At 45.0% G+C, this 71,648-nt stretch overlaps 2 protein-coding genes across 2 annotated transcripts; one reads left to right on the forward strand and one right to left on the reverse strand.

Annotated features, from left to right (window-relative positions):
- Positions 1–5,203: 5,203 nt before the first annotated feature.
- Positions 5,204–16,514, forward strand: HDC (histidine decarboxylase). The gene is made up of 12 exons (XM_050966635.1): positions 5,204–5,364; positions 7,202–7,374; positions 7,895–8,008; positions 9,515–9,637; positions 10,791–10,925; positions 11,492–11,635; positions 11,900–11,966; positions 12,735–12,897; positions 13,012–13,102; positions 14,263–14,361; positions 15,277–15,378; positions 15,578–16,514. Exons 1-12 carry the CDS (start codon positions 5,337–5,339, stop codon positions 16,322–16,324), a joined length of 1,986 nt encoding a protein of 661 aa, XP_050822592.1. The 5' UTR covers positions 5,204–5,336; the 3' UTR covers positions 16,325–16,514.
- A 1,784-nt stretch (positions 16,515–18,298) lies between these two features.
- Positions 18,299–50,656, reverse strand: SLC27A2 (solute carrier family 27 member 2). Its single transcript, XM_050966637.1, has 10 exons — positions 50,166–50,656; positions 43,986–44,195; positions 42,526–42,684; positions 40,006–40,130; positions 31,577–31,771; positions 30,785–30,875; positions 27,828–28,026; positions 26,640–26,737; positions 21,074–21,204; positions 18,299–19,139 (listed from the first exon to the last, which is right to left on the reverse strand). The coding sequence occupies exons 1-10, from the start codon at positions 50,641–50,643 to the stop codon at positions 18,963–18,965; spliced, it is 1,863 nt and encodes a 620-aa protein (XP_050822594.1). The 5' UTR covers positions 50,644–50,656; the 3' UTR covers positions 18,299–18,962.
- Between the last annotated feature and the right edge of the window lie 20,992 nt (positions 50,657–71,648).

The raw sequence follows: 71,648 nt of genomic DNA on the forward strand, positions 1-71,648 counted from the left end.
AATACCTACCTCTTGTAGGGTGCTTCTTTCATCAGTAGGTCTCAAAGCACCTCATGCTATTTAATGTTTTTAGCCTCACATTGCCCCAGGGAGGTGGGGAAATATTAGTCTCCCCATGTTACTGATGGGGAACTGAGGCACAGGGAGGCTGCTAAGTGATATGCCTACAGGAAGTTTGTAGGAGAGCAAGGAATTGAACCTGGATCTCCCAGGTCTTAGGTTATTGCCACAACTATTGGACCATCTTGCCGTTTGTATTACAAATACAGGAATACGTACAGACACTTGGAAATGTGCCCATAATTCAATCATGTAAGTGAAATGACTAATATTAATTTGTTACAGTAGAATCCTCAGGCCCCAGTCAGGGATCAGGGACTTCTTGTGCTAGGAACTGTACAAACATATACCCATTTGTCATTAGTTTTCAGTAGTAAATACTGGAAATAAGGAATAAATCCTTGTAGAGCCAGATGCTTTAAGCATGGGTGTGTTATGGACTCAGGTAGCCCCTTGCTCTTCTCAAGATTCATGGTGAGGAAGCAGCTATTGGAGATGCTGAGTGCATTGGGGTGTCTGCTAGCACTACCAGCAGCACTTAGTGCCCCAGAGGAGGCATGCCCAAGCAGGGTCAGAGCACGATTATCTGCTCAGCTCACCAGCAAAGCAGTTGCAGAGGTGGTAGCTACTACAAAAATACCTCAGGTTGAATCTGGTGTGGAACATGTTGGGTTAGGGCTGAAAGAAGTGATGGGCTGAGAATTCTCTGTATCATTCCCATTAAAGATGTGGACATTCCTTACGTAAATACTGAGTCAGGATCCTCTTGAGGGAAGTCTGGGGGCAGCCTACAAGTGGTGGTTGCCCTTGCAGCACAGAATCAATGGAGCTGTGCTACCATAGAGGGAGTCAATAGGAGGCAGTAAAAGTCACAGAGACTCCGTAGAATTGGAGTGACCCTTTCCTCCAGCACTTCCACAGGGTCTGCGGATTTTGTGGGCTGTCTTCCCTGTTCATTCTGCTGAAGGGCAAGTTCCCAGCCCATATTCCAAGGGGACAATTTGGAGGAATCTCTGTGAGAAGATACTCAATGTGTTTCCTTTCAATTACCTGGATTACTCCCATGCATGCAATCCAAATAATCTTGGGCTATTCTTGGAGTCTGATTAATCTGCATTATAATTCCCTACTACTCAGGCTGTGCTGGCCAGAGCAAAGAGAAATGAAGTTTTTGTAGCATTCACCAAATTCTAGTTGTGTGAGTTTGTGTTTGTTCTTTTGCTAAAGGCTCTTTCATGAGCTAATAGCAGATAAATACATTTCTGGCATATTTGTCTATAGTGCTTTCACGCTTCTGGTGTGAATGCCTCTGTATCAATGTTCCTTCCTTCACTATATCAATACTTTGATTGTATCATCATTTCTCAGAGCAACTTTGTCATATCTCCAGAACAGCTGTTCCTTATCAAATATCTACTGGAAGCAGAGGCTCTGAGAGATACTCAGAGTTGTTATACTGTAGGCTGCTTGAAGGGAAACTAACTTGAAACATCTCTTTGTTTGAAAGTGTCCAACCTGCCTTATAGCACATCCACTATGCAGGCATGAAAAGCAAGCTTCTTTGAAACCCAGTCCTCAGCCTTTTTCATCTTTCACCCCGGGACTATTCCCTTTTGACAAATAGAATTTTAAGTAAGATTCTAGGTACAGTCCAGGACTGCTTAGCGATAGCGTGGAACAGCAAGCACTCACGCAGAGAAAAGACTTTGCAGTCAACATTAAAATATAATGTGAAATGCACTAGCAGCAAAGGCAGACGACAAAGTGTTTTGAGCCATAAATTGGGGAGGGGTGAGTCCTTTGAGACCAATCTTGTGGGCTGATTATGATTCCATGTTGAGGGCCAAATTAAGGCAGAGATGTGCTTGATGGGGTGCTGGGGACACTAGGCCAAGCAAAAGTGCTCAAACACATCACACCTGGGAAGGGCAAGAACAGACATACAGCATGCTCCCAACATGCCCTGTCCCAGCTCCTCTCTCTAGGGACTGTTGGGTCCATGGGATGGGCATGAGAACGAAATACAACCTAGACCTATCTAGCTACCATTTGGAAGAGTAGATTATCCAGGAAGGGCATCATCACTGTACAGCATCGATGTACTTATAGCATTTGAACCAATCACTTATATCTCCTTTCCCTGCAACTGCAGAAGGCAGATTGCTTGCATATAGGGTGAGATTTGCTCCTAAACCAGAGTGACTGGGCTCAGTGCAGGGATCTCCACATGGGGATAGAGTGAGTATCCAAATCAAAGTCCCTGTAGACAAAGTGAGATACGTGTAAGAGCCATCCTTGTTTGTCTCTTCCAACATTGTCTCAGAAAATATTGTTCAGTTCTGAGTCAGACTGTGCCAAGACTATAACTGTGCAATGGCAGGGAATAGCGAGAAGCTTCACAGAGTCATAGGTTCCAAAGCCAGAAGGAGCCACTGTGATCGTCCAGTCTGACCTCTGTTATAACATAGGTCACAGAGCATCCCCAAAATATTGCTGGAGCAGATCTTTCAGAAAAATATCTACTCTTCATTTAAAAATGGTCAATAACAGAGCATCCACCATGACCCTTGGTAAACTGTTCCAGTGGTTAATTATTCTCCCTGTTAAAATTTTATGCCTTATGTGACAGAGTAGGGAGTGGGGAGTTTTGACCTGGGAATGTTGCATGGGAGTTTTACTGGTACTGTCTGCATTGGTGCTGGATGGTGGTGGGATGTCAAGGTGTGATTTCACTTGAGGGATGATACGTGAGCACGTACCCTGAACCCAGGAGGGGGTTGGGGCCGGGTGACACCTTCTGCACAGGAAACTAGACAAAGGCTGGAGGAGGTGTGTGGTTGGCTGAGACTGCTGGAGGGGGTTTCAATTTAGAGCTGGCTGGGGAAAAGGAGAGAGGCCCAGAACTGGGGTCTGGGCAGGGGTGGCTCTAGGTATTTTGCCGCCCAACCACTGCAGGCAGGCTGCCTTCCGCGGCTTGCCTGCGGGAGGTCCCCAGTCCCGCGGATTCGGTGGCACGCCTGCGGGAGGTCCGCCGAAGCTGCAGGACCAGCAGACCCTCCGCAGGCATGCTGCCAAAGGCAACCTGCCTGCCGCCCTCGCGGCAACCGGCAAAGCGCCCCCCGTGGCTTGCCGCCCCAGGCAAGCGCTTGGTGTGCTGGTGCCTGGAGCTGCCCCTGGCTCTGGGCTCCCTATCCCCCAAGATGGACCTGACTGAGAGGTCCTGGTTTCTGTACCTACAAGCTCTGTTTTGGACTGTGTTCCTGTCATCTAATAAATCTGTTTTACTGGCTGGCTGAGAGTCATGGTAAATCGCAGGAAGTGGGAGGTGCCACTAGTTGTCATGGAGTGTTGGGGAGTCACATCCCTGCACTCCCCCCACTCCCTGCAATTCACTGTGACTCTCAGCCAGCCAGTAAATCAGGAGATTTATTAGATGACAGGAACACAGTCCAAAACAGAGCTTAGTTCCTGTCTGATTTTGGCTAGTTTCAACTACAGATCATGCTGTACCTTTCTCAGCTGGACTGAAGAGCCCATTATTAAATATTTGTTCTCCCTGGTAGGTTCTAACAGACTGTAGTCAAGTCACCACTTAATCTTCTCCTTGTTAAATTAAACAGATTGAGCTCCTTGTGTCTATCACTATAAAGTCAGGGTTTCAAAATCCTTTAACCATTCTCATGACAATGATGTGTGGATTTCTTATTTTATTCTGTGCTTCCACCCTCTGATATCTTTTATGAGTGATCTTCAGGTTTGGTGGAAAGTATAGGGTTGATAGCCCTGGAGACCAGAGTCTTCTATTGGTTTGTAGAAATGGCAGACCTGACAGTAGCTGTATGAGCTTCCTGCCACTCCACCCTGCCAATGTGCCTCAGCCCTGTTCTGGAGAGACCAGCTCTAGGCAGGAGAAGGCAGGAAGAGCAGTTGGATCTCCAAGGACCACACCATCCCTGGCCACTGTGCTGGCTGCTCTGATGGCTTTTTAAAAATGTAGATGCTTACCACTTAAAACTCAGTGGATAACTCCTGTATTAGCATGTATGTAATGAACAATGGGTTCCTATAGGCACTCACCAAGGCACCCCTTCAGTGCTGAACACACAACTTGAATTAAAACAGTAATTCTGTTAGTAGCCAGTAAGTAGCAGGCTCTTATTCTCCCTGGCTCCAGCCATTACCAGGACACAGAATTTCATGCACTACACCAATATATGGCCCTGAGGTCACAAGACTGCTATCTGTAATGATTTTGGTCCCTACTGGCCTCAGCCCAGTTCAGCCTCTATAATCCACTGTCACAGTGCCCCCTCCCTGCCCCTGAGACATCCCTCCCTTCTCACATTTATTATTTGTCAGTATTACCAACCCCAGCCATTCACAAACCATGAGGCAGACCACCCAAAATCACGAGACTGTGAAAGGAAGGCAGATAGGAAGGTTGGGTTCCTTTAATTTCCTTTCTCTTTGTTAAGGATTTAGGGTGCACTTGGGTCAGATTTTCAAGCTTTTCTTTCCAGCTGTGAACATTAGTAACATTTTTTCCCCAAAAAAGAAAACTGAGTCTCGCATCACCTCATGCCTCCAGGAGCTTTAAGAAAAATACCAAATATTTCAAGACTTGCAAGAGTTGACAACACTGCTTTTGGCTATTGGGATATTAGGCAATTGTCTGCTGCAGCCCATCAAAGACTGGCCTAGCCCACGATGTAACATGCTAAGGTTTAACAATACTAGGCTGGGTAGGAAAGTAAGTGCCACTGAGACTGTTCCCAATGGGCACAGACAATATGGAAAAGGATTCTAGCTGCTTTTCTTTATCCCCATGCTGTGTTGGGCTGCTTTTGGAACCATCCTGGTCACCCTCCCATCCTCATCCAAATTGTACATTAACATGTATTTGGTTTATTTCATGGAGAGTGATTTACTCTGTGGCTGTTGACAGAGACTGAACACCAGGCTGCATTCCCAATAGTAAAAAGGGTTAATGCAGAAACAAATCATCTGGAGGAAATTATCTTAGACATCAAAAGGGTGCAGAGAAAACACACACACTCTCTCTGAGAATCACAGTGGGGAGGAGTTAGATACATAGTTCCCACTGCATTAATTTGCCTACGTTAACCCTTTTCTGAAATGCGTGGGTCTGGCAGATAAAGAGAGGTATAAAGGCGGAAGGATGAGCAGCCAGCAGTGAAGGAGGAGGACAGAGCTGCCTGCAGCCAACTGAAGATTCACAGCCCAGATTGGAGGGGGTGACTTTCGAAGGAGACATCATGGAACCAGGGGAGTACAGAGAGAGAGGTGAGTGAGGCAGATCTTCCTGTGGACCTCTCCAGGCTATCAAAGTATGTGTGTGTGTGTGGGGGGGGGAGCATTTGCTTGCTGGAAGAAGAACTGTTGTGGGGCTGGGAGTGGAGCATGGCAGTCCAGGTGGGTTCTGCACACTGAAGTGAACTTACACACACATACCCAAGCAGGCTGACACTGTGCACTCAGGTTAACAGGAGTTAACATTGTAAAGCAGCAGGAGAGAGATTGGGTGGAATATCCCTTCAAAGATGAGTTTCAGAGGCTGGCTCTGCTGTCAGATCATTTCCTTGCCATTATAAATACAATGCTACAGCAGCCTACGGCAATGGTCCGTAGCCCTGCAGTCTAGAATAACCTTATGGGAGAGGGTTGTGTTATGTACCGTGGGCCAACTGCCGGCCTGACTGACACCCCATGAAACCCTGCTGGTGTCAGTGTGGTTGCAGAGGTGTAAATCAGGGCACAGCTCAGGCCCATTAGAACACGTCATATAGTTTAAAATTTAGGCACACTCCACGGCTGACTCAGGAAGGGGAGAGTGTCTAGCAAGTGGAGAAGGAGTCCAGAGCCGTGATTGCATTCAGAGAGTGACAGGATAGTCCCTGACCAGCATGGAGAGAGAGAGGACTATGAAAGGTTTGAGCATGATCTTTATTTCTCTGAAACACACCATTTCAGCCAATTTCAGTTGAGGTTGAGACTATCTGAATATCCATCAGTGATTAGACACTGTGCCAACTTACAAGGTGCTTGAGAAATACCGTCTGATACTTAACACCGACATAGCTCTCTTCATCTGTGATCTCAGAGCTTTTTACACACACGCTACAAAGGGCTCTAGGCCACTTTACGGATGGGACATGTAAGCACAGAGAAGTTAAATGTTTGACCCATTGACAGAAAGAGCCAGTTCATTGCTGGGACCAGAACCCAGGTCTCCTGGCTCTGGCCTCCCTGCCTTTTCCAGAGAAAAGGCTGTTTTCCTTCATGAGAAATATTCAGAAACCTTTTGCCTTTTGAGAGGCTATTTCACAAATGCATCTCAGCTGTGGTGTGCACTGTGTGTGTTCTTAGGGGAACAGGAGAGTACAGGTCCACAAGGCTGTTATAAACTGAGTATAGTAATTGAAACTACTACAGTGGAGTCTGCTGATCTTTTATTATATGGGCAATGAAACAAGTATATTGCTAAGCAAATGCTATCAAGGGAGGTTCTTCTTGGGGACAGAGAGAGTCTTAAGCAAACTCTCAAGGCACTAGCCAAAGTCAGCTTCTGAGGAGAGATGCATTTTTAACTAAACTCTAACAATCTGTACTGGAAACCCTGGGGCTACTTTAAAATGGTCACTGAAGAGAAGCAACTGCCAAGCACAGGGGTCCTTTGTGTAGGTTTCAATGTAGTTGGCATGTTAAGCATTTTACAAACATCAGTGGCTTTCCTTTGTCTTCCTGACCTGCTCTTGAGTTAGGGGTTGGGACCAAGGCACTTCAGAGTTTCCAGCCACCGTTCAGGGAGGACGCATGCCACTGTACCATTGAAAGTTAAAATCCATCACTCAAGATTTGCCGTCACTGGGTCACTCGCAAGAGACGTGTGAGATACAGTACAAGAAACAGCTGACTTACAGGGGGAAAATATGGCTCTTTTAATGTACTCAGTTAAGTTTTCCAAGCCTTGATGGCTCTGGAGTGTCCACTGTATTCAGTACTGCAGCTATTCATTGGGCAGTTTGATAACTGAGCCCTGTCAAATGCAGAGTGTGAGTGAATTGCTATGTGCTGTTGTTCCTATGGCCTGACTTCAAAGAGCACATCCTGCCTCTTCCAGGGAAAGAAATGGTGGATTACATTTGCCAGTATCTGAGCAATGTGAGAGAGAGACGGGTGACTCCTGATGTGCAGCCTGGTTACATGAGAGCCCAGCTACCAGACAGTGCCCCTGTAGAGCCAGACAGCTGGGACAACATCTTCAGAGACATTGAGAAGATTATCATGCCTGGGGTAAGAACTAGAGTAGAACCGGACTCAAGAAAGTGTCATTACCATCCAGTGTGAACATCTGCACCCTGGAAATGAGTAGTTCATAGTGAACTCTACTTAATTAACTAGCACAGGAATTCTAACAGGGGAGAAGACCCATGGGATTGCAATTCAATAATGGTGAAATCAACAAGTTGCAGCAAACTCCATAAAATACAATTATAAGCCTCCCTGAATAATCTGATGTAAAATAACGTTACTGTAATGGATGGTTGCCAGAGGACCATTATTTCCTGTTTGAAAATGTATGGCTGTATGTTTAATTTAGATAAATACTTCTGGCTTAGTTTGGAGTTTATCTAGTTACTGCATATTACTATCTTTTGACAATGCTCTTTTGCTGTTAATGTTGAAACTTGCTGTTATCAGATCTTCAGCATGGAGTGGTGAGCCTTTCCCACCACACTGTTTTAATTTGTATGTCTGCTTCAGAGTTCTCTGACATTGTTCTGGACATTATTTCTCTGCATCTCTGATCTAGGTTGTCCACTGGCAGAGTCCACATATGCACGCCTACTTTCCAGCTCTTACCTCCTGGCCTTCCCTGCTGGGGGACATGCTGGCTGATGCTATTAACTGTTTGGGATTCACATGGGTAAATAATGTTGGTTTTATATAGTTTTGAAATGCTGTTCCTTGGTCTATGTTATGCAGAAATCCAGACCAGATGATCATAATGGTGTTTTTTGGCTTTAAAATCTATGAATCAATAAATTAATGTATTTACTTCAAACCAGTTTAAGCTGTTTGCACAACTAAAATATAAAACTGCTTTAAAAAAAAGAATCTCCAATTTTTAGATGTCGTAATTTCAATGAATGGCAGCAAGGGCAAGGATGATACACCAGTAAGGGCTTGTGCACATATAAAGTTGTTCCATGATTTAATTGTTCCTAAATGACTCATGTGTGGATACTCTTAATCTGGAACAAGAGTAGGGTTGCCAATTTTGGTTGGACGTATTCCTGGAGGTTTCATCACATGACAATCTTTAATTAACTATTAATCTTTAATTACTGGAGACTCCAGGACAACCCTGGAGGGTTGGCAACCCTAAAAGCCTTGTGCTTATTTAGTTTAACCCAACCGGGGCTAAGCTAAACTACCTTAATGTGTTCTAACCTGCAAGTACAGACAAGCCCTAAGAGGCAAAATGACAAAAATGAACCATTAGGAAGGAACCTGATCTCTTTGCTCTGGTTTCTCTTTGCTCTTGGTATGGAAGTAGCACAGCAACCTCTAGTAACAGTCCCTATCAATTCCCTTGGGCTTATGTTGGTTTAGACTAGGTCAGTGGGAGTTTGGAGATCACCCTTTCTCAGCATGGAGGCTCACGTCGCAAAAGTGGTCAAAAGTTATTGTGTATATTGCAGTAGTGATGAGATCAGGGGTCGGCAACCTTTCAGAAGTGCTATGCCGAGTCTTCATTTATTCACTCTAAATTTTAACATTTTTAGAAGGTCTCCTTCTCTAAGTCTACAATGTGTAACTAAACCATTGTTGTATGTAAAGTAAACAAGGTTTTAAAAATGTTTAAGAAGCTTCATTTAAAATTAAATTAAAATGCAGAGACCCCTGGACCGGTATCCAGGACCGGGGTAGTGTGAATGCCACTGAAAATCAGTTCATGTGCCACCTTTGGCATGTGTGCCATAGGTTGCCTACCCCTGTGCTAGATGCTGTCCAACATGCTTGCAATCTGAACAGACAAGGCAGACCAAGGAAGAGAGAAAGGAAATGTTATTAAACATATTTTACAGATGAGGAACTTGCCTAAGGTCACAGAGGAAGTCCCTGGCAGACTTGGAATTGAATCCAGATCTCCTGAGTCCCAGCCTAGTGCCTTAACCATAGTCCATTGCCTCTCTCATAAGTGCCAGTAACAACTTTGGGATATATGAGATATCCTCCCATTTTTCTTGGACATGAATGTCAGCACAGCAATCCATGGCTTGTCAAATCCAAACTAGTCAACTGCAGAGGATATTTTAAACACTGTAGTATTGTCACTTAAGGAAAACATAGGGTATGAGGTTTACTATCAGAGGGTAACTATCAGAAGGATTAAAACATGACTGAGTTGATTTGTTCCAATTTCTAGGCCTCCAGTCCAGCCTGTACAGAACTGGAAATGAATGTAATGGATTGGCTGGCGAAAATGCTGGGCCTTCCAGATACGTTCTTGCACCATCATCCAGACAGCCAGGGAGGAGGAGTATTACAGGTAGGAGAGCTCAGTGGGTGTTCTGCAGAATTGATTTGCACATTTCAGAATGGCTATTCCTTTGCTCAAACAAAACTCCCTTTAGAAGTTAATGGAAGTTTTTACCTGAGGTAAAGTTTCCAGGAGTCCTGTGTCCAATTCTGGGTACCAAATTTTAGGAAAGATGTGGATAAACTGGAGAGAGTCCGAGGAAAGCAACAAAAGTGATAAAAAGTTTAGAAAACCTGACCTGTAGGGAAAGGTTAAAAAAAAAAGTGTAGTTTAGTCTTAACAAAAGAAGACTGAGAGGGAACTTAACAGTCTTCAAATATGTTAAGGGCTGTTATAAAGAGGATAGTGATCAGTTGTTCTCTGTGTCCATTGAAGGTAGGACCAAAGGCAACGGGTTTAATCTGCAGCAAGGCAGATTTAGAGTATATATTAGGAGAAACGTTTTAACTCTAAATGTGGTTACATTCCGTAATTTTAAAATCCAATTTTTATGTAGCACCATTGCATGATGAGTCCCTGAATTATGATATAGGGGCTATTTCTCTTTGGACCTGTGTTATTGCTAAATGAGGCCAACATAACTTTTCCTGATTTCTTCATTTCACATCATCCTTGTATGCTCCAAAATTATGTGAAACCACCTGGGGGTAGTGGACACTTCTCTAGCAACCTTTCTTCATGCCAGTAACCCTGCCCCATTTACTTCAAGTCCTGGGTACTTTGAATGTGTAAGAATTGCAGGATCAGGCCCTGCATTTTTTAACTGTTTCCATAAGCCCTCCTCCGACGCCCACTGAAGTCAATGGAAAAACATCCACTGACTACAGTGGGCCTTGATCCAGGCCCATAATTTCTGTGGATTATACTACTTTATAGCCAAAAGAAAATGCACAGTACTTTTTTTCTTGTTAATGCTCTCCTGCTTGTTCAAGCATGCAGCATTCAAAATGCATCACTTTCTGCTGCTGGTCCACAGAGACCAGCAGCACAATGGAGAAAATAAGTGGGGTTCTACTGCACGTGAAATAACTTGTGGCAGAAATAAAAGAGGGGATGGATAAGATGATTGCTTTAGTGACTAGCAAATCCATGCCAAACTAGCAAGAAAGGAGGAAAACACTTCTGGATATTCTGCAATTAATAAGCAGCTGTTTCTTTGCAGAGCACTGTTAGTGAATCAACCTTGATTGCTCTGCTAGCAGCGAGAAAAAATAAAATTCTGGACATGAAGGTTTTGGAGCCAGATACTGATGAGTCCACACTGAACTCTCGTCTTGTTGCTTATGCATCTGATCAGGTAGGTTCCCACTGTTATGAATAAACAAATTAGCTCCTGTGTTATCAGACTGAATAATTTTATATCAATTTTATATCAGTAGTCAAAGTACTGTGCTGCTGTGAATGAACCCTGAGGTGGGTAGTAGTGTTTCCGTTTTACTGAGGGGAAGCTTTTACAGCAAAGTGAAATGCCTTTCTTAAGGTCATAGTGGTACTAAGAGATCCCCATTCACCTGATTCCCACTCCTGCATTTAGCCCTTCTTCCTTCCCACTATTGGCCAAACCTCCCATGTGCTCCATCCAGAGCACAGCACTTGAGAGATCATCTGTTTCCTCAGAACATACATATTGCCATAGAATAGATGTTGGAGCTGGATCTCCCTCATTATAAACGAGAGGGATGTTCTTGGTAAGGGCCCCTTGTTTTTGGAACTTTCTCTTCTCCTTTAGTTCATCTGTGCCCAGATTTGCTATCCTCTCAGGCACATTGCAAAGCCCATTTCTGTTCTCTCCTTCCGACATCTCCAGAGGAGGGAATAGAGTGAGGAAGCTGTATTTCTAGGCAGCACTTTCTGTTCTTTTAGGCTCATTCCTCAGTAGAAAAGGCTGGTTTAATTGCTCTTGTGAAGATGAAATTTCTGCCTGTGGATGAGAACTTTGCCCTCCGAGGCGAAGCCCTGAAGAAAGCCATCGAAGAAGACAGAAACCAAGGTCTAGTGCCTGTCTTTGTAAGTTCTGCTTTCGGGTACTGACATATTGGTGTATTACTATTGTCCATGTAAAAATGTGTCTGAATCACTTTGCTACTGTGGTAACAATAACAAATTCAAGGTAGAAATACATGTGAATAATTTACACTTTGGTCTATTCAAATAAGACGGTACAATTTCCATTCTGACTGAATTCTTAGTTCTGATTAGTTCTTGAATGAGTGGGTCAAAAAAAAAGTTTATTTAAATATCCCATCTTGACAAGTCTTTGTTTTCTTCCAGGTTTGTGCGACATTGGGTACAACTGGTGTCTGTGCTTTTGACTGTCTATCAGAGCTGGGTCCAATTTGTAAGCATCTCTTTAACCATAAGATTATATACAGGCATAAAGGGAGGCAAGTGTGGGATTTTTTGTGGAGACAAGAGCAAACAGGAAATCACTATCCAGCTGACCTTTTAGGGCCTGATCCAAAGACCTTTGGAGTCAATGGGAATCTCTCCATTAATGTCTGCAATGTTTGAATTAAGCCATTAAAATATGTCCTGTTCAAAATGCATGAAATTCACCCACTAGCAGAGGTTCCATGGATGTTCCACTCTGGAAGAGGTTTTGAAAGTAGGGGCTGGCAGGACATCATTGTGGCCACTAGGTCTATGTTTCAAAGGAGTGGGAAGTGATTGTGGATCCTGCTCCAATCCAGGTTCTGATTAGTGGGTGCAGAGAGACTGGTGCGCTGCTGCTTCCATTGCCACTGGTTGGGTGGGGATTCCATTCTGCTGGGATCCCCCGACTCTGGCTTTGTGGTGGGGATGTGATGAGGAATTTCACTCACTATCAGTACAGATGACAGGACCTCAAACGTTGAGGCTGCCTTACAGAGTGGGGAGGATTAGCCAAGGTTCTGTTGTGGAGAAGAGATGGGCCCATCCAGATCCAATCTTTTCCAGTGGATTTAGGTGATGCAGAAACATCTTTGAGATGGACTGGTCTGTCTTGCTTCCAAACTCTTTTCTCTTGTGTCCTTAACAAAATGTAAGCCTACTTCTCCAGAATGGAGAAGCTATATGTTAATTTACTGAGCCACCATGACTCCACACACACTTTCTATTTCTCCAGGTGCCGCTGAGGGACTCTGGCTTCATATTGATGCTGCCTATGCAGGAACTGCCTTTCTCTGCCCCGAATTTCGATTATTTTTGAATGGCATCGAATATGCAGATTCTTTTACTTTCAATCCTTCCAAATGGATGATGGTGCACTTTGACTGTACTGCATTCTGGTGAGTAGAGAAAAACAAGCAAAGGGAAGTAACACTGGAAGTATAACATACAAATTGCAAGGTCTTCCTCTGAGGAATTTTTTTACTAAGCACAATTCATTCTACTATTGATAGGGTCAAAGACAAATACAAATTACAGCAAACCTTCAGTGTTAATCCCGTCTACCTCAGACATGCCAATTCAGGGGCTGCTACTGATTTCATGGTAAGTAGCCATCTGAACCAATACTTTACATTTCCTACAGAATGTTTGAACCAAAATTGCCAGATTCCTAATACTCCTGGAGCTTGTTTCATGTGATGATAAGAATATCTCTAATACAGAGTATAGAAGCAATCATAGTGAAGTGTAAATACAGTTTAAATAGGGGAGCGTAACATGAGCTCTGGCAGTAAGTCTGCATTGAGAGTAAAATTGCACAGAAACTCTTCTAGATCAAATATAGAAGCTAGAAGTGATAAATATAGATGCTAGTTAGGTTAATCAAACAACTCTTGGATATTACAATCTTCTGTTGCCCTGGACATTTGTTGTCTGTGTGTACTGAGATATTGAGCCAGATTCTCAGTTGATGTAAATCAGTAAAGCTCAATTAACTTAATTGGAGCTACATTAAGTGACATCAGCTGAGGATCTAGCCCACTGCCTCAGCCAGAAAAAGGTCACTTCCGTGTAATTTATTGTCATAACAGTCCCAGGCGATGGGGTTTTTACATGTTTGCGGGGCTTATTCCTACTCTAACCTACAACAATGAAACAATGGAAATTCCTTGATTTGAAACAGCAGTAAAATAATGAGATAAATTAAAACTTCGTTGAGCTTTAAATGCAGCTGGTGGTGATGGTGGAGAGCTAAGAAGCAAATCATTTCAGAGCTAGCTAACTAAAACTGAATACCGTGTTACAAAAATAATATTCTGTAAGACCAGCGTTTCAGCTATGTGCACATGAAGGTCCTGAAAAAGGCAATTGTTTCCTTTCTTGGTATGGTATAGTTTATTTCTTTAATTAGCATACATTGCACCCTCTGGTGGTTAATTTGGAGGCAAGTAGTTTTGTGGATTCTTTGATATAGTTTCTTTTCTTTTAAATATAGTCTGGTACATTGTAATATCTGAGTGCAGTAGCCAAAATATAATGGTTTTTCAAACACCTGGGAAAATAACTACACAGAATCTTCCTTTAATGACGGTTTGTTATGCCAATTTCCACAGTCTTTTTTAATCAGGTCAAACTCCTTGTCTGAGTAAGGATCACTCACCTGAGAAGAGGGGTACAGGACCACACTCTATTCTGCTGAAGTGGGACTCTCTTTAAAATTGCTTTTTTATCCGCTTGTTGATGTGCCATTGTTTTGTTCACAGCACTGGCAAATTCCACTGAGTCGTCGGTTTCGCTCTTTGAAGCTCTGGTTTGTGATTCGTTCCTTTGGGGTGAAAAAGCTTCAAGCCCACGTCAGACATGTATGTGAATTAACAGGACAAGTGTTAACATATTGATACTGCTTTTCAGCATCTGAGTCCATTAAACACAGCTGTGAGGCTGGGTAGGAGAGATCCTCTCGCACATGAAGTTTGTTTATATCCAAATGCTATTGAAAAATGTATGCTGCTTTTAGCCTGTTAGAGGTCTTGACTCTGTAGTTCCTAGGGAGGCAAAATTCTCATTGGATTTGCTAGGAGTTTTGCCTAAATAGGGTCACAGGATGGGACATACAGACAAAATATTTTTTTCAATCCTCCACAAACACAAAGACTCTCCATGGGGACAAGGGTGAGTTATGAAGAGGCCAGGCAAGCGGATCCAACACCCCTCTGCACTCCACAAAGCAGGACACTACAAAGGCTTTCTTTAGAACAACGTGGGGATAGTTCTGGAAACAGGCAAGGGTCAGTGTGTCTACAACTATGCAAATCCACAAGCCTAAACTCCTGAGCGTAAGCACAGGAAGCCACAATATGATACAGCATCAGCTGTGGAGTGTCTCTACTGGTGATCCACAACCCAGAAGCATAGGGACAGATTCCATTCTCCAGTGTTTCTCCAGAAAACCCCAGCCAAGCCCATTCATTCAAGTTTTGTACAGATATCAAGGGTTCATCTGTAAGGGTCTGATTCCCAACCCATCAAAGTCACTGTCTTTCCATTGACTTCAATGGGTTGTGGATCAGGCGGTGAATGATCAGGCCAGATATGTTGGCAACTGGATGAAATCTTTATTACATTGCAAAGCTGAGAACCTCAGTGTTTTGGCATTTGGTGTGTGAGGTGGTGGTTGGGGAAGGGAGTTGACTTTATTTATCTACTTAATTTTGCATCTTTTGCATTGTTTGTCATTCACGAGAAATAACCACTTTAAAAAATTTTTTAAATTATAGGGCACTGAGATGGCCAAATACTTTGAATCTTTGGTCAGAAGTGATCCCTTCTTTGAAATTCCTGCCAAGAGACACCTCGGATTGGTTGTATTTCGTTTAAAGGTAAAGATGATGATTATTTGTATTAATTTTGGAATAAATCAGCAGTAGCCAGCGTCATGTCTTCCAGCTTGATTGCTATGGGTAAGGGTTATATGAAGGAACGTAACAAGATCACTAGCAGTTGTTACAGACTGTTGTAGATCTCTAATATGCAAAGTCCACTGTAATATACATTTCCTCTTATATATTTTTAAAACAGGGTCCTAACTGGTTGACAGAAAAGGTCTTGAAAGAACTGAGTAAATCTGGCCGCCTCTTCCTCATTCCAGCTACCATTCATGACAAGTTCATCATCCGCTTTACTGTAACGTCTCAGTTCACAACCAGAGAGGACATTCTGCGAGACTGGCACATCATTCAACAAACTGCGGCCCAAATCATTAACCAGCATTACATGCTGCATCCCAGCAACTCTGCTGATGGGGCCAAAATCCCCAACATAATAAGTAACCCCAGTCCTATGGCAGATAACGGTACTTCTCCGTTTCACACGGAAGTAGGCGAACACAAAGCGCCTTCCAGAAAGATAATAGTGCAGCCTAAAAAGTTAGCAGTCAGTCCCACTACGTGTGTGGTCAGCCAACACCTGGAAGCCCAAGTGGATCCTCTGGATGACTGCTTTCCAGAAGATGTCCCAGAGGTCACTCAACACAAGTTATCCTCTTTCCTCTTCAGCTACTTATCTGTACAAGACAAGAAAAAGACAGCCCGCTCCCTGAGCTGCAACAGTGTGCCAACCATCGGCCACCCAAAGGCAGCAGCCTCTGAGAAAAATGGCTCTCACCCTGGTGATAAAATCCTTTCCAAGCTGCCCAAAGAGGTCATGATGCTCAAAAAAAGTGCCTTCAGAAAACTGATCAAGTTCTACAGCGTCCCTAGCTTTCCCGAATGCAGCATTCAGTGTGGCATTCAGCTGCCTTGCTGTCCTCTGCAAGCAATTGTTTAACAGGTGAAACAGATTGGCCTCCCTAGGCGGAAGAGAACCAAAGTTGGCTTATTCATATGCAATATTACCTGCTACCATGTTTGATAGAGAAACAATGTGAATGATCATTAAGAAAAGTCCTGTGCTTGTACCAAAGCAAAACACAGTGTGTATTTATTGATTAAAATGACAAATAAACCTCTTAAACTTGTTCTGTGAAACTCCTCCTTCCACACTGTGGTGGGGTTTGAATTAGATTTTGGATTTCTGCTTTGCCAGAAGGCTGTTCCTAGCTAGCAGTCTGGATTCGTTGCTGATTTAAATGAGGCGCAATCCCACTGGCTTCAATGGGAATGCATGGGGTGTAGCTCAGCTCTGAATTTGGACCATTTATTCCAGTGGCTTGATTTCGATTGAAAAGTTCTTGGGACTGATTCACACCTGTGGGAGCAGGGGATGCTAACAGCTCCTCCACACCGTGTCAGAGAGAGGAGTTCACTCATGCTGCCCTTCCCAGGAGGGGCTGCCAGACAAAGGCAGCTTCAAGTAGGGAGGGCTTTGCAGGAGGCCTGCTTGCATATCTATTCAATTAGTTATAGGCCCTCACGGTAGTGGGGATGGTGGGCAGCCTACACCATTGCAAACCCTGCTCCAGGGAATTTTACCACTGCTGGGCACCTGGAACATGTGCCAGCACAACCTAGGAAGGAACTCTGGCTCAGTAACAGAGCCAGCATTAGGCATAAGTAGAGCCCTGCTAAACCATGGATATCTGGTTTATATCCACAGATATCCACATCCAGATATGGGTATCCACAGATCATTTTTGCGGAGTGCGGCTCAGATGCAGATACAAATTTTGTTTCCACGCAGGGCTCTAGGCATAAGCAGACTAAGCAATTGCTTAGGGCCCTGAACAGCTCAAGCGGGCACCCTATTAATTATTAGTATGTGTTGTGTGTGGGGAGGGGATGGGGCAAGAATATTCCTGCATAAGGGCTCCCAGTGAGCTAGCACCAGCTCTGGTCAGTAAAACCACATTTTGCCCGAGTTACACCCATGCAGCACCAGTGGAGGCAAACCTCCCTGCAGCCACTCCCTGCGGGGGTAAATTGGGCTGTACAGATATAAACAAGGGCAGCATTTGGCCTATTAATCCTGTCCAGTGTTTCTCTTATACTGTTTGTCTGGCTTTTTAACCCTAGCAGAACCTAACCCATCCCAAGAACATGTTTCATTATGGGGACACTAGCCTTCCACACAGCCCTATTAATGCCCCATTGTAACTCTGGCAAGGAAAATTCTTGTGAATTATTATAAAAATCAGTCCTTTTTAGCACATTTATTATTCGGTGCATTAAAAATACTTTAAAGAGAGAACATCTCTGCTACAATGAAGAAAAACTAATTAGAGCATCTTATCCAAGGTTCGGAGAGCTGATAAGACAATAATCTTAGGCCTGATCCACACACACTTTGTGTACCTGTATAGTAATGTTGGTTAGGGGTGTGATTTTTTTTAAACTGATACAGTCATACCAGTAAACATCTTAATGTAGACACAGTTATACTGGTATAAAGGTTCCTTATGCCGGTATAGCTTATTCCCCTTCCTGTACTGGAATAAGCTACACTGGTATAAGTACATTTATTCTGGTACAACTGCCGCCACACATGGGGTGTGGGGTGCGGAGGGAAAGGTTGTACTGCTTTAGTTAGTGGTATAGTTAAACCAGTACGACTTTGGTGTGTACAAAGGCCATGTGTGGTCCGCTCTTCACTCCAGGTGAAATCAGTTGACAATGTGGTGTGGCTCCAGGGTAACACATGACTTGAACTGCTTCAGAACTCAAATCCTGAAAGTGAATTACCTGGAGTCATATACTGATTTATAGTGACTTCAGTATATTGGCAAAAAGCCTAACAAGGGACCCAGTTCTCTGAGGGTGTGTCTGCAGAGATTGGGTGGCATATGGACACACAAACCTAAAAACCCAACACCACAGCATTCTGATTTATTATTTCTACAGCACCACAGAGTCATTCACGGTGCTATATGACAATCAAAGACAGGTCCCTGCTCTAAAAAAGCTTACAGTCTACACACACAACATAAGTCAGAGCACAAGTTGATTGTGATTCGCTTAATAAGATGTGTATGTGCCTTGCTAATTCTGAATTTCCTCTCCGTTCCGTTCTGAGGCCCTGACTCAGGAAAGCATTTGAGTACAAGACTGTGCACAAGAACAAGAATGATGGTGTGCTGGGTCATGGAGGCTGTTCCAGGCACAAAGGGCAGTGTGAGAGAGGCACAGCAGAACCAGTGGAGGCAGGGAGCAATATGGTGATGGGAGTGGAAAGTGTTGGGTTTGAGAGAGGAAGAGGAAGGAGCAGCCAGCCTGAGATGTAAGTGGAGGCAGAGTTGTTGTGTGTCCTGGGTGAAAGTGGGGAGCGTGAAGGTTAACACACAGACCACATAGAAAAAGAAAAGTAGTTGTATGTAGATTGTGTCACTATTAAAACATCTCCATCACACAGAATTTCAGATACAGGCACTTGGTAACATTTATCAACTCACCAAAATGGCTTTTTGGACTTTTAAACGCACTAACGTGTTTTGAAAACTGAATATTCTAGACCAGTGATTTTCTGGACACACTCATAGTTTTAGGCTATTGTTATTTATAGCGTTATAAATGTCCTGCGTCATCGGCACATACATCTTTTCTTTGTCATCCAGGAAATACAGGCCATCCCTGATGACTGCTGGGTTGAAGCCCTCCTCCACTAATTGCACTTTACGGTGTTTAAAAGTTGCTGTGATCTCAATAGCATCCTAGAAAAAACAAAAAGGATACTCTGATGTTAACAAGCAACCAACAGTGGGTGCTATCTTTAAAGCGGTAAAAGTCAAATCATTCAGAAGAAAACTGTCTTGCATTTTCTCCAAGTGCCATAGTTACATGAAGAAAAATGTAAATCCTATCTCCAGTAGTATAGACATTTAATATCTTTGAGATGTGGAACTCAGATTTGATACAGCTCTGTAGCCTCATAGCTAGGAGTCAGAGACAAGCTAACAAAAATGTACAAGTACCTAAATTTACTCAAGAATTATTTCTGCAGGTTTCAGCATGTGCACCACACAAGGCCTTCTGCACTGCCCACCATCCTGAACAGATCTCTATGGCCTTCAGCAGCGAGGCCAGGAGACTCATGTGAGCATACTCATGCATGTTCCATCTGTAACTTAATGAGAGACAATTGTTTCAGGGCTTGATCTAGCAAAGCACTTAAGCACATGCTTAAAGTTAAGCCTTAAATTTAAGAATGTGCTTAAACGCTTTGCTGAATCAGGGCCTTACTAATGTCTATTAAAGAAACGGTGTGACAGAGTCTATAGCTTCTTTCAGGCCACAAAGGGTGCCTTGCAGCCATAACATCTCCCATCCTAAAATCTTGAGCATCTGGGCTCCAGCACAAAGTAGCCTCCCGGAACCAGAGTGATGCCAGCGGAAGGGTGGCTCCAAGGGAATCCTTCCTGGAAAGCAGGGAAGCTAAAACAAATCCGCTGGCTTCCCAATGAGGCCTGGTGCTATTAGGACCAGTTGGACCCTGTTCTGAGTTTAAGACAAGTAGGGTGTGAAAAGGGCAGGATTTCGCTCAGAAAAGGAAGGAGAGGGAAATCTCTACAGGAGGTGAGGTAAGTCTCTGGGGGTTGTGTTGTGGATGGCAAAGCACAGTATAGTTTGCCTCATGTGTTTATTCACATAGCTACCCAAAGACAGAGGCTGGATTAAATAGTTTGGGATGTTAATATCTCTGTCTTTCTTCTGATGAACCATCCCAGTAAGTACATGGTCTTCTTAAGAGGAGAATTCTTTTATTTGTAATAAATAGATACATACAATCAGATTACCCTCAGGACTGGCTTCCTCTGTTTAGCTTAAACATTATTTTTCACCATGAATAATATAGAAAAGGAAGCCTGAGGTTGTTTGTTCATCAGTGTATTAAAATGTAGACGTGTCAGGGCCTCTAGCCTGCAGTGCTCCAGGTGGGTGGATCCCTATGTCTGCAAGTGCAGTTTGCAGACCAGCACAGCCTAAGTTTGAAACTTAGCTCCTTTCGCTGTGTTAAGAGTACGTAAGAGGAAGTCTGTATCCTGAAAGACCTTTCTGGTTCATAGGGACACGCGTGATACATTCAGACACATGACAGGCACCCTGCATTCTCATGTACTCACCCAGCTTTCTGGTTCCAGGCAGAATGGAAACATCATGGGCCTGATTCTCCTTTCTCAGTGGTGTAAAACAAGTGTAAGCGAGGGAAGAAAGAGGACCCTAGAGTGCTGCCAGCATAATTATAAGCGACTGTGATCCTCATCAGGGCTGGCACTTCCATTTAGGTGACCTAGGCGGTCGCCTAGGGCACTAGGATTTGGGGGGCGGCATTTTGCCACCCGCGGCGGCAATTCGGCGGTGGGGGGTCCTTCCGCACTCCGGGTCTTCGGTGGTAATTCTGCGGCGGGTCCTTCACTCGCTCAGGGACCTGCCGCCAAAGTGCCCTGAAGACCGGGAGCCACGGAAGGACCCCCCCACCGCAGAATTGCCACCAACGACCAGGAGCACAGAAGGATCCCCGCCTAGGGCGCCAAAAACCCTGATGCCGCTCCTGATCCTCATAGAAACAAGGGAGAAGAGAATGCAGACAGACTAGTGCCCTCTTTTTTTGCAGTGAGGCAGGAGACATGTAGGAAGTCTGCCTTACCTGAATCCTTACAAAGCGAGGTCTTGCATAATTCGGTAGGTAGTCCACAACGTGTCTGTATGTCTGCTCCCCATTAAATTCACAGCCCTCCTTTAGTCTAATGGATGCCATTCCTATTCTGCCTTCGTGACCTAGAGGAACAGTTATAGGCAAAAATAATGGTTGATAACTAAATTCCTGTTGTATAAATGCCAACGCTTGTGTTTCTCAGCGATTTCATTATTTAAAGATCTCTAATGATGGGAACAATACATTTATAGAACTGAGGGAAACCTCAACCCTGTGCAGTATCCCCCACACCCATTTAACCCTTAGGCAGAAATTGCACTCAGATGGGACTGAGTGAAATCTCAGAACTTGACTTAACATTGGGGTTAAGTTGTGCAGAGAGCTTCACATGGTTTTATGCACGGGGTGAATTTGATCCCTAAGTAGAAGAAATATGAACTCTACTGTAAATTGCTGTAAAAAAAGAACCAGGCAACTGAGCACAGAGCATGTCTCATTTAAATCTATCCATCTTCTGTTTGCCAGAAGCTGGGAATGGGCGACAGGGGATGGCTCACTTGATGATTACCAGTTCTGTTCATTCCCTCTGAAGCACTTGACCAGGGGCGGCTCTAGGCATTTTGCTGCCCCAAACACAGCAGGCAAGCTGCCTTCAGTGGCTTGCCTGCGGAGGGTCCGCTGGTCCCGCGGCTTCAGCAGACCTCAACAGGCGGGACCAGCGGACCCTCTGCAGGCGTGCCTGCAGGAGGTCCGCCGAAGCCACGGGAACAGCAGACCCTCCGCAGGCACGCCTGCGGGAGGTCCGCCGAAGCCACGGGACCAGCGGACCGTCCACAGGCACGCCTGCGGGAGGTCCGCCGAAGACACGGGACCAGCGGACAGTCCGCAGGCAAGCCGCCGAAGGCAGCCTGCCTGCCGCCCTTGCGGTGACCAGCAGAGCGCCCCCAGTGGCTTGTAGCCCCAAGCACGCGCTTGGAGTGCTGGGGCCTGGAGCCGCCCCTGCACTTGACACTGGCCACTGTCTGAAGACAGGATACTGGGCTAGATGGACCAATGGTCTGACCCAATATGGCCGTTATGTTAATTGGTTCTGGTATTTCTGGCATAAATGGTTCAGGAATGTACAAAATGTATCCTAATGTGGAATTGTTACAGATCCACAAATCTCCAGTGTTTTTCTGCCTCCCCATCTACCAAGAGTTTTGTTCAGATACAGTCAGAAGCTGGGACTTCCTCTCCTTCCTTCTCTGCAACCCTTCAGTAGCCTCCTCCCTAGCCCTTCCAAAATCACTCAGGATACTTAATATACGGCAAATATTTTAACAACTAGGACAGGGAAGGAGGGGACAGAATGGTTTCAACAGGAGATCAGACCTGATATTTAAAATAAATTCCTACAGTCATTTCGTGACTAAATGGATGTTCAAACAGGGGCATTATGGAATTAATTTTAATCCATAAAAGAACAGAAAACATGCTAGACCTGATTTTCTCATGCACTGCTCACAGTAGGCCAAACTCTGGCAGGTCCTGACACCTGCAACTACCACAAAAGTCGGTGTTTACATTATACTATAGAGCAGTTTAAGCCAAATTGTGTGAGGGTTACACTGGTTTCACATCCGATTCTTTTTGGATTTCATGCTAACCTATATTTTCCACAGGTGAATCTTTCCCTGCAATCCTATTTTGTTGTTAATAGATATTTAGAGCCAGCTTTTTCCAAGAGAATCCTATTCCCATTTAAGCACCAAAACAAGTGTCCAGATTTTTAACATAATTCAGCATGTCAGGTACCAAGTTCCTTGGACAATCTGACCATAAGCATCACAATGAGACCTGCTGGGCGATGAATGTTTTTGAAAATCTGCCTTCTATTGGGTCCCTAAGTGGGAGCTGAGCGCTTCTGAAAGTCTGGTGTCAACCTAGAGTGCCAAGCACTCTAAAATCTGGCTCTTATTGTTTAAAAAGGAATTTAGAAGCCCATTTTGCTATCTGCTACACCAGTGTAAATCAATGTCTAGATTTACACTAGGGTAATTCAATGTCTAGATTTACACTAGGGTATTCATTAATTGCTTTGCAGGATAAAATTTAAGCAAGGTATCACTTTAAACATGCTAAACATTATTCAGTTGTGCAAGTCGCTGATAAATGATAATCCCATGCTTTTTTGTCTCTATCTGGTGTCTAGTGCAGGGGTTGGCAACCTTTCAGAAATGCTGTGCCGAGTCTTCATTTATTCACTCTAATTTAAGGTTTCGTGTGCCAGTAATACATTTTAACGTTTTTAGAAGGTCTCTTTCTATAAGTCTCTAATATATAATTTAACTATTGTTGTATGTAAAATAAATAAGGTTTTTTAAATGTTTAAGAAGCTTCAGTTAAATTAAATTTAAAATGCAGAGCCCTCCGGACTGGTGGCCAGGATCCGGGCAGTGTGAGTGCCACTGAAAATCAGCTCATGTGCCGCGTTCAGCACACGTGCCATAGGTTGCCTACCCTGGTCTAGTGGGTGTCAACAAGAAATACTGTAATTCTGGACATTCCTTCTGGATTTTTTGCTCAAACTCATCCATCTTGGGTGAGATTGGAGAGTACCATGACCAAATATCCCGATTTTATAGGGACAGTCCCGATTTTTGGGTCTTTTTCTTATATAGGCTCCTATTACCCCCCACGCTCTGTCCTGATTTTTCAGACTTGCTCTCTGATCACCCTAGCGGAGAGGAATAAAATCCAGTCTCTCCTCATTCATCACCATTCAAAAGGGATGTGCATTTGAGTTCTGCATTAATTCAAATAACTGGGTATTTGTATCTGTTACATTCTTGATGTTTTCGTGCCTGAAAAACAATTGATTGGGGGCGGGGGGCGGCCAAAACAGCATAAGGGGCTGATATTTTCACGGTATTTCTATCACCCAGGAACACAAACACCATGGGGAAACTAGCCCTAGCAATACTACAATCTCATAAATACCCCCCAAGCATACACCTATCCTATGGTTTTCTGTAGTAGCTTTGTAGCACTGTAAAAAGGACAAAGACATTTTCACAAACAAATGGAGCCACATGAAGACACAGCTAATATCTCCACAAAAGGCTTTGCAGCTAGCAGTCATGTTAATGCTTGACATAGAGCTGTGTAAAGGCCCCATTATCCAGACAAAAGGGGAAAGTGGAAGCTAAACACAGTGCAGAGCAAAAGAAAAAGATTGTGAGTTTATTGAGAGCAATGGGCATATTTAGCCACCATCATAAGCATGGTTCTCTTCCTCCTTCCAGATCACCTGCTCAAAGAAGCCACCTGGCATTCAGATTTGTTTACTCATATTATTAAAAGGTCTGTGGGTTTGGAGCTTTATATTTTTGCACCTGAACATGCTGGATTGGTTAGCTCTTCCCTGAGCTGGTGTATTTTATTTTGTGTGGTTAACTCCCAGGTGCATTAAGAGATTGAAATACAAATATTTGTAGCATATAAAAACAAGTTTATGTGCAACAAAATCAACAATTGTATAATGCTGCGGTAAGAAGAGAACTGCTTTGAGCAATTACTATTGCTTTCCCATAAGGCCAGTCAGTAATTGGATACTAACACCTCTTCTAGCTGGTTTTACAAGTCGAGTGGGAGTTAGACTAGATTTCCTTCATCTCCTACAATGTAATCTGAGAAGAAGCTAAGGAACTCTGGACTATTCACATGGTTACCTGGCTTGTGAAATCTCTCCCATGGCAATTGTGTGTTTATCTCCATTTCAAAGGCAGGTGCAAACAAAGATGATGATTTAAAGAGACAAACCCTAATTTTGCTTTAGTTGTTAACGGTGATATGCAAAGAAATCTTGGTTCTTTGTCCATTATGGTTTCTTTTGGATAAATAAAGATGGCCTGAAATAGTGGTGGGTGGGCTAAGGGGTTTTGCTGGGTTTGGGGTTTGGGTTTGGTTTTTTTTTACCCTGGAAACATCAGGAATGTCCACTATGGTCAGCCCTGCTTTGGCCAGAGGAATTACTAGATGTGTCAGAGATTGTATTGAGAGTTCTCACGCTTTCAGGAAATAGATCGGGGAGTGAAATCTTGAACAAAGACTTCCTAATTCCAAAACGTGAATTAGCCATTGAAGCTACACTCATCTGAAGAAGTGGTCATAGCCCACAAAAGCTTATGCTCTAATAAATTTGTTAGTCTTTACGGTGCCGCAAGACTCCTCGTTGCTTTTGCTGAAACAAACTAACACAGCTACATCATAGTGTATTCTAGGCTAGACTTGGCCTGAATTTCAAAGCAGGAAAAAAGCTCTTTCTGAAAAACCTTTTGGTGCTATCACCAAAAGCAAATATGGGCCCAAGGCTACCCTCTCCCCCTTTACAGGAGCCACAAAAACTACAAATAGCAAATATAAGACAAGCTACTGATTCTAAACTGACAGTCTCTTTGTTTGCTTTAGGGTCCCCCAAAGTTTCACTGTGATCCCCCCACATGGATCATGCTGGGATCTACCATCACAAAGCCCTTTTCAGCAAGACCTGACATACAGAAAAAGGCGTGCAAATCAGGTAAGCGACATTGCATGGCATATGAGGGTATCTGAAATGTTTCTATTCTATTAAGTTATTAGATTACAAACCCATATGGGTAGGGACAGCATCTTCATCTGTGCCCTGCACAGCACCAAGCACATTGGGCCAGATCTTCAGCCACTCTTCACCCTCTGCAGCATAAGAGGCATTTGATGGAATGCAGTGTGCTCCAATGATCCTGGTCCGAGGAGTGGCTCCCTTGGGATCTGTCATCCACAGGAACAAATTAAAGCAGCCTTGAGGCTGCTCTAACTTGCTCAGGGGGACATTTGGGCCCCCGGCAGCCTCCAAGATAAAGGAGACAGAAAGGTGGTGTAAAGCTACATACTCTGACCCCTTGGGTCAGCTAAGGGTTAATCTGACACATCTGAGAATCTGACCCAATGTCAGTGCTCTTCAAATTACATAACGATAATTGTCATGACACAGATTAAACGGGGATGAGGGACTTTATTTAATGTTCTGAGGACCACCTGATTATCTGGGGAGTAGAAAACTGTACATGTGATACAAAAGAGACTATACATCTGGTTAGAATTGCTTTTGGGGATTCAGCTCATTGAAGAGAGGTGACTCAATTTCCCAAACTACCTTCTTCTTCCTTTTCCCCAAATCTCTTTTCACGGTATTTCCCCCCTCTCACTCTGCAGTAAGTGCAGATCTGTTAACTAGCCATTATGTTTTATAGCTATCTTCTAGTGTGGTTTCTAAATCTCAAATCCTCTCCTACTTTCCTGTTAACATCCCTCGCCAAATACTAGATTAAAAAGGAAGTTTTTACTAAGGGTCTGCAGCTAATAGACATTGTACACACACAAATGACTGAGTTTACCAGATGCAGCACATGAAGAATAGAGAAGACATAAGAGAGAGAGCCTTTTTGTACAGTTCACTCAGTATGTGATGAAATTATGGTAATCTATGTAAAAAAAAGATCTTGTGTTACCAGATTTTCAAATGATTCATTTATACCTGGCACAGGCACTCCATACACATTAACTTCTTGGACAAAGTTGATCAATCCTAAAATATCTGCAACTTCAGTAGTAGCCACATTTTCCCCTTTCCATCTGGAAAACATACAGTAGTGAACAGATTTCATCATTTCTGATCAACAACAATTTTGTCATGGGCTTACCATTGCACTTTCACTTTAGGGTCAGGGTGCACATTCCCATTGGCACAAGGGACCTGTTTTGATGCCCTACCTGTTGGGGTACATGGAACCTGTGAGGTTCCAAAGATTTCAAGGAAAGACTTTTGTTCTACCTGTGACTCAATGTATTGCCTTCTGATTTTCTTTAGTCAACTGTCAATATTGTGGGCCCTAAACACCCTCTCCCCAGCTCTAGTATTTTGGGGTCTCAGTAGCTTACAGCAAGAGAGGGGAGTCCCAGGCTGAGTCTAATAGATTGAAACATACAGATATTTTGAAGTCTTCTCCTGTGGTTATGCAGGTGGTGAAGGAAAGCTATTTTGCCTCCACACCATGGCACCTGGGCAGTATCATGCTATAGAACCATTCTTGGTGCTGGTGGTGGACAGCATGGTCAAGCTGAGCTGCCCCCACCCAACAGCAGAGATGAGTCTCACTGTTGATATTTTTCATGTTACTTTGAGGATGAAACCTCCTGAATCCAAATGGAGCTGTCTGCCTTCATGCTGACACAGCAGGGCCTGTTGAAGGGAGGCTTGAGTTCCAAGTTGCTAGACATGTTGGGGAAGGTCCAGCTACAATCTGTGAGCTGGACCCATGTCCTCTCTAGATGGTGAAGGCATTTAGAACCCATTAGGCTTGCTGTAGGTAGAGACTCCCTAAACCAACCTTTAGGAAGGCAGAGTACCAGTTTTCCTTAAAAAAGCTACTCTGTAGCTCAAAAAACCTTTTGGCAATCTTGCCAGTTAGCAGCTTGCATCTAATCTCCCTTTCTGGAGTCAAGTTTTTGAGAAAGATGCAACAGATAACTCGGGCAGTGTCTGGAATCCTTACTTAAGCTTCAGGAAAAGGAAGTAAGTGATGTAGGGTCCTCATTTTTCTCACTTTGAAGTGAGACAAGTGAGTGCTCTTCATCAATCATTGAGACACGCTGGACAAGGAGTCAGAAGGAACTGAGAATGAATTAACATTTTCTTCAGTCTTAAGTATCTTAATTAACTAACCGGAATGTGTCACCAACTCTGTCATGAAAGTAGATGAAATTGTCCTGGTCAACCACTAAAAGGTCACCACTATTAAAATATAAATCCCCTTTCTGGAAGACGTTTGTTAGTTTTTTCTTCTCTGTCTGGCTTTTTGCTCCTGCATAGCCAGTAAAAGGAGACAATGGTGTGATTTTGCAGATCAACAGCCCTGCTTCACCTATGAAGGGGAAAAAATGTCTGTCATTTGTTTGCAAACCACCATGTAAACTGATGACACTATATATGTGATTTTAAATGATATAATAGTAGTGATGACGTTTGCAGATGTTATAGAATCATTTTAGTCTTCTTTCATAATCACCTGCCCTTAAAATTAGCCGTATAACTCTAGGTTAAGGGCTCAGTCTCATCCTTTCAATACCATGGGCTCTCACAAATACAGCAGATATTAAGAGTTACACAATATTACCAACCGTACTGTAGCGGACAGGTGCACAGAGTTATTAAAGATTTAGGCTGAGATTTGCAAAGCCTCTTAAGAATTTGGATGCCCAATTTCCATTAAAATTAATTGAAACTGGGTGTCTAAATTCCCTAGGCAGCTTTGAAAATCTCAGCCTACACAGGGCTTGATCCCACCTGGGGATAAGCAGGATTACTCCATGAGCATCCTCTGAAGCAGGCCACTTGTACTCCACTTCCCTACAAACCAGGCTACTCCCATGCTGTACTGAGTGCTTCAGGGCTTGTTCACCTCTTAGGGTACGTCTATACTACCCGCCGGATCGGCGGGTAGTGATCTGATCGATCTATCGGGGATGGATTTATCAAGTGTAGTGTAGACACAATAAATCAATTCCCGATTGCTCTCCCATCGATTGTTGAACTCCAAGCTTGGCAAGAGGTGGAAGCAAGGTCATCAATCCCGCACTGCAAGGACGAGAAGTAAGTGATTCTAAGTCGACCTAAGATATGTTGACTTCAGCTACGCTATACTCGTAGCTGAAGTTGCATATCTTAGATCGATCTCCCCCCCCCCCCCCCCCCCGCCCACCCAGTGTAGACCAGACCTTAGTGATCCAACAAGCAGCACAAAGAATGAGCTGTGAGGGGAGAATGCATGTAAGGACTCAGCCCACGCACTGTGAATGCAGAATGCATAAAAAATCTGCTTAGTGCATCTACAGCTACAGTACGTTGCTCTCTAGACCAGGAGAAGCTATAGTTATGGAGTGACTTGTGCTGAGAGGTGGGAGTGTAACGTTTGGAAGGAGGCGGTATTGCACTTGTGTTGATATGCAAGGTGAAATTCACTCACGTTCAGTGGGAAGATAGGGCCTCGTGTGGGTGCTGAGCTCTGGGGCGAATTTTACCCAGACTGTGCAAAATAAATTGCAGCTGCACACTTGGCAGCCTTCTCCATCCTGATCTCTTGGGATTTGGTGGAGATTTCACATTTATCCATTTAATGGATACAGAGTTTGTTTCTCTAGCACCTCATAATCATTCATAACCAAATGTTAGAAACAGCCCCCAACTCAATGGCTAAAACCCCAACCTCCCCTGATATAAACTTTTACACTCAATACCAGGCATGTGCGCTCTCTCCTTCCTGCCAGTCCATGATGTGTGGTTGTGGTTGGAAGGGGGAGAAGGAGGCACACCATGGGGCAGATCCTCAGCTGCCCCATTGACTTCAGTGGCATATGCCAATTTACACTGGTGGAGGATCTTCCCCATACATAGAGAAGGAGCATGCATTTTTGCTCCACCCCCCAGCCCTCTCTCATTCCTCCCTCACACAAATATGTATCTGGCATTTTTGTAGTCCAGAGGCCAAATCCCGCTCTCAGATATATCCGTGCAATTCTGCTGACTTCAGTGGAGTTGCATGAGTGTAAATGAAAGGAGAATCTGGCCTCAGCACTGAATTTTTGAGCAGCTCCATGTATGAGATTGAAAAGGACAGCCAGGGAGATGAAGCTGAAAAAAAAAAATCACCTGAATCCTGCATGTGAAATCAATAGCTGTAGGGAGTGTTCAGTTCGAACTCAGAATTGTACATTCCAGTTACAAAGTCATCCTTCATGTGAAAATGCTTAACACATGTAAAGTATCAAAGTAGTTGCCTCACTTTCATAGCTGCATTTTCCATTAAAAACTATGAAAGTTTAATCTACAGGGGCACAGATTTTACTATATAATAATTTTGTAAATGTTTCTTTCGGTGTAAAACAGGTTAAGTAAATTTATCAGACACAAACAAGATGGCTCAAGTTTAAAGCCAAGGTCTGTCCTATGAAAAGATTGTTAGTTCCAAGGTAAAAATGTTCAATCACCCTCAACTAAAAGAGACTGCAAACATAATGAAGGCAGATAGAATTATTAAAACAACATGTAATATAAATATACACGTATTTGATCTGGCATCATCCCTTGTCTTTCCTTAAAACTGCATATCACATCTCATTCCCACAGCAACAAAATTTTCTTATTTGTGTTTAAAAGCTAGAGCAGGGATCCACAACCTTTGGCACGCAGCCCATCAGGGAAAGTCGCTGGTGGGCTGCATGGTTTGTTTACCTGCAGCGTCCGCAGGATCGGCCGATCACAGCTCCCACCGGCTGCGGTTCGCCACTCCAAGCCAATGGGGGCTGCGGGAAGCAACGCGGGCTGAGGGACGTGCTAGCCGCCGCTTCCCACAGCCCCCATTGGCCTGTAGCAGTGAACCATGGCCAGTGGGAGCTGCCATCAGCTGAATCTGTGGACGCTGCAGGTAAACAAACCATCCTGGTCTGCCAGCGGAGTTCCCTGATGGGCTGCATGCCAAAGGTTGCCAATCCCTGAGCTAGAGATCACCTAACAACTGTCCTAAACAACCTTTTCCATTAAGATGGGCATAGAGAGGTTAATTTGTGATTTTAAAGAATTAAATTTCTTTGTGATTTATTTTTTTAAGGAGTAAACATTGGTACCTTTAGGAACTCTTATGCAATATCCATTTTCGTCTCGGACTGGTTCATCTTTCTCTACGTCGTATCTAATCAGCTCATAGTGTACCATTTTCTAGTGAAAATGTACAAAATATACATACACGTGAATATCTGAATCGAATTCTCAATATAGGCTACATATTAAAGTATTGCTTTAAAAGGTGCTAACTTCATAATATTTCAGAAATATGTTCAGTGTCCAAATGCTCTTTTGTCTGAAATGCTGGCAGCTGTAGGGGGCTCTCAGGGCATGTTTACATTGTAATGAAACACCCCGTGGCTGGCCTGGGTCAGCTGACTTGGGTTTGCAGGGCTGAGGCCGTGGGGCTATAAAACTGCAGTGAAGATGTTTAGGTTCAGGTTCAGACTAGAGTCCAGCCTCTGGGACCCCTCCCCACGCGTGGGGTCCCAGAGCCCAGGCTCCAGCCCGAGCCCAAGCATCTACACTGCAATTTTATAGTCCTGCTGCCTGAGCCCTGCAAGCCCAAGTCAGCTGACATGGGCCAGCTGTAGGTATTGTTTTGCAATGTAGACATACTCTTAGTGAGATGGCAGCAGTTATGGTGATGTCTAGCATGAGACAGGCATAAGCTAACGTTGGGGAGTGCGAGGATCCCTTCCCTGGGTATGTCTGCACAAGGTTCAGCTGAGCACTGGGCTATGCATTTGCCTCTTAGGGCTTAAGTGATGTGAAGGGCCCGGGTGAGCCCTTGGCAATGAGTTGAACTTCTCCTCTGAAGGACAGAATGCCAGCACTGATGTTATTTTGCTTACCTTATGGAAGTAGTTTACTCTCCCCACGGAACCGACTTTTCCCGTGTAGTTAATAAACCCAACGTTTCCCTCAGTTGCAGCATAGAACTCAAATATATGGATGTCTCCAAATCTTCTGACGAATTCCCTCCAAACATCAGCCCTTAACCCATTGCCTATGGCAATCCTTACTCTGTGATCACCATCGCTGTCTTTCTGGACATGAAAACCCAACAGACATAGATTAGTGATGAGGTTGAGTAAAACAAACAAGTTTAAAGAAAACATCAGTCTGCACACATAAAGCACATTTTGAAGTATAACAGGCGCACACATCTTTACAGCTACACGTGCAGTTGAGAGATGGATAGATGGCCTGATACTTACATTCCCTAATATCAGAGACAGGAGAAGGAATGTTGGAGCAGCACTAGGCTGTCTGTCTTCAGCTGAAATCAGTTGCAAAACTGACTTCAATGGGGGCAGGGCTGGCCCCCTGAGGGTGAAATTCACCACCTGTAGAGGGTCAGCCTGAAACTTATGCCCCATTTTATGTTCCACTTAAGCCTGTTTTGTGCACAAGACTTGTAGTGACCCTCTGCATGGGTTGAATTTCACCCTTAGCGCTGTCAACGATTTAGGAGGTAAAAATGGACAGATTTTCAAATTTCCTATATTTCAAAATGACATTCGGGGGGGTGGGGGGGCAGGGGAAGCTGTCTTGGCACTGAAGTTGTTACCTAGGCAATACATTAGCCTGTGAGAGGAGTGCAGGACTGAACCCATGTCATAGTATAATTCCCAAATCTGGACCTTAGCGTCCAAAATATGGGTACTAGCATGAATTCCCCTAAGCTTAATTACCAGCTTAGATCTGATAGGCTGCCACCAATCAGGACTTAGAGTAGACCGCCTGATACTCTGGTCTCCCCCAAAACGTTCCCTGGGGGCCCCAAGACCCAAATTCCTTGAGTCTCACAACAAAGGGGAATAAACCATTTCCCTTCCCCCTTCTCCCCTCCAGGTGTTCCCTCCCGGCTCCTGGAGAATTATACAGATTCAAGCTCCGTGAATCTAAACAAAGGGATTCCACTCTTCCCCCCCTTCTCCTTCCCTGTTAAGTACAGACTCAATTCCCTCGAGCCTCAACAAGGGGAAAAGAACATCAAACAGGTCTTCAAAAGCAAAACTTTTAATAAAAAAAGAAAGAAAAAAGTAACAGGTTTATCTCTGCACTTTAGATGGTAAACAGTTACAGGGTCTTTCAACTTATAAACAACAGAAAGAAACTTTCTCCAGCAGAAACACAATTTAAGCTACTTCCAGCAAGTACACATATGCAAATGGAAAAAAACAAATTAAAAGACTATGATTGCCTTTTCTTACTTACAATTCTGAATAGATAAGAGACTGTAGCAGGGAGATTGGCAGAAACCTGGTTGCACCTCTAGCCCCATCCAGGACCCAGAGAGAACAAATCCAAACCCAAAACCCACAAACAAAGGCTTCCCTCCACGAGATTTGAAAGTATCTTGTCTCCTGATTGGTCCTCTGATCAGGTGTTTGCAGGTCACTGTTTGCTAACCCTTTATAGGTGAAAGAGACATTAACCCTTAGCTATCTGTTTATGACAGCCCATTAAAATGAGAACACTATCCTCTCATTTTTTAATATGCTGCCATAAATGTGCTCTTCACAGAACATATAAATATGGAGATGACCAAGACAAGGGTGACAGTTCATCTGGTTGCTTAAACAAATTGTTATTTATTTACTTACATCCTGGCAATAAAAGAGAACCGATTTGCCTGTACATATAGTCTATAATACACAAGTAATTCTAATGGGCTTTAGGAAACAGTGAACAGAGCAATAGTACTCTGGGAATTTTGACAAAATCTGGGGACATTGCTCTTCCAGATCTTCTAATTTCTGAGGAGAATTTGCTCCTCATAGTTATGTAACTTAATACCCAACATCATTTCAAGGCCCAAGGGGAGAGTTGTTTTTGTTTTTTTTCTAAATACATGTTGGCTTATTAACCTGAACTGTTTTCACTGTTGCTGCTGGCCCAAATTCTATTGTAAACCCACTGTCACAGGATGGCTGCTTCCATGGCACCTCCTTGTGGCCTTATGGTGGCCTAGAATGTGGCCCTCTGTCTCGATTTCCCGCTTCTGGTGTCCCCACTTCCCAGGGCTGATCACCTGCCTGCATTCTCCAGCATAATTTCATAAGGTGGCCCCTTCCTGGAGCGCCCTCCAGTGGCAGGCCACAGCACCACCAGTGCACATTCCTCAGTTCCCCCTTCTTCCAGAGTCCCCAGTAACTCCACACAAGTCTTCAGAGTATAAATAGCCTTTTGCAGAGTTAGTTTATTACAAAAGGTCTCACAACCAAAATTCAGATTTCCTCAGCACAGTCCACACAGTACATTCACATTTCAAGTCCCAACATGCCATCACCACACAAGCTACAGCTCTGGCATCTCTCCCCACACCACACCACACCCCAGCTTTCAGGTGCAGATTCGGTTTGTCTCACCACACCTCAGCATCTCTCACTTTGCCCCACCCCAGCCCCTCTAGCTGGGGTGCTTCTCCGCCCTGAAAGGATGGTTCCTGCTCTTGCCTGGAGACATACGCAGGCTCACCCCTCCATCATTCTCTAGCCTGCAGCCCTCTCTCGCCGTCTGGCTTCAGCTTTACAGCTCAGAGAGCCAACAGGAATTTCTGTCTGCTGTTCTCAGCCTTCAGCCCTCTCCAGCCATACCTCTCTGGCCTAGGGAAGTTTGCCTTCTGCTTTCACCAGCCTGCTCTGGCTCTGTTCCTCATGAAGGAACTCTGACCACTCCCTTCTTCCCAGGCATCCCCTCCCCGATGCGCTCAATGCTTCCTCTGAGCGCGCTCTGTCCCTCTCTCTCCCCTGTGGGTTCCAAACTTTTCTTCTCTCATGGCTGGGTTCTGGACTCTCTCTAGCCTTTGGGCTGTCTCTAATTTATAACTCCAAGGGGCAGCCCCATCCTCCTCATTACGCTAAACTAGAGTGCCCCTGGAGTGGAACAGGAGAGCTGGACTCAATTTCATTTAAGGGGACAGCTGCCCTGTTATATCTACAGTTCAGTCCTATTTTTTTCCCCAGGCAGCAGGTGGCATCACAGTTATCGGAACAAATGAAATTCTGCTTGATAGAATATTAGGCTGGTTGCATTTTCTCAAGCATCCCGACTCCAATGGGACATCAGCAAGACACAGGAATGTCCAGCTGCACGGGATGGATATATTAGCTCAGTGCATCTCAAAGAACAGTGAGTGCAGGACTAGCCAGACGGGGAAGAGAAGGATGTAGAACAGTGGCAGTGCCAGTTCCCCCTACTCCCCTAGCCTGGAGAGGTTGAAGGTGACCACAATTAGTTTTATTTTCCTGAAGCTTCAACTTTCAGAAGTTTGGGAAATGCTACATCAGCTGAATGTTTCTCACCCAACTGCCAGCGGTGAAATGGTTAAGCAATTTCTTGTCATTTAAATGTTCGTAATCAGGCTTCAGAGTTCATGCTTCTCTCTGTACTGCTGTCTGTCTGTCTAGTTACAGAGACAATGAGCAAATCTCTCCCTGGGGCAAGCCCACTAAAGACAGGGGAGTTTCTCCAAAGAGGAATCTGGCCCCATGAGACAGCAGTTTGGATCCATTCATATTGTTGGAAGTTTCTTGTCCTTTTTTGTTGTGAGCATCTATAGTAATGAGGCTGCACGTTTTGAATATGCAAATGCTCTAATTATAGTTTGCTTTTATTTTTTGATTATTCCAGCACATGATACTGTTCTGGGCTTTATTTACGTAGCTTCTGGGTTATTTTTGCTTTTCTACACAATGGGTCCGGTAGTTCTGATTGGCTTTCCTCTTTAATTTACTGAGAGATTTGCCATTAAAATGTCTGAGCAGAGCCAAGTAGGATATAAAACAACTCAGACTGTCTGCTGAAGTCCTGCACACTTGTGCCCTAATCCTGTACGGTACAGTTCAGTTATTCCAAAGTCTTTCTGGGTTGACAGTAACTTGCACGCTATAGAGGCCTGCACAATATGTTCATGTGTCCTGGGAGGTTTTTTCTTACATTGTTTGACTGGGGACTAGTAGGGCTTTGAGACCAAATACGTGTTTCCATTTTGAAATGTTGCACTGGGAACTGTTTGTTGGTTCGCTCCAGACCAGCAGGCTGTCTCTCCTCTTTCAGGGTCCTGAAGTCGCTCTCTCTCATTCATTCTTTTCCATTTGTTGGTTATAGAGTCCAAGGCCAGAAGGGACCATTGTGATCATCTAGTCAGACCTCCTGTGTAATGCAGGCCACAGACCTTCCCCAAAACAATTTCCAGATCAAATCTTTTAGAAAAACATCTAATCTTGATTTTAAAATGTCCAGTGATGGAAAATCCATGGGAAGGTTTAAATTAAGGCAGAGAGTAATTTACAGCCAGGTATAACTTACTTAGGCTGCCAGCTCTCTGAGGCAGGGACAGTCACTTTGTTTGTGCAGTCCCTAGTGCAATGAGACCAGGACCTCAGGGCACTGCCACACTACAAATAAGAGCTTCTGCCATGTCAAGCTCTTGCATGCTCTCTCTAAGGTCTGAATTGCGGCTCTCTGGGAGAGGCACATCCACTGAACATGGCGTACCCGTGGGCCCCCACACCAGACATTTGAGAAGCCTGTAGGCCCTGATTGTATGGAAATGCTTTCTCCAAAGATGCTGAATCCTGTGTTCTTGGGGCGATGATAATTCCTGGGTTAAATAATTAAAACAAAGCTGTGTGTAGGTTTTCTTTTAAAGTCTGATCACCATATATAAACTGCCCCCACTACCGAGTAATGCCCATGGGAAGCCTGCTTCCCCCACGAAATGCCACTCGATTACACTACCCTATCGTTTTCAGAAGTATAATTCTTTCCCTTGGCTTCAGTTTCAGCCTTGCAAGTGTCTCAGTTTATGTACGATGCCCAGTATTTTCATTAACATGTCAGCGGTTCAGCTGTTTTTGCCTGTGCTGCTAACATTACTGAGGACCTTCATCCCTCTAGGCATTTACAATTTACCTGTAATCAGGTGGCAAAGCTGCCACTAGCTGTCCGAGTCCTTGAGACCTTGGTTAAACTCAACATGGCTTGTGATTCCTTTGTAGTCTATGATTAAATGGGGCACGATTGCCAAAGGATAAAATTCAGTGAACTATAAGCAACTATAAACTAACCTATTTACGTTAATAGCAAACCCCATGTTGCAACCAAAGTAGTAACTTGTACATAAAATATATTAAGGCATGGCGTGGCCAAGAGTTAGCCACTTGTTAACTAATATAGATAACTGTCAGAATCAGTGCTATCACAATCAGGAGTTCTTGGGGAGGAGGATACTTGCAGTGGTTTTAAGTATTTATTGTGTTAACAAATCCTGGCAGAATGGTCATGACTATTTATGAATGGCTGTTAGATGTTAGACCTTAGTATTCACCAGTATGCACATGCTGGTAAGTTTACTGCCTGCAGAAACAGATTCAGAGTGTATTTTTTCTCTAGCTCAGCTTGTATCTGTTCCTCCAGCTCCATGGGTTCCTCTGCTGTGGAGAGGGATGGGCCCACATCCTCTGCCACCCCAATCCTGGGGTGTCAGACTCCCCACCTTGGGCCAGAAGGCCTGTGTAAGCCTACTGTCCTCCACGCTAGGATGCTAGACTTGGTTAGTGCTCACCTCTACCTGATCCCCTAGACTATCTGGTGCTCAGCCCTGCCTGAACCCCTAGACTATCTGGGTGCTCAGCCCTGCTCTGCTCCGCCCCAAAGAGTCAGAGCCTCAATTGTGTATTTGCTGGCTGCCTTAGCCTACAAGTTGAGACTAAAGCCTGCGCTCTGCTCTGTCCCACCCCAAAGGGCCAGAGTCTGCACTCTTAATTGCCTTCAGCCCCAGCCAAGAGGCGGTGGGCTAAAGCCTGCTCACTGCTTCGCCCTGCCCGAGGGGCTGACAGCACCAGACTGTCCCTGCTGGTTTATCTCTGCTAGGTGGCTACAGGATTACAGATTCCCTGTGGCTCGGCCCCAGCAGTGAGGCCCAAGCCTGAGGGTTATTGCCTAAAACAGTGAGGCAGAATGGCCTCCCTCCTCACCTGAGGGTGACGGACCACGACACCAACTTACACTACCACTTTATTTCTCTGCCCAGAGTGGCCCAGAAACTGCAATGAAGAAATAGTATTCGGGACCAACGATCCCACTTACACCCTAAACCCAGAGTAACTCCATTGATTTCAATGAAGTTATTCTCTATTTATAGCCATTATAGTTATTCCCTATTTACTCATCCTACATAGTCTACAAAGGGCTACATAGTTGATACCCTACACACACACGAATCCAAACGAACAGCAAGAACAACAAGGATTCCGGTGGCACCTTAAACAAACAGCAAGGCCTGATTTTGCATACACAGAGAATGGGGGGAGGTTTCACCATCTTTTACACTGCTTCTATTATATGGCTGCTCCAACCACTACACAGGTACCTGTGGCCCCATAGAATACAACAGAAAATGCTGATGGGTTACTTAGGTAGCACATCTTGTGCTTGACTATGAGTATCTCAAAGATTGTGCTACTGTGCCAGCTCTCCCTCAATCTGGTTATTTGGGGAACTTTTCACTAACACTTTCACCTGTGAGGGTCACATGACTACCTGGTCTAGTGTTTCTTGCCTGCTAAAAACTGATTCTAGTCAAGGCCAAATATTAAATGACCGGCTCCTTGATTTCCCCATGGGATCTTTCATGTTTGGTCAGCAGCTAGCTAGATTATAGCAGGTGTGCACTTCCTCCGTTCATTGTTATGGAATAAGAAGCTGAGAGCCTAGTTTTATGACGTGTTCATATGGTACTACTCTTTATCAAGATTGTGCAAAAGAAATGCCCACTTTAAGTCAGTGGTAGTTAGTTTGAAAGACATTTCATGTTAATCTAAATTTAGACTGTGAACTCCTTGGGCCAAGGATCTTGTCTTGATTCTGTATCTGTAAAATTCTATGCAAAGTGCTTTTACTTCCCCAGGTGGAAAGAGTTATCTAAAAAGATGTGAAATAATATATTACACCAAAATAGTCGTCAATTTTTTTTTAAATATTGAAAACGTGAATGCGTAAAGTATTAAACGAAGGCCCGTCGGTTTTTCACTTTAATACTTTTTGTTTTTATAAACTGAGTCTTCACAATATGGAGAGTATGTTACATACTTGCTAATGTCAAAACAGATTCATGTGTCCTTTGCACTAATGGGAGAATACATTGTAAAGTGTGAGCAGTAAAGTAGGCAATGGGAAAATGAGTCGGTCCATATAAGCAGATATTGACTTAAGGAGTTTCTTCTCTCAATATTAAAATAAAATAAATATATTGCATTACCATTAATGGGAATTCTTTGGCTACGACCTCCAAGAACACAGATTCATTCACTAGGCTTGATTCTGAAACTAGGGAACAGCTTTTCGCAAAGAAACTGCAGCTTTGCTCCAGCATGCCCCGTTCTCTCTCTTCCCCTTCCAAATGCTCCTTCCTTCTTCCTGTTATGCTGAGGGGAGGCTTATTGCACAGGAATAAGCCATCTTAATGCTGGAGGAATTCCCCAGTTGTAATCTCTGCACACTTGGTGTGTTTACACTGCAAAAAAACACCCACAAGGGCAGCGAGTCTCAGAGCCTGGGTCAAATGACTCAAGCTCACAGAGCTCACGCTACCGGGGTGAAAACAGCAGTGTACACATTCTCACTTGGGCTGGAGCTCCGGCTTTGAGATCCACCCCCCTTGCCGGGTTTCAGAGCCTGGGCTCCAGCCTGATCCCAAATGTCTACATTGCTATTTTTAGCCCTATAGCACAAGCCCAAGTCAGCTAACTTGGACTCTCAGGCCATGTCTACACTAGCAAACTTACAGTGGCACAACTGTACCAATGCAGCTGTCCTGCAGTAAGATTGCCCATGTAGTCGCTCCATGTCAACGCTCCCATTGACATAATTAACCTAACTCCAATGAGCGGTAGTAGCTATGTCAATGGGAGAGCGTCTCCTTCCGACAGCACTGTCCATACCAGCGCTTCTGTCGGCGTAACTTATGTCACTCAGAGCGGTGGTTTTTTCATATCCTGGAGCGACATACGTTATATCAACAAAAGTGCTAGTGTAGACACAGCCTTAGATTTGCTTCCATGGGGTTTCCCCCCCACCCCTCGCCAGGGCTGATGTACCATTAGGCAGTGCAAAATGAACTTGGTTGAATGGAGTATCTGGCCCCTGGGTTAATCTGTGGAACATCTGAGGATCATTATAGTCCATTAAAATATAAGAAGTATTACACAGGTAATCCAGACAATATTTATAATCAGTTGGCAAAAAAACTCTGGCGCACAGAAGAAATTACCTTTGGCACATTGCATAAATACCGAAGCACCTCCCCAATGTACTGGATCACTGTTACGTTGTATTTCCTGCAGTCAACCCAAAACTGGCTGGCTGAAAATTTGGTGCGTAGAGCGAAGGTTGCACCTACGCAAAGAAGAAAAAGGGGGAAATAATAGAACTGGGCTATAACAAATAGATTGTGAGAAAATGGTACCATTTCCTTTGTAGTTTCAGTGATGAGTGCACGATATTTGCAGGATTACATTATATACGTAAGCAGAGTCAGGATGAGCTCTACCCTGACATCTGGTGGTGAATTATGGGAAGTGTGGAAAGAATTTCAGAAAGTGTGAATTCTCAAATATTTGCATGGGCACACCCAGCATAGCCCAATGCAGCCTGGGATGGTTATTTTGACAGCTCTGGGATCCCCAATTTCTTTGTTATTGGGGCAGGATAAATAAAGTGTTGCCACCTGATTATGTGAATGAGGAACTATGAGACTGCTTTATGACAGAGATGTCTCAATATAACTTAAGTGACACTTGCTAAACAAGGGACATGGGTTCCAATACCCAGTGAATTGAGAGAGGTTGAGGACTGGTGTGTGCACCTGATGGTATGGGCTCCTTTTGAGGGCCTGGAACACCAATTGCACAGCCTCCTCTCTCCACTGTTAAAGAGTAGAGCTAATTTGATTCCATTAGGAGTCCATCTAGAGACTGCTGAGCTGAGTTCATGTTGGGCCAATGGTGCACCAGCACCAGGGCTCCCCTACTAAGAGCTGAAATCACTGAGTGCTGTGTTAACTAATAAGGGAGCCTGAAGACCTATTGGTAAGTGGCTGGCAGAGTGGAGCAGTTTGCAGCATGTTGGAGCAGCCCATGGAACAGTTAGCGGAGTGAAGCGTTTTGCAGGGACGGCTGGAGGAGTGGCACAGCTGGTGTAGTGGAGCTGGTCGTGGTGAAGGCTGCAGCAGAACTCCACGGAGAGGAGGAGCAGTTGGCCCTGGCCCACGTAAGGTGCCCCTTAACACCTTGTTGGACTCCCCCCCCATTTCCACCCAAGCTGGGGGGAGTAAAACTCTGCAGATAAACTTTTGAATTCTGGAGTGGCACTGACCAGAGACTTTCGGGTTCTTGGACTTTGGGGTGATTGGGCTAAAGACCCTAAGGGGGAAAGGACATTGCCAAACATACTTGGAGGTGGGTTTCTTCTTATGGTTTGTATTATAATCCTGTTTGTGGTGTTTCTCCAATGGGATGCCGCATTGTTTCCTTCCTTTATTAAAAAGATTTTGCTACACTCAGACTCCGTGCTTGCAAGAGGGGAACTATTGCCTCCCAAAGGCGCCCCGGGGGCTGTGGTATGTAAGTGTCCCAGGTCACTGGGTGGGGGCTCGAGCCGGTTATGCATTGTGTTATTGAAACGGAACCCCTGGATACTGAACCCGGCCCTTGTTGCTGCCAACTCAGAGGGGCAGAAGGGTTACACATAACTTCATCTTAAAAGGGTGTGACCCTTTCCTAAAATAAATTCAGATACAATCCATGGCCAGGAACTAGCTTTATCCTTTAATTGTGTCCATCAAAAAGTATGGGAGTATTCATAGTGGAAGAACTTTGTGGCATTCTGCACCATGTAACCCCTGTGGTTGTGCTGCACAGGAGGAGCTGCCTGTGACGGACATTGCAGGTGCATGCAGTATCTTGGCGTGGGGAGGGGGTGTCACATTGTATTAAGTTGATCAGTGGTTTCTGTCTCACTGTGGCCAGAGATTGTATGGAACTCCATGGGGGAAGGTTACCAGTGCTCTTCCAGGAACTAAAAACCGTGTGTGCGCGCGCGCAGGGTGATTATAGCAACTCACTCAGGCTGTAAACACCTGCAGAGAGGCACTGCCCCTAGGGAGATTTGCCTATACTGTTTCAAACTGAGTGTTCCAGAGACCAGCAGACAAAGAAAAGGCTTTTGGTATAAAAAGGCTGAATCTGAAGGGTTTTCTTTGTGATACAGCAAACAGACAAAACCTTCTGTCCAGCAGGGGCCCCAACCCTTGCGGAAGAGTTGGAAAGACTTTGGCTTACAAAGGCCTCATAAGACAAGCTTTGGCCTGTGGAGAGGAACGTCTATTATTTTTTATGCTTTCTCTGTAATGCTTTTGCCCTTAGAATAAATGCATTTTGCTTTGTGAGGGCTGGTTGGTAATTGGTATTCATGCTTGTAGTCCCTGGAGACAGGTTAACCACAGAGGCTGGATCCTGGTTGTTCTGGGGAAATCTCAATGGAGTGCAGAGGGACTGCAAGTGTAAACCTCCAGTCTGGAGGGAGGATGATGCAGGTCTCCATCCAAGAGAGCTGAGGGCTAGGAAGCCTGAAGTGGGCACCTTCAAGGGACACCAGGAGTGGAGTCAAAGGTGCAGTTAAACCTGAAACTGTGACTCTGCCATGTAGGGCTGACGAGCTGGCTCTGGGTATGAATTTTGCTGTTTCTTCCCATATACACAGTAACTCATTTACACTGTAAGGTGCACTGTACCTTGCATGATGCATCCATGAACTCCAATCAGGAGGGCAGCACTGTGGTACAGTGGCAGGGCATTATACACAATGTCCTCAGAGGTCACGCCACTTGTACTGAACAAACCACAAGCTAACAGGATACGTCTGTGGGTAATCACTGCAGCCTTTGGAAGACCTGTGTTAAGACAATAGAAAAGGAGTGCTCTTCAATATGATTGGAACACCTAATGACCAAGGTGGTTCAGACAGGGCCTTCCCTTAGCGGAGGAGTTATTAAAGGGGATACTCTACATCTTCATAAAGATCAGAGGCTAGAAGTTGATAACGTACAGATAGAAACTAGAGAGAAATAGTCAAATGAAAAAAAGTCCTGTTCATTTACATCATGTGAAGGTATACAACTAAATATTGACAAGTTTATAATTGCTTGTGTACAACTACTAGAAGTCCAAATACTAAAATGGCTTAACCTGAAGGCCTGCTACTGAATGAAGATACTGATATAATAGGTATCACAGAAACTATAGGAATGCTAGTGTAGGTCACGCTGGTGGAGGAGTGGCATTGTATGTAAAAGAAAGTCAAGAGTCAACTATAGTAAAATATGGTACAATTTGATTCATTTAAGATATAATTTGATTCACATACAACTTGAAAGACATTTACTTCCAAAACTGCTTGCAATAGTTAATGGGCACCATCACTTTGAAATCTAGTCAATTAAAAGAAAAACTAGTTAAAAATAGCATCTAGGACTATATCTATCTCTGAGTTCCCCTGCCAATTTTGGAGATTGGAAAATCACATCTGCCTATTTTTTTCCAAAAGTTCTTCTCCCCTCCGCCCCAATTGACGTGTTAGATCAGGGATTGGCAACCTTTGGCACGCAGCCCATCAGGGAAAGCTGCTGGCAGGCCGGGCTAGTTTGTTTACCTGCAGCGTCCACAGGTTCAGTCGATCGCAGCTTCCACTGGCCGCGGTTCGCTGTCCCAGGCCAATGGGGGCTGCGGGAAGCAGCGCGGGCCGGGCCACTTCTTCCCGCAGCCCCCATTGGCCTAGAGTGGCAAACCACAGCCAGTGGAAGCTGTGGATCGGCTGAACCTGCGGATGCTGCGGGTAAACAAACTATCCCGGCCTGCCAGCGGCTTTCCCTGATGGGCCACATGCCAAAGGTTGCCGATCCCTGTGGTAGATGATCCACACAAATAAGGGGAAATGACCGTACACAAAGTGCTTTCAAATGCCTAAAGAGAAGAAAAAGCAAAGAAAAATATATTTTCTTCTAATCTCTTTCATTTTCAGAAATCTTGGGTTTACTTGTAACAATAGCAAGTAAAATATTTTCAGACAGGAATGGGATTTTGAAGATGACTTGTAAGAATTACTAAGCAGAAAAAAGGAAAATTAAAATCTCATTCCAATCATTTCTTCCCCCATATCAATGTGATGTTTGTCGGGTAACCCCATTTACATTACCTGTAGTCCCAGAGGTATAAATATATATGGCAGGAGTTTGAGAAGTGACATTTGATCTCCAAGAGTGCGGAACAGGCTCATCTGAAACCACTTCCATTTTGTCAATGAAGCTGTCAACCCCTTCTGTATCAGATGTCCTGCTTAGGTAGAAGACTTTTACATTTTCTTTTTTCAGGGCTGGCAATATGTCTTCAACAGCTGCTTTCAATTCTTACAGAGCAAAGAAAACAGAAAATAATTCTAAGAAAATTTTGCATGGCCGAATTTGTGTCCCAACTTTTGCCTTGGGAGATCTTGTATTTAACTGCACTCACGAATGAGTTGTTGGTTCAGTGTCTAATGAAAGGACTGCGGCCATGGCTATGCGACAGTGACACAGCTACACTGCCGCAGCTGTGCTGTAGTATAGAAGCTTTCTACACTAACAGAAGTGGTTTTTCCCTTGATGCAGATAATTCACCTGTTCGAGAGCTGCTACTACAGTAAGGGTTAGGTCAACCTAACTATGTTACACACGGCATGAACTTTTTCACAGCCCTGACCAATGTAACTTGGTCAGTCTCAATTTTAGGTGTAGACCAGGTCCGAGGAAAAACACTTTGTGCCTTCCTGATCCTGAGGCTGACTCAATCGTCAGTACAGGTTAGCTCACCTTTGAGAGGTATGTGCCTTGCAAGAACCAGGCAGTAGGAATTCCCCAGACACACATCCTCCTGCTTGCAGCCACCAGGGACAAGATCCCTGGGATGGGGGAGGAATATATGGCTGGCCTAGCCAGTCTGTGTTTGCTGAATAGGACTCATGTTTCCCAGGAAGCCGCACAGCCTCTTTGTGCCCATTTTGTGCCAGATAGGGGGTGGACAAAATGGCCACTGAAGGTGGTGAATTTCCCCCTGCCAGGGAAATACACTCCTGTGCCGAGTTCCCACACCAGATCTATATACCACTATGTCCCATGCATCCTTCGTACAAAGGCAAATTTCATCCACAGTGAGCCTGAATGCAAATGGGAAAAAAAAGTTGAAATTTACAATAAAAAGGGTCCAGTGTTAGCAATGACAATGTACAGGCTCTCTTCGTGTACAGCATGATGTTTACGTGCTCACTTGCTCTATTAGAAAAATAAGATTATCTACTTTGGCTGGTATAGTCACCAGTGTCTTGGCTGGCTTCTTGCAACTCAAAGTCCTCCTTTAAACAGCAAATGGCTATATGCATGAAAACAGAAAAGAGAGTTGACATTTTCATAAAGTTGGGTGGAATCTGACAAACACACTGCAAAGCAAACAAAAAGACCTTTCAGATCACAGGTATGACAATTTCCCTTTGAACTACTAAGTTCAGATAATTTAACATGGATCCTCATCACCAATTTCACAAGCAGAAACTGCTTCAGGATTCCATTCTCAAAACAGCTTGAAGCAGGAATCAAACTGTAAAATGCACACACAAATCAAACCAGGGAAAATTCACACCCAGGGACAAATTGGGGTTGACTTACTCATATAAATGCTCCCACTGAAGTCAAGTCAATGAGAGTTTTATGTGAGCAAGGGGAGGAACATTTGGCCCCAGGCACATGCTATCAAATCTGCTGATGTGTAGAGAGTCACATATCAGACTCTCAGCAGGTGTAAACTGTCATAGCTCCATTGACTTCAATGGATGTCTTGAGGGCTGCTGGGTGTCAAGGGCGCAGAAGCGGGATCAGGGGGCAGAAGCTGTGTTGATTTCTATGGAGATACATCGACTCACACCGGCTGAGAATCTGGCCCCACATTTCTAGGGTGTTTTATAGCACAAAATATGTGTTTTAAATGTCTGAACAAAACCCTGACACCCTGTCCAATTTGATGTCTACAGTTAACTTACGTAGTGCTAAGACCAAAAGTGAGAGATTACTTGTAAAAGGTAGCTGGTTTACGTACTCTTGATATAAATGAGTCCATATTCTCTGTAGGAAACTGACTCAATATCCCCGGGACTTTTCTCTTCACTCAAAGGACCTAATTCTTACACAAGCCATCTTTTAGATGTTCATGTAATTTGCAAGAGTCCTTCCATTTAATTTATATGAATCCCTTCCCCAAGTCATGAAATGTCACAAAAGCTGGCTGTGTGCATTCTTCTTCTGTGGAAATGCCATCAAAAGAATTGGAACTGTTCCTAATATGCAACCTACTGTTGGATTCAGCAACCCAACCTGCTGTATCCCAAACCAAACAGCTCTGCCATTCACTTTGAATTTAGCAACTGGGATGAAAAATTGCTCTTATTGGAACCAATATTTCTAGGGTAGTTGCCTGTCGATGTTCTTGGGAATGGTATTTATAAATATACCAAGCCAAGACCCAGACTGTAAAAGTTTGCCCCGCTAGCAGAAAAGCTACCCCCAAATCTGGCAGGTCGCAGGGCCATCCTTGTGCAGACCCCAGCCATCTGCTGCAACTCTGGCTCCCACCAACACTCCTGGCTCCCTGCCAGCACAACTCCATTGGTTCTGTACTGCTAAGGACCGCCCCCCTCAACCCTCTATAGCCTCCTCTGGAGTTTGGGAAGGGGAACTAAAAATGGTTAATATGGCTTCAGGCTGTATTAACATTTTTGGACATCTTCTGCAGGACTGGAAAGGAGAATGATGTGCATTCAGGGGGCCTGCCCCTCCTGCTCCTGCCCACCCTCACTCCACCCCCTCCTTCTACACAGACCCTGGACTGCATGAAGAGTTGAGTTGGATGGCAGGGAGGGGAATATTCTGTAGAGGCACCTGAACCCCCTTTCTCCATGGAGGGTTTAATATAAGACCCCTCCACATGTAGATCTAATGAGCCATGGTCTGGCAACAAACACAGATGTAAATACAATACATTCTACTCCTATTTATAATTGAATCAGCATATTCCTTTGCAGAAACCTATTCAAAAGTAAATAACAATGATCACACACAATACAGTTGTAATCAGAAGAGATTTACCTTTGACCTAGGGTAGCACAGAAATGCAGAGTAAAGGTTGAAACTCAAATCAGGGATGAGAAAGTAAATGTTTAACAGAGGGGAAACCTGTCTTTTTTTGTACTCTCCTTATATTATTTTAACAACTGCCAGTAGTGACTACTACAGCTAAGGTTGGGGAAATTCATTAATAACCCACTATTTTCAAACATTCGGCTTAAAAAAAATTCTCACTTTTGGGCTGAAACCTCCTTTGTTTGGTCTTTTCCCAGAGCTGAATACTTTTTGGAATACATTTTCCTGTCCTAAACACTAGCTTTTTCCCATGGTGATAACTTAAACATTGATTAATTTAGAAAGTTTAAATAGGTATAGTTCCTGTGTTAGGCTTGGAAAGATTTGTTTTTGAGTTCATAAAATTTAGGTGCATTTAAACATCTGCATAGAAATGACCTTGACCCTCCAAATATTAATGCAGATACTCTATCTGCATACATACATATAAAGCACCTGATGCCTAAGTAAACTCTCTTTTTCTGGAGATTTCCCCTTACTATATAAATTGGAAATGAAAATATATTGCAAATGATTTGGGAACATTCATCGATTCATAGATTCTACGGGCAGAAGGGACCATTGTGATCATCTATTCTGACCTCCTGTCTCACACAGGCCATAGAACTTCCCGAAAATAATTCCTAGAGCAGATCTTTTAGAAAAACATCCAATCTTGATTTCAAAATAGTTAATTACAGAGAATCCACCAGGACACTTTGTAAATTGTTCCAATGATTTATTACTCTCACCATCAAAAACTTACACCTTATTTCCAGCCTGAATTTGTCTAGCTTCAACTTCCAGCCCTTGGGTGGTGTGTTATGCCTTTCTCTGCTAGAGCGAAGAGCCCATTATTAAATATGTGTTCTCCACGTAGTTACTTACAGAAGGTATGTTACATTCTTACACCTGACTTGATGCATCCTCTGCTTATCCCACAAAGCACCTGGATGTTTAAATGCTACATCTATGACTGCCTGGCTCTTTGACAAAAACCTTCAGCACTGTGGCACAGATCCTACAACCTATTTCATCTGGGAAGACCCTCCTTTGCCCACCTGGAGCCCCATTAAGTCAGTGGAGCTCAGTGCAGGTGCAGGGGACAGAGTCAATTTCAGGATTAAGACCCATACTTGATGCTGATAGGGCAGGGGTGGGCAAACTATGGCCATTGGGCCACGTCTGGCTTGCGGGACCCTCCTGCCTGGCCCCTGAGCTCCTGGCCCAGGAGGCTTAACCCTGGCCCCTACCGTGCTATTCCCCATCCCCTGCAGCCTCAGCTCGCTCCGCTTCCAGCACAATGCTCTGGGTGATGGAGTTGCAGAGCTTTGGCCTGACCTGGTGCTCTGTGCTGTGGCATGGCTGGCTCTAGCTGGACAGCACGGCTGCCTGTCCTGGTGCTCTGGGTGGCGCAGCTGTAGCACCGCCAGTCACCAGTGCTCCAGGCAGCGCAGTAAGTGGGCAGGGAGCAGCAGGGCTTGGATAGAGGGCAGGGGAGTTCGGGATGGTGAACAGAGGGTGGGGCTGTGGACGGGGTCATGGCCGTCAGAGGTGGGAAAATGAGGTTGAATGGGGGTAGGAGTTCTCGGGGGGCAGTCAGGAAGGAGAGTGGAATTGGATGGGACAGCGGGGGGCAGTCAGGGCAGGGGTTCTGGGAGCGGTCAGGGGACAGGGAGGGATGGATGGGGCATAAGTCCCAGGGGGAGCATCAGGGGGCAAGAACGGGGGTGGGGGTTGGATGGGGTCAGGGGCTGGGCCATGCCTGGCTGTTTGGGGAGGCACAGCCTCCCCTAACTAGCCCTCCATACAATTTCAGAAACCTGATGTCACCCTTGCCCACCCCTGTGATAGGGCTACTCACAGTGTGTAAAGTTAATTATGTGCATTGGGAGGTGTCATAAACAGATTGTTAAGGGTTAATGTCTCTTCTACCTGTAAAGGGTTACAAGCAGGGAACTGGACACCTGACCAGAAGACCAATCAGAAGACAAGATACTTTTAAATTTGGGTGGAGGGAAGCTTTTGTGTGTGTTCTTTGTCCGTTGTGTGTTCTTCTCTCGGAGGGTCTGAGAGAGACCAAACATTACTACAGGCTCTCTAAGTTTCTTTTCAAATAGTAAGTAAAAACAGGCGGTTTAGGCTTTTTGATTGTTTTACTCTATTTGCAACTGTGGATCTGGCTGGTTAACTTTTATATGTGTAGTTGCTGGGAATATGTTGATTTGTATTGGTACTGGGGGGAAAGTCTCTTTCTGGTGTCTGTAAGCTATAGGACCCTGTAATATTTACATCTTGAAGTTACAGAGATAATTCTTTACTTTTTCCTTTCTTTTATTAAAAGATTTCTTTTAGAGAACCTGATTGATTTTTTTTCTTGTTTCCCTTGTTTTATTCCAGGGGATTGGGATAACTCACCAGGACGGGTGGAGGAGACGGGAGGGGGGAAGAGAGAGAATCTCTCTCTGTTTTCCTTGAATCTGTTTGCCTCTTTGTGGAAGGGAAGGGAGATGCTTCTCTGTATGGTGATTTAAGAGGTTGGATCAGTATCTCTCAGGATAGCCCAGGGAGGGAAATTCTGGGAGGGGGGAAAAGTGGGGGAATGGTTTATTTCTCCTTGTTTTAAGAACTCAAGGAATCTGGGTTCTTGGGGTCCCCAGGGAAGGTTGGGGAGGTCAGAGTGCCCCAAAACACTATATTTTTGGGTGGTGGCAATGCTATCAGATCTAAGCTGGTAATTAAGCTTAGAGGATTCAGGTGCTAGTATCTCATTTTCTGAACTCTAAGGTTCAATGAAGTTGTAGCAAGAGGTTATTGTACATTTTAAAGGAACAACCCTCCACCACAACCTGCTCCCCACCCCTGGGGCCTGCCCTACATTCCCGACTCAGAGGGCTGCAGGGAAGGCGAGCTGTCCCCCTGAGCTAGGGTGACGAGACAGCAAATGTGAAAAATTGGGATGGGGGTGGGGGGGTAATAGGAACCTATATAACAAAAAGTCCCCAAAATCGGGACTGTCCATATAAAATCGGGACATCTAGTCCCCCTACCCTGAGCAGATGTCGCTGAGCAGCACAAGCCCAGCAGATGTGGGCCCACGTGGGCGGGAGGCCCGGGGCACCACTTCCTCTCTCCCCCACCCCGAGCAGCCTGGCCGCTGGAGAGGGTCTCACCTGGGGCTGCCAGCAGCACCTTGGCTCCGCTGCAATGGAAGCAGTGCAGCAAGGACTTGGCCCTGATGTTGCAGTTGAGGCAGGCCATGGCGCAGCCCAACTTGGCCAAGCCCAGCCAGACCCAGATGTAGGCAGGCTCGTTGCCCAGGAAGAGGGCCAGGCAGTCCCCTTGCTGCAGCCCAGCGTGCTCGCGCAGCACCCGGGCCACCTGGCTGCTCCGCTTGTCCACCTGCTCGTAGGTGTGCGCCTCCTCCCCGAACAGCACCAGGGGCTTGCGCGGCGCCCGGCGCGCCCGCTGCGTGAACACCTCCAGGATGGTGCAAGGCGGGCTGCGCTCCGCGTAACTGTGCGCCCGATGCGCCGCCCGGGCCATCTTGAGGAAGAAGATCAGGTCGCGGAAGAAGTAGGGGCAGACGCGGTTCAGCAGCAGCGGCAGGAGCAGCAGCCCCGCGAGCGCGGTGTAGAAGCAGGAGAACATGACCCTGCCCGGCCAGTGCTCAGCGCAAGGGACGCGGAGCGCACGGAGCTGCGCCTGGTCCGCTGCTCGGCTCCCGGCTGGGCAGGGGCGGGCCCAGCCTCTCCCTCCTCCCTGGCCCCGGTGGGAGGGAAGCGGTGCCCGAGCGGAGGTGGGACTGGTGGAGGTGGGGGGCAGGAATCGCATCCAGGAGGAGTCAGCACCAGATACCAGCCACCTGGGGCTGGGTGGTTGCGAAGACAGCGCCTAGGCGAAACCTACCACGTGGGGCACAGCGGGGAGGACTCCGGGCCGGTCACTTTTCCAGAGCGGGACGTGGTGAGAGATCGGGGAAATGCCTTTGCTGGTACCTCTAAACCCGACTCGCCAAAAGTGGTTAGGGACCTGGGAAGGGAGGCTGAAATCAGGATAGTAGCAACTCCGAGTTTCTTTCTGATCCCCCTTCCAGAACAGGTGCCCCAACGGGTGACAGATGCCTCCCTGCTTTGCTGCAGGAGACGTGGGGTTGGAGAGGATGTTTCACACACAGCTTATCTAACTCCACGTCACCAGGCTAACAAAGCTTCAATTACAGCTGAGGGAAACAGCGATTTGTAGGCATGATTTACACATCTCTGGTTTCAGTGGCAACAACAATTGTATTGCATGATAGCGGAGGAGAGACACTTCAGAGCTGATCCCAAAAGTTTGGGGTATAAGGATCAAGATCAATTTGATTTCTCTCTTCAGGGCAAATGGCAGGATTGTATTGCGTTGTGCTGCTTTCCTTTTCAAGTGCACTGCAGCTATCTAACGCTAACCTAGGTGTACAGTACAGAATCAATTATTCATAAAGCGACTTGGGCTCCCGTCCTGCTTCCACTGATGAATCACTAACAATTTCCCATTGGCATAAAGGGAAAGGGACTGGATACTTCGTATAAATCATATCTGAAATGTGTAAAAACCTTACAAAGCCTATACAAATATGGGTTCCTTGTATTTCATTATTAAGGGCAAAGTATGATTACTGACCATAGCACAAAGATGGTGAAAATAAGGCATATGGGAAAGTCTATGAAGACAGTGATGACTTATCTATAGAGGGCAAACACTTGGAAGGTGGTAAGGTGATAGGGAATAGCCAGCATGGATTTGTAAAGAACAAATCGTGTCAAACTAATCTGATAGCATTCTTTGATAGGATAACGAGCCTTGTGGATAAGGGAGAAGCGGTGGATGTGATATACCTAGACTTTAGTAAGGCATTTGATACAGTCTCGCATGATATTCTTATAGATAAGCTAGGTAAGTACAATTTAGATGGGGCTACTATAAGGTGGGTGCATAACTGGCTGGATAACCGTACTCAGAGAGTAGTTGTTAATGGCTCCCAATCCTGCTGGAAAGGTATAACAAGTGGGGTTCCGCAGGGGTCTGTTTTGGGACCGGTTCTGTTCAATATCTTCATCAACGATTTAGATGTTGGCATAGAAAGTACGCTTATTAAGTTTGCGGACGATACCAAACTGGGAGGGATTGCAACTGCTTTGGAGGACAGGGTCAAAATTCAAAATGATCTGGACAAATTGGAGAAATGGTCTGAGGTAAACAGGATGAAGTTCAATAAAGATAAATGCAAAGTGCTCCACTTAGGAAGGAACAATCAGTTTCACACATACAGAATGGGAAGAGACTGTCTAGGAAGGAGTATGGCAGAAAGAGATCTAGGGGTCATAGTGGACCACAAGCTTAATATGAGTCAACAGTGTGATACTGTTGCAAAAAAAGCAAACGTGATTCTGGGATGCATTAACAGGTGTGTTGTAAACAAGACACGAGAAGTCATTCTTCCGCTTTACTCTGCGCTGGTTAGGCCTCAACTGGAGTATTGTGTCCAGTTCTGGGCACCGCATTTCAAGAAAGATGTGGAGAAATTGGAGAGGGTCCAGAGAAGAGCAACAAGAATGATTAAAGGTCTTGAGAACATGACCTATGAAGGAAGGCTGAAGGAATTGGGTTTGTTTAGTTTGGAAAAGAGAAGACTGAGAGGGGACATGATAGCAGTTTTCAGGTATCTAAAAGGGTGTCATCAGGAGGAGGGAGAAAACTTGTTCACCTTAGCCTCCAATGATAGAACAAGAAACAATGGGCTTAAACTGCAGCAAGGGAGATTTAGATTGGACATTAGGAAAAAGTTCCTAACTGTCAGGGTAGTTAAACACTGGAATAGATTGCCTAGGGAAGTTGTGGAATCTCCATCTCTGGAGATATTTAAGAGTAGGTTAGATAAATGTCTATTAGGGATGGTCTAGACAGCATTTAGTCCTGCCATGAGGGCAGGGGACTGGACTCGATGACCTCTCGAGGTCCCTTCCAGTCCTAGAGTCTATGAGTCTATGAGTCTAGGACATAGGACATCAGCTGCAGCAATAGCCTACACACAGGACAGCTGTGTCCTGTTTCAATTCACAACACTGTGTACACATGATGGGGGCCTGGTGTGCACTAAGTGTGTAGTAAGTGTGGACACGCTGAAATTTTTCTTGCTGTGTGTGGTAGGATCCATAATAGAAGCCAGTGGAATTCTGAGCTGTGGGGTCAAACTCCAAAAATCAGATGAGACTGCTCCCTCTGTCCCGTGGTTCCTCTCCTTCCAGGCGGACAAGCGCCATTCTGAGCAAAGCGTTGTTTTTGAATTGTTGTCAGGCTGACTTTGATCTCTGTTACATTGATGGTCTGATTCTAACTTCCCACTGCTGTTACACTTGGCCAACCCCACTGACTTCATTAGCGTTACTCCTGACTTGTACCAGTGTCAGAATCAGGACCAGCATTTGCAGCCATGTTACTTCATTCAGGCATTATTGCTGATTTGCATTGCTGTAAGAAGATCAGGTTTACGATGGTTAGCAGAAAGTCGATAAAAATGTTAGTGTGAGAGAGCAGGAGAGGGCAAAGGGCAGGATTGGAGAGGGAATTTTGTGTTTCAAAATACTTACAGAGTAAAGGATTCAGGGACATGAATGTGTATTGCTGAATTGCTACATAATTTGACAATCAAGATCTTACTTTCGGAGCACTGTCTAATGGACATGCCAACTATAGGGGCTCAGACAAGGCCAAACAAAGCTTCTGTAGCAACCAGGCAGATTCTCTCTTCCTTTCTAGAACCCCAAAGGAAAAGTGCTAGCTCAGTGACTGCAAATTCATTCAACCTGACTGTCAGCTGTGCTCACAGCGTGTTTGAAATGTAGCCAAGTACAGTAGCCAGTTCTGCCCTAGAGCTCAGAGAGTGCTAGTGTCAGCATTGTGCTTGGGTACTGCGCGGGTGTGTTGGAAGAGCCACCCTCTGCAAGCCATCACATGCACAGACAACCTGAAGTTAGCTCTGTTCTTTACAGATAATGATAACCAGCTGTCTAGAAAACGGAAAGCCTCCGTCAGCTCATTCATTGGCAAATCCACCAAGAAGCTCGCCAAATAACGGTAGTAATGGTTACAGGAGTCCATGCCCAAACTGCCACAAACTACAATTTCTGGAACTGCTTTTGTGTCAAGGAAAATCCAGCACTGTTTTCTTAGTCCCCATTCCTGTTCAATAATTTTGTTGGGGTTACACCATCTGGGATATCGTGTTGGGAGAGGGGGAATTTTTCAGATAGTTGCTCAGTGCATATTATTGAAGCTATATGTAGATTAATTGCTATGACAGAACTGTCCACTGCATCCAGTCAGGGAACAGCTGTCCAGACTAGCACACGGATTATGGACCACCTAAACCTATACAATCTCTTAAAATAAGGCTCACATGGGATCATAGGTGCTGGAACTAGGGATGCTGGGGGTGAAAAACAATTAGCGAATGAGAAATGAAGCAGTGTTTGATCCACACATGATTTTGGAAAGGGCAGCCAGGGTCAGGGGAGAAGGGTTCCAGGTAGTCAGGCATATGGCAAAGCGTAAACAGAGGTAAGCCATGTGGTCTGAGGCGTTCCCCAGGTACTGCTTGCAAATGCAGGGGATAGGGAATTTTTTGGGAAGTGTGTGCATGTTAGAAGCAGAAAGCCAATAGACAGTGAGAGAAGCAGTCTTGAGTGTGGCCCTGAAAGGGTGCAGAAAGGGAGAGAGCTTCTTGGGGCACAGGACTGACCGGAGAGGCAGGCTATGGAATTCTGAGCCTGATGCTGTTTATTTCTACTGTGTTCAGGGAAACAGGAATTTATTTACAAAGAATGTACACAAACAGGATTGCATCAAAGAAGTATTTGACTCATCATCAGTTTCTTCTCTTGAAGGAAACAACTTGGCAAGGCTCTGAATACTGGCTTACTGCTCAGATCAAAGGGACAACAATATAATGCAGAAGAAATATTGATGCTAAGAATACTAGAATAGAAGGACTGCAGAGTTTAAAGACAGTATGTTCTCTAGTTCAGGGGTTCTCAAACTGGGGTCAGGATCCCTCAAGGGATCACAAGGTTATTACATGGGGGGTCATGAGCTGTCACCTTCCACCTCAAATCCTGCTTTGCCTCCAGCATTTATAATGGTGTTAAATATATGAAAAAGTGTTTTTAATGCATAAGGGGGGGGGGATGCAATCAGAGGCTTGCTGTGTGAAAGGGGTCACCAGTACAAAAATCTGAGAACCCCTGCTCTAGTTCATCCCAAGCTCTCATGCATGCAGAAAAATTTAATGAAAATCACATGCCTACATGTTTTATATTTTTTCTACCAGGAAGAAAGTGAAAAATGGATGTTTCTCTCATTTTCCGTACCAGAACACATAGGTATCTCAAGCAGGGTACCCCAGAAATGGATATTCACATAATTAGTGAGCATTTTAAAAATATGATTCCTAACCCATTGGGCTCTGAGGTATGTCTACATTGCGATAAAAACCCTCTGGCACTGAGTCTCAGAGCCCAGAACAGCTGAGTGGGGCTAAAAATTGCTGTGTAGACACTCAGGCTCCACCTGGAGCCTGGGTTCTGAGGCCATCTCGATCACGGGGTCCCAGAGCCCAAGCTCCAGCCTGAGCCTGAACAACTGCACTGCAGTTTTATAGCCTCACAGCTGGAGCCTCAGGAGCCCAAGTCAGCTGACCCAGACCAGCTGCGGCCATGCGGTAGGACTTCTGTTGCAATGTAGGCATATCCTGAGGACAACATCCTACTCCCCTTGAATTTTGCTATTGATTTTAATAGAAGCAGGACTGAACCTTTAGTTTCCCCCCTCTGCAAATAAGTCTAGGTATATTAGTTTACCACAGGGGGCTAGGGCAAGTATTAGTTAATAACACTTGCACCAGACTTGGAAGAGGCAGAATGCTAAGTATTATGGTTATGTGACAGTGATTATCAACCTGATCCAATGCCTGGTGAAGTCACTGCAGATTCTCACTGACTTCAGTGGGATAGGATTAGGTGGCGAAAGCTTAACTCTTATTTATACTCAACCTTGGACATTAGAACCTGCCTTATTGACAGAGGACACATTGTCCAGGTAGTTTATTCACTGCCCTTCCATCCTCTGCTCCAGTGCAGAACTCGTTCTGTTTTCCTCATTTTTACTTCAGGAGGTGATTTTAGTTATTCTTACTAATTTCTATGATCTGTAGAGGGCTTGTTGCATTAACACCCAGGTGCTTATTTACAGAGTTAGTTACATTATCCACCTATAACTAGGAGAGGAGAAAAATGAAAGAAAAGCTAAATCAATAAATCAACCTTTGCATCATGCCCCAAAGTACGTTAGAGTTATGCTCTGGTGAACTGCTCACTGTTGTATCACAAATAAAATGACTGTTCTTTGCAGAAAGCACCATGTAATATTTAACTTCCAGCAGAATGGTGACCAGAGTGGAGCAAATGGTGCTTTAGTTAATACCGTATTTGAAGGGCTCTGTGTCCAGCAGTGAAGCTGCCCCTTCATGTTATTCTCCTGTGTTAGAGCCTTGGTGGGAATTAAACCCAAATCCTACAGGCCTGGAAGTGAAAATGCTGCCAGCTGAGCCGTACAGATAATAACCTAGGCTCAAAGTAATTCAGTTATTTAATATAGTAATGATCCACCAGGGGTCGTAAGAGGGCAATTTATGCTAGGCAGTTTCTGGTAAAGTAGAATTCAGGACATATGCAATTAAGGGGATGGCCTGGGGACAGGGAGCCCAGGGAAGCTATAAATTCCCTACACCTACTTACCACATGAAGCTTTTGGCTGGAACTTTCTCTGTGGAAGCTTCTAAGTGGAAGAAAGCTGTGGCGTCAGCCTTCTCTCTTGTATTTCTTTCCTTAACTGGCTTGATCGGGGGTCCTTATATTTGCCTGTAGATTGAGCCAAGGTTAAGTCATCTTTGAGTTATTTTTAATGTCCAGTTTGGAATTGGCTTTCAGATAATTTATGGCTGTATGTAGTTCTTTCCAGAAGAAACTGTGTTAGCCATAGTGAAGCTGCTCCGAGAAACCTTAGAGGTAACTGATATGAAACCCTAGCAGCCCAGTAATAGTGTTCTCGCTGCCATATGAGAGATGCCATCTTTAAACACTGGCACTGGACTAAGGGTACGTCCACACTACATCTTAAAATCGATATTAGTAAAATCGATTGTATAAAACAGGGTTTATAAAATTGATTTTACGCGTCCACACTAGGGCACATTACGTCGGTGGTGTGCGTCCATGGTCCCAGGCGTCCATCGATTTCAGGAGCGTTGCACTGTGGGTACCTATCCCATAGTTCCTGCAGTGTTCCCTGACCCTTGGAATTATGGGTTACTACCCCAGTGCCTGATGGGGCAAAAATCACTGTCGTGGGTGGTTCTGGATACAGCCTCACCCCCTCCCTTCCTGAAAGCAGCAGATAGCCATTTCGCGCTTTTTTTACTGGGTGAAGTGAGCAAACGCCATTTTACAGCAAGCATGGACCCTGGTCTGATCAGTACCTTGATCGTGGACGTTGTAAACAGTTCACGCATTCTCGTGCTGTCTATGCTGAACCATGCACAGCAAACGCAGGAGAGGAGGCTGCAGCTACGGCAGCGCGGCGACGAGAGTGATGAGGACCTGGAAACTGAGTTCTCCGAAACCGCGGGCCCCCGCGTTTTGGAGCTCCTGATGGTAATGGGGGAGGGTTCTACCCATTGCTCGCCGATTTTGGGCCCGGGAAACAAGCACAGACTGGTGGGACCGCATAGTTTTGCAGGTGTGGGACGATTCGCAGTGGCTGCGGAACTTTCGTATGCGTAAGAGCACTTTCTTTGAACTTTGTGACTTGCTTTCCCCTGTCCTGAAACGCCATAATACCAGGATGAGAGCAGCCCTCACAGTGGAGAAGCGAGTGGCAATAGCCCTCTGGAAGCTTGCAACACCAGACAGCTACCGGTCAGTCGGGAATCAATTTGGAGTGGGCAAATCTACTGTGGGGGCTGCTGTGCTGGAAGTAGCCAAAGCAATCATTAAGCTGCTGCTACGAAAGGTTGTGACTCTGGGAAACGTGCAGGTCATAGTGGATGGCTTTGCTGCAATGGGATTCCCTAACTGTGGGGGGGCCATAGATGGAACCCATATCCCTATCTTGGCACCGGAGCACCGGGGAACCCAGTACATAAACCGCAAGGGGTACTTTTCAATGGTGCTGCAAGCACTGGTGGATCACAAGGGACATTTCACCAACATCCACGTGGGATGGCCAGGAAGGGTTCATGACGCTTGTGTCTTCAGAAGCACTACTCTATTTAAACGGCTGCAGCAAGAGACTTACTTCCCAGACCAGAAAATTACAGTTGGGGATGTTGAAATGCCTGTAGTTATCCTGGGGGACCCAGACTACCCCTTGATGCCATGGCTCATGAAGCCATACATAGGCAGCCTGGACAGTGGTCAGGAGTTGTTTAACTACAGGCTGAGCAAGTGCAGAATGGTGGTAGAATGTGCATTGGGCATCTCAAAGCTCGCTGGAGAAGTTTACTTACTCGCTCAGACCCCAGCCAAACCAATGTCCTCTTTGTTATTGCTGCTTGCTGTGTGCTCCACAATCTCTGTGAGAGTAAGGGGGAGACCTTTATGGCGGGGTGGGAGGCTGAGGCAAATCACCTGGCGGCTGATTACACGCAGCCAGACACCAGGGCAATTAGAAGATCACACCAGGAAGCGGTGCGCATTAGAGAAGCCTTGAAAACGAGTTTCATCATGGGCCAGGGTACGGTGTGACTGCTGTGTTTCTTTCCCCTTCATGAACCTCCCCACCCCCGTATTGACTCCTGCTGCAAGCAACCTACCCTGAACCCTTCCCTAACAGCTTGCTTATGGAAATAAAGTTACTATCTTTTAAAAACCTTGTATTCTTTATTAAAACTCAGTTGCTGTAAGCAACCCACCCTCCCTCTTGCTTTAAAAAGCATGTAATTAAAAATACAGCAGTAGGGGTTTTGGAGGAGGATGGGAGGGAGGGAAGAAAAAGGCAATTAAGGAAGCCTTGTAAATGAGTTTCATCATGGGCCAGGGTATGGTGTGACTGCTGTGTTTCTTTCCCCTTCATGAACCTCCCCCTCCACGTATTGACTCCTGCTGCAAGCAAGCTACCCTCCACCCTTCCATAACAGCTTGCTTATGGAAATAAAGTCATTCCCTGTAAACAACCCACCCTCCCACTTTCTTTGAATAGCATGTCATTATAAGAAGAGTAAGAGAAATAAAAAGGTACCCCGGGAGTGGTTTGGGAGGAGTATAGGAGGGAAGAAAAAGGCCATTAAGGACATTTCAATGTAATGACAGCGTTTTGGTTGGACTGTCCACGGGGGTGGAGTGGGCAGGTGCAGAAAGCCTTCCCCCACGCGTTCTTACACGTCTGGATGTGGAAGATGTGGGACATGGTGAGTACTGAGGGAGATTAAACATGGGCTGAAGTGGCACTCTGTGACCCCGCAGCTCTTCCAACAGACTTCGGAGGATGTCAGTTTGGTCGCGCAGCAGCTCCAGCATTCCATTCCGCCACCGCTGATCTTCCTGCCGCCACATCTCATCTCGAGCGTCCCTCCTGTCCTCACGTTGGTCCCTCCTGTCCTCACGTTCACTGGCAGCATTCCTGTACTTTGCTACCACGTCTTTCCACTCCCCCAGATGAGCTCTTTCACTGCGGGTTACTGCCATTATTTCTGTGAACATCTCCTCCCGTGTCCTCTTCTTCCTTATTCTCCTTATCTGACCTATCCTTCGGACTGGAGTAGAGAGGCTTGAAAAATGTGCAGCTGCATGAGTGGGGGAAAAGAGTGATAGAAGGATCATAAGAGATACATTTCACAGAACAACGGTTATACTCTTTCACAGTGAACTACACTATTCACCGTACGTAGCACAGGTCACTTCACTACAAGGTCGCCTTTGGATTCTTTTAGTATTTAGTGCTTGCGGCTGTGGTGTCAGAGATCAACATAGACGCAGGTACGGGGATTACAAATCAGCTTGCAGGCAGACATGGTAAGGCATACATCTAATGACAGTTAACCGTACAACCTCCTCCTTTCCCCCTACCCGTGGCTGTTACCATGTAACATTCATGCTTGGCAGCCAAACTGCTAAAAAGCACATCTTTTGCATCTTTTCTTATGCCATCAGAAAGGTTAAGCACTAGAGGAAAATTGTGAATGGTTTTCCCCCCCACTCTGCATGTCTGCTGTAATGGCAGGTCACTGAAACCTTACCACCTCCGCCTACCCCCCTCTCCCTTGGCAATTAGCAGCGAAAATTCCTGCTGCCCAAATGCTAAAAAGGTCAACGCCATTAGAGACACCTCCCCGTAGGAATGGGCGCTTTTTACCTTCCCCCCCCCATGGCTAACTGCAAGAGAAGGATTTTTTTAAAGGCGCAGGAAAGCAGCAACGAAGGAATGGTCATCTCTGTCCGTTAATAAACTACATTACTTCTTACCAGGTGACCATGAACGATATCACTCTCCTGAGGATTACAGACAGATAAAAAGAAATTATGCTTCTTGAATGCCAGCAATCCCCGGGATCATACGCAGCTAGGCTTTGTGCACCCGCTTACGTGCTCCAGGCATGGCGTGGTAAAGTTTCGTACCATGGTGGACGGAATAAGGCTGCCCTGCCCAGAAACCTTCTGAAAAGGCTTTTGGGGTACCTACAGGAGTGCTTCATAGAGATGTCCCTGGAGGATTTCCGCTCCATCCCCAGACATGTTAACAGACTTTTCCAGTAACTTTAATGCCAGCTAATGCATGCAAGCCCTCAGGGCAAATCAATCATTAAAAAACGCTTGCTTTTAAACTATGTTTTTTATTTTAAAAAGTACACTCACCAGAGGTCGCTTCCATGGCTTCATTGTCTGGGCTAGTGGCTTGGGAGGGCTGGGAGGGTAATTCTGTCTGGGTGAGAAAAAGCTCCTGGCTGTTGGGGAGAATGGAGTGCTGTGTGGTCTCTGCCATCTCGTCCTCCTCTTCCTCCTCCACATCTTCGCCGTCCCCAGAATCATCAGCAATGGCTGAGATTACTACCCCCACCTCTGAATCCACAGACAAGGGGGGTCTTGTCGTGGCGCTGCCCCCTAAAATTGCATGCAGCTCCGCGTAGAAGCGGCATGTTTTTGGCTCAGATCCGGATCTGCCATTTGATGCTTTTGCTTTCTGGTACGCTTGTCTGAGCTCCTTCACTTTAACTCTGCACTGCACCGAGTCCCTGCTATGGCCTCTCTGCCTCATGGCATTAGAAATTTTTTCAAAAGTTTTCTCACTTCGTCTACTGGAACGCAGTTCTGATAGCACAGAATCTTCTCCCCATACAGCGATCAGATCCAATAACTCCTGTGTGTTCCACGCTGGAGCTCTTTTCCTATTCTCAGGAGACTGCATTGTTACCTGTGCTGCTGAGAGCTCCACGCTGGCCAAACAGGAAATGCAATTCAAAAGTTCCCGGGGCTTTTCCTGTGTACCTGGCCAGTGCAGTAGAGTTCCTTTACTTGTCCAGAGCGGCCACTGGTGCACTGTGGGATACCTTCCGGAGGCCATTAACTTCGATTTCCGTCCACACTAGCCCTAAATCGATTTTGTAAAATCAATTTTAGGGTTACTCTTTTCGTTTAGCTGGAGTACAGAAACTGATTTTAAGACCCCTTAAAATCGATTTTAAGTGCCTTGTAGTGTGGACGGGTACAGCGTTAAATCGATTTAACGCTGTTTAAATCGATTTAACGCTGTAGTGTGGACCTGGCCTTAGACTGGATTCCTGGCACAGAGCCTCTTGTGCTTTGGATGGGCAGGGGTGAGAATGCTGCAGAGCCTGTGTGTTCCCCTAGAAAGGGGAGGGGAGTTTCCTTCCCCCAAAGCGTGTGATCACAATACAAGGTGATAAATTGTAGAAACCTTGTTTGGAGCCACAGGACAGCCAGGGAGAAAATATAATACTGGCATTATTGGATATCTCTTTGTGGTGGTGTATAGTAACTGCTAATTTGGTGTAATGTTACAGCTTGTGCACACTGCAGTTTTAGCTTGATCTACCTGTTGTGGCACTAATTCCCCTTGCAGAATTCCCTCTATTGTTACAAGATGGTGGTCTTGCTTTGCTACACGTGCCTGATTCGAGGAGTACATTTTTTTTTTATTAATCAGGAGTTGTTAATCATTTAGACAGAATATTCAAAAGAAGATTGCTCAAACAGATCCTTTTAGCAAGATTCCACTGTACTGTGACAATTTGAAATAGCTATTGAAATTGGTGGAGCCAGATTTTTAAAACAGCTCACTCATTTAGCCCCCAAAATAGGGTCTAGATACTCAAAAGAGTTCAGCACACCAGTTACTGAGTTTTTTGAAAATCTGCCCAACTGTGGACAGTGATCTCTTTTGAAATTCAGGCCTCATTAAGTGTGGTATAAATATACCATTAAGATAGCTTGACAGTCATTGCTTTAGAGAATGCGTATTATCCAAATCTTAGCAGCAATTCTTGGTTGATTGTGTTTAAAAAAAAGATCCTACCTAAGCAGGCCTAGCAGTATTTTTCTTATAAAGACATTTCCATTAGCTTTTGAATTAGATTTTGAACCTGTAATTTTATTATAGATACATATCCAGAGTCAATCCAGGACTATACCAACAGGCACTAGGTTACCTATTGGTGTAGTAACCCCAGTGGTAAAAAGTCCCACCATAGAGTCTGTGATAATGCAAGGGACCTGCAACTGTCTCGGGACCCCTCATGTGTCTGGAGAAGCCCCAAATGTGGTAGATTGGGGCAGCTGAAGGTACATGGATCAAGGCCATCCACATAGCAGAACTTAAAGCTGCCCTCCTCCAGCAAAACTCATCCGTGTCACTTTTTCCATTGCTGTCAATGAAGGCAGATAACATCTGACACGTGTCCCGTACAGTGTTATTTTTGAACTGAGACCAGTATTAGGGCCTAATTCTGAGCTTCTTTCTCAGGCAGAACTCCCACTGAAGTTAATGAGAGCTGTGGCTCAGCAAAGTGTTCTGGATCAGACCATGCGTGTAATTTGTTACTAGCCTACAAGCACAGCAGGCTTCTATTTTAGCTTAGGTAACTTTTGCAAGGAGCAGTAATATTAACCATAGTCACGGAGGCGGCCAGCGGATCATCAAATAATGGAACAGACTTATCAAAGTACAGTATTTTCTAAGAAAAAGAAAAGGGAGGGGAGAGAGGAAGCTTTAGTCTCACAGCCAGATTTACTGAGCTGTAGGAAACCCTATTGAGACGGCTTGTTATAATCCCAATTTAGTCACACAGGATGCATGTTCTGTGGCAATTAATGGGAGTAACAGGCCTGTGCATCATCAGAGAATAGTGCAAAAGTACCATGGGCTCCAATTCAAGGTAAATTTCCCTACCCTATCAAAGGAAGGAATTATTCAGATGAGTGCATGTTCCAGGCTCTGTTCCTTCTCAGGGCCCTATGCTCCCACCCACCATGAAGTGCAGAAGGGAGCAGAGATGAATAGATGAGGCACAAAGCTACCAGGAGTGCAAAAAGTGGTGGTGGCTCTGTCTTCCTAGAAGCCTGCAGTGGTCCCTTCCAGCGTACTGTGTGTGCTCTATACTCATAGGGTATGTCTACACTGCAGTGTAAATCCAGGGTTTGAACTCAGGCTCAAGCCTACCTCCCCCTTCTGTCTACACACAAATCATGCTGGTCCAGAGTTGGACCCAGGGTCCCAAATCTCCATGAGGGTGAGGGATCTGAGACTCAATGAAACTGAGACCCAGGGTTCAAGCTCTATTATTCTGCAGAGTAGACACAACCCTACTGGACTCGTGTTCTGGGAATCTGCCAAAAGTATTCCACAGTCTCACGGGCCTGCTTTCTTTGTCCTCCAGACAGTCAAGTTTGGTGGACAGTTGAGTTACCCCACACGGCATCAAGTAGAGAGGCCACATTTTGGGAGGGCACTAGGATGTCTGGGATATGAGTGATTGGACTCGGGCCCACGTAATACAGCATAGAGCCAGGGGTTGGGACCCAGCATTCAACAATTCCTAACCTGGGATTACAAATGGAGAGGCTCAAGCTCTAGGTTAACAAACACAGGGTCTGCTGACACTGGGCTTACATTGCAATGTAGACATACCCTGAGGCTCAGTATAAGGGAGGCATATCAGGATGGGAGGAGGAAGGAAAAAAGTTGCTCTTTGTAGCAGGCTCCCCAATGGAAATAGGGGAAATACTTCTGGTGTTTTGTGCTGTCCCCTCCCAGCAGTGGAGGAGTAGGTCTCGGGCTCACTGGGGAGCCAATGTCAGCATGGTTCCTCAAGAAGGGAACATGTATTGCTCCACTGCAGAGTAGTACAGAGGCTGTGTTGCCAGAGCTGCAAACTCCTGCAAAGACTCTTCCAATAGGAGGAATGGTGATTTGCTTCCAGCTCACTGGTTAAAGGAAGATAATACCATTTTCCTGGACTCTGGTCGCTCTCATTGGCACTGCTGTAATTCTGGACTAACTCCACTGACATCATTCTGTATTTACTCATGTGTGAGTGAGAACAGAATTTGGTCCACTAGCCATATTCTTTACCCAGAGGCTCCTCAGCTTTATTGATTCACATCTGACCTTCTTAAAGGTGGTGTGCAGTAACTTGGTAGAACATCAAGCTCATTTACCCCCAGTGATACTGTAATGAGGCGGTGTGGCTCCCCTCCTGATCCGGGAGGGTCGAGCCCCGTCAATCATCCCTAGGGGCGGGGCCTCTAAGCAGAAGTCCCGCCCCCCAGAGGGTCAAGCGGCGACCCGGAAGAATAAAAGCCGGCCCTCAGCCTTCAATTGGAGCCCAGCCACTGTCAGGAGCAGACCTGTCTGTGGGAGCTCCTGACTGGGAAGCTGCTGAGGCTGCAGGCCGGTGTCTGGACTGGCCAGAACTTCCCCTCTACGACGAGGAGCTGCCCCGTGCCTGCTACGACGAGGAGCTGCCGGAGCTGCCCCGCCCCTGTTGCGGCCCTGAGGACCCCCCGGAACAGGCCTGGCTGGACTTCCCAGAAGAGCTGCCGGACCTGCCGCCCAGCCCTGGCTGTGAGGAGCCGATGTGGTGGGACGTCCCTGAAGCTGATCCCAAGAACCAGGTAGGCTCGGAGGGGGATACTGGAAGTACCCCGGGGGCAGCCGACCCGAGTCAGGCTGCAGACCTCCCTATACCCGTGGCAGTGTGTTGCGGTCAGGATCCCCACTGACCACCTGCAGCGGTGATCACCGCTACTAGGGCCCTGGGCTGGAACGCAGTGGAGTGGGTGGGCCTGCGTTCCCCCTGCCACCTGTAGCCGGGTGGCAGAATCCCCCTCCCCCTGGCCTTGGGGAGGCCATTAGGCCTACTGTGTGTTTGCTCAACCCTGACTCAAGAGGATCTGAGCCCCTGTAACTGTGTAACTGATGCCCTGCCCGAACCAAGGGCTGGGCCCCCCTTTGACTGTGCCACTGCTCGGCCCTGTGCCAAAGGGCCCGAGCAACCTGCACTCCTGCCAGCCTGCCCCTGAACCAAAGGGCTTGAGCTGGGATAACTGTGTTTGGTGCCCTGCCCGAACCAAGGGCTGGGCCCCCCTTTGACTGTGCCACTGCTCGGCCCTGTGCCAAAGGGCCCGAGCAACCTGCACTCCTGCCAGCCTGCCCCTGAACCAAAGGGCTTGAGCTGGGATAACTGTGTTTGGTGCCCACCTGAACCAAGGACTGGGCCCCCTCTGACTTTGCCACTGCTCTGCCCTGCTCCAAAGGGCCAGAGCTGCTACAACTGTAACTGGTGCCTGCCTGAACCAAGGGCTGGGCCCCCTTTGCCTGTGCCACTGCTCGGCCCTGTCCCAAAGGGCCCGAGCCACCCGCACTCCTGCCAGCCCGCCCTGAACCAAAGGGCCAGAGCTAGGATAACTGTATTGTTACTCAGCTCTGCAGCAGAGGGTCTGAGCCCCGAACTGACTGTATATTGTTGCTCAGCCTTGCAGCAGGCGGCCTGAGCTCCTGATTAACTGTGTGTTGGTGCCCGCCCTAACCAAGGGCTGGGCCCCCGTTGACTGTGCCACTGCCCGGTCCTATCCACAGGGACCGACTACTCGCATGGTGGGTGACAGTCCCGAGAACTAAGACCCGCAGATGACAAGTCGAGGCCGGTGTGGCTCCCCTTCTCATCCGGGAGGGTCGAGCCCTGGCGAATCGCGCTTACAGATACACATGGCAGAGTTTGGGAATCCTTGAGTCCACTTAGTGGGCACACTGTGGAAATGCTAATAATTCCAGTGAATACTCAGCAGAAAACAAATCTGAGCACTTTGCAAGTTTGAGACCCAAACATGCTGCGGAGTATGTCATAAAGAGGATATGTATGAGATTTTATGGGATTTCAAATGTCCCCGCACCCATGAAGTTCTCTTGGCAGCCCTGACAGAAAGTATTGTTGATAGCGTACTGGCCACTGGAAAGTGTAGGCAGTTCATGTTACTGGGAGCATGGGAATGTTGGTATGAATGAAATATATCCCCCTGAGTGACTTGCCTTATGCTGTATGACCTGTCTGAACCTTTCAGCAGTCAGTACTATAGAGTGATAGAGTGTAAAATGTCACATATTATGATCACAAACCCTCTTCGTGTGGGAATACACACTCCATCTCTGTCACCTTGCCCTGTGATAGAAGCTAAACATATATGTACATGGTTTTTTAGAAATAACGTTTATATATGCACGTATATTAATATTGAAATTGATCCACAAGTTTGAAGTATACACATTGAAATGCGCTTTATATGCATGCTTTGGTTATATTTTATAATGAAATTGAAGAGGAACAATTATAAGGCAAAAAGGTTTGAAGAAGTTAAGCAATAATTGTATAAAATATAAAGTAATACAGTTAGAGAGAACTTTATCATACTACTAAGATGAGTTAAGAACATTTTAACTTACTTCTACACAAGTTGCATGTAAAACACCCGCAAAGGAGCCATCCCCTATAAGACAGGAGAAGATCTAACTAGCTTTTCTCCTTTTTACTTCTTAAAGATAAGAAATTATATATCTTTTTTTGCTTTATGTAATTTAAACCTTCTAGAATGCAAGGGGAGAAATATTTTGCCTTCTCCAACTGGTACACATGCTGGTTTGTCTTGGAAAAAGTACAGTAACCTTTTTCTGCTGTATTTTTCACTTGTATTTTTAATGAATTACAATAAAATAAGAGCTCTTTCTCTGATTTTCCTTTTTATGTGCAGGGTAGTTATAACTATGTCTGTCCCAAGATATTAAACAGACAAGATGGATGAGGTAATATCTTTTATTGGACCAACTTCTTCTTCAGAGCTCTGTGTGGCTTGAAAGCTTGTCTCTCGCACCAAAAGACATTGGTTCAATAAAAGATGTTACCTCACCCACTTTTCATTTTTATATGTGATTAAGAACAGGGAAGGTAAGAAGTTTCTTTTAAGGTCCCTGTGAAGCCTATGGCTTTTAAGCAAGGTTTTATATGACATAATACTTGGATAAAATGAGAATCCCTTTCAATGGATTTTGAAACATTTAAATAAGAATCTTTTTTAAAGATTGTGTTTTTATAAGAGTCACAGATAAAATATATTAAATTAATACATTTGGTTTTAAATATTGCATAAATAGAATACATGCATTGATTATTACTAAAATGTATGTTTCCCTATTAAAATATGAGGCTAAAAGGGAAATTGCTTAAACTGCAATCTTAAGATTCTGGGATACATTTTGTGCAAACCTGGGCATCCCAAAGAAACAATTAAGGATCTTCAGGAAATTTGAAACTAGATCTTAAATATACACGTAATTTAAAACAAAAATGTTTTGTTTTTTTTAACTGTCTACCCTGAAAATTCAACCTGGAATCTGAGAGTCAGGCAGGGTTTTCTCCTCTTGTGCCACATCTCCAATAGTTAAGGTTCTGCAGGCCAAATTCTGTCCCAATTGATATGTGTTCAAACCCTTGGGTATAACTGGTTGGAATTTAGTAAACAATAACACTGACTTTGCACTAAAAAAGACTTGAACCATCTCACAGTGATGCTGGCTCTGCAGGGCTAAGAGAAGAAGAAAGCTGTACAATATGATGGAATGCAGGTGGAGAAAAGTTCTGTTGAGTAAGTGTGTCCCATTTTCATACTAAAGCATTTTTAAGTTGTTTGGCAAAAGAGTGTTCTTTCTCAATCCTCTGGAATACTAAAAGCCACTTCACTCAATTTAAACTTCTAAAATGCATATAAAAACATGACTAGTTGAGACAAGATGATTTGATACCAGGTTCTTTAAATTAGTCAGACAGCAAAAATACTGGTCAGACAGGCTCATCTGTTGCTTGGCTGTTAGTAGCATGGGCCACAGAGCACATCAGGTATTACAACTGTAAATGGTTACAGGTGTGCTCACCTGTTATGGTGCTGTGGAACACATGTGGGATAGATATTCTCATTAGCCAACAGTGTATTCCTTTAAGACTTCTGTTTCTCTAACAGGTATATCTTTAAGGAAAGAATCCATGACTCCAGAGGGAAAGACCATCCAAGGTGATGGTGAAGGACAGCTTGAGCTTATACTTGGAACTTCATTCACTGTGACTCTTACAGTCAAGGCTAACACCAATATGATAAGTATCTGCAACCCTTTCATTACAAGGATATAATTGTGAAGCATCTCTTAACTGGAATTGCAGTATCACATCTGACTCACTATCTAAAGCCCTGGGGGCAGAATATGCCTTCATTTACACTACTAGAACTTCAGTGCCATTGCTCAGTTACTGAGGACAGTTGGTTCTGTCAACAAACAAATGTTGAGTGTCATTCATAAATGGTGGATGGAATATTACAAAAAATCCAGAGAGCCCAGTCAAAGGAGAGCTGTCTGGGTCTGTGTATGTTAGATATCAGTAACTCACACAGGAGGTCTTCCCATTCCAGGTTGGAAAAATAAAGACCTTACTCAAAGTTATAGTCATGCTGAAACAGCATGAGACCAGAGCTGGCTTAGATCAGAAAGTGTTACAAGGTAGGTCAGATTTTACCTGCTGCTTTATGGTAGTTATCACAAGCCCCACTAGCTATTGACCCATTACCTCCTGTTTCTGCTTGCATCAGGTTCTCATTCATGTTATGCTTCAAGGCATCCTGGAAGCTGTAACATTGATAGTAAGTATGTAACAAGCAACATTTCCAAACACCCTCCCCTTCTCATTTTGCCCAGCGCCATGATACACTGCTGCCACTTTTCATCCAAATTATGCACAGAGAAATGCTTTTTAACACGCAGGCCATGATTAAATGATAGAGCCCCACCTTGGAACCACAATTCAGCAAAGGTAAGCACTACGGAGCTTGCTATGATCCTGCAACCCTGACTCTTATATAAGTCAGGTCTGCAGGGTCAGGCCCTAATGGGTTGTGGATAGTAGCCTATTATTAAAATCCATCAAAGTCTTGTGAAATTTTTACTTCCAATTTTGGGAAGTTATATTACTTCATTTTCATTCATTTGTAAAATACTGCTATGAAAACTATAGCCCCCTGAATCCTCTGGGCAGCCCTGACTTAAGCAGGAAGCAGAAACTAAGCAGTAGAGATAGGGTTAGCAGCTGTATTGGTCTCCTTTTCAGGCTCTAGGGAACTAGCCTGACAAGCTTAGAGGGTTTGTTTGCTGCCTCTAAGTTTGAGCTCTGAAGTAGGGGCCCTGAGGTGAGGGTCTAAAGAACCTTGTTAAGGCTGCTCTGTCCCTGAGATGTTCTTAAAGGGAGATACATTGGTTTTGGCTTCCCCTTGTTTGGATCCTTTGTAATCATATATTCCTGAATAGCTGCATTTTTACGGAGAGCATAATCAAGGACTTAAATTTGGTAGATTAAAAACAGCCTGTCTGAGAGCTCGCTCTGCCACTGTAGAGATTTGGGTTCTAGTTGCTGCTTGTGTAACTGTTCAGTAATGCCTTTCTGAATAATGAGTGCTATGCAAAGTACAGCACTTATTAACAGGAGTGAGACTTATGACCTGATTCCCAGCATGTGTGGCATGCTGAAGTGAGATGCTATGGGGCATGCTAAGTGATGATAGAACATTCAAGGATTTTAGTGGTCAGCCTCTAGCAAGTTCTCCTGAGCAAAACATAGGGGTGTGACAATTTTTGATAGCTTATACTTTGTCTAAATATCAACAGATTTTTTTCATGGGGAAAGTAAAAGTGACCTCCCTGACCCCAGGATTATCCTGCTGCCAAACTTCAAGTTCATGCAAACTATGAAGGCACTGAAAATATTTTAGGAAACCTAAACATAGGGGTGGCTACTAATTGCCCTTAGAAGCTTTTATTTTTGACAGAATTAGGGTGTGGGGAGGGGAAGTAATTAGAATACAACAAACTAAACAAAGCAAAATTTTGAGATAAAACAGTACAGATTTAGGGCCTGAGCCTTAGGGTGACCAGATGTCCAGATTTTATAGGGACAGTCCCGATTTTTGGGTCTTTTTCTTATATAGGCTCCTGTTACCCCCAACCCCCATCCCAATTTTTCACATTTGCTGTCTGGCCACCCTACTGACTCTGCAGGCATTTAAGCACATGCATAATTTTCTTACGTGTATAATTGTGTGTGAACATTGACTAAGTTTGAATGGACTACTAATGAATCAAGTCATGCATGCATTTAAGTGTTTGTATCAGTCTCTGAAGACCCTATCTTGTGCCCATGGAAGTCAATGGGAGTTTTGCCATTGACTTCAGTCAGAGCAGGACTGAGCTGTTCTCATATATATTTTAACTGCAATTGATTTCCACTCTTTATCTTTTTAAAATAAGCCTTAGATTATCTGATTCCCAGATTCTGAAACTTGTTCCTGCAAACAGTTTAATACATTTTTGTGGATTAAATTGTAGAATTATAGGTAAGGAGCAACACCTGTAGCTCACAAGCATCTGACCCGGCATTTGGACGTGGAAAAAGGGATTAACCTGTCAAGTCCTAGTAATAGTTATAGTAATTGTTGTTATAAATTGGTATTTTTCTAGCTTCCACAATAGACACTTTCCAACCTGGAAAGAAGGAGTGCTGCTTGTCCTAAAGAGCACACAGTCTCTAAGGCACCTGAAGGGAACATAAAAGTAACTAGAATTGATTCACCCAAATTTTTGTAAAATTAAAAGTTCTAGAGCTTCTGTCTTAACCAGCTTCCAGTTACCTTTGTGATTATAAAACTGGCTTTATATGTGGGAATAGTTCTGCTTTTTGCTGAGTTAGGGCTCTTTCTTACTCCCAGTGGAGTAGATGGCAAAACTTCCATTGTCTTCAAGGGTGTAGGATCAAGCCTTTATTGTGCAAGAGGCAGGGGAGGCAAGGAAAGTATAATCATACAAACAGGTAGAATCTCTCCTCTGTGTGTAAGAGTATGCTGGGAGGAATGGTCTTCTAGAGTACTATGAAGTTGATCCAATGCCCCCTGAAGTCAACAGAAGAATTGCCATTGACTTTAAGGAACATTAGGTAAAGGGCCATGTGCTAATGAGGGTCTAGT

The sequence above is a fragment of the Gopherus flavomarginatus genome, chromosome 9 (genome assembly GCF_025201925.1).
Source record: "Gopherus flavomarginatus isolate rGopFla2 chromosome 9, rGopFla2.mat.asm, whole genome shotgun sequence".
Taxonomy (NCBI): domain Eukaryota; kingdom Metazoa; phylum Chordata; order Testudines; family Testudinidae; genus Gopherus; species Gopherus flavomarginatus.

Coding starts and splice junctions, on each gene's coding strand:
- HDC (XM_050966635.1), top strand. CDS start 5,337: ATGGAACCAGGGGAGTACAGAGAGAGAG. Junction 9,638..10,790: donor AGGGAGGAGGAGTATTACAG/GTAGGAGAGCTC, acceptor GTTTCTTTGCAG/AGCACTGTTAGTGAATCAAC. Junction 12,898..13,011: donor TTTGACTGTACTGCATTCTG/GTGAGTAGAGAA, acceptor TACTATTGATAG/GGTCAAAGACAAATACAAAT.
- SLC27A2 (XM_050966637.1), bottom strand. CDS start 50,643: ATGTTCTCCTGCTTCTACACCGCGCTCGCGGGGCTGCTGCTCCTGCCG. Junction 31,772..40,005: donor ATTTATGCAATGTGCCAAAG/GTAATTTCTTCT, acceptor TTTCATGTCCAG/AAAGACAGCGATGGTGATCA. Junction 19,140..21,073: donor CTCGCTTTGTAAGGATTCAG/GTAAGGCAGACT, acceptor TGTTTTTTCTAG/GATGCTATTGAGATCACAGC.